The 61,616-nt window shown below is 43.3% G+C and overlaps 3 protein-coding genes across 3 annotated transcripts; 1 reads left to right on the top strand and 2 right to left on the bottom strand.

Moving 5' to 3' along the window:
* Positions 1-18,197: 18,197 nt before the first annotated feature.
* Positions 18,198-32,778, bottom strand: LOC112118440 (fas apoptotic inhibitory molecule 3-like). Its single transcript, XM_024216754.1, has 7 exons — positions 32,704-32,778; positions 30,595-30,927; positions 30,154-30,258; positions 27,241-27,448; positions 26,941-27,059; positions 25,858-26,019; positions 18,198-18,913 (listed from the first exon to the last, which is right to left on the bottom strand). Exons 1-7 carry the CDS (start codon positions 32,738-32,740, stop codon positions 18,867-18,869), a joined length of 1,011 nt encoding a protein of 336 aa, XP_024072522.1. The 5' UTR covers positions 32,741-32,778; the 3' UTR covers positions 18,198-18,866.
* A 386-nt stretch (positions 32,779-33,164) lies between these two features.
* LOC112118397 (small nuclear ribonucleoprotein F-like) lies at positions 33,165-33,626 on the top strand. Its single transcript, XM_024216681.1, has one exon. It carries the CDS (start codon positions 33,165-33,167, stop codon positions 33,624-33,626), a length of 462 nt encoding a protein of 153 aa, XP_024072449.1.
* Positions 33,627-37,847: 4,221 nt separating this feature from the next.
* Positions 37,848-49,606, bottom strand: LOC112118430 (polymeric immunoglobulin receptor). The gene is made up of 10 exons (XM_029912296.1): positions 49,515-49,606; positions 47,963-48,301; positions 46,965-47,294; positions 44,677-45,000; positions 43,793-44,107; positions 42,612-42,726; positions 41,728-41,846; positions 40,923-41,051; positions 39,365-39,423; positions 37,848-37,925 (listed from the first exon to the last, which is right to left on the bottom strand). The coding sequence occupies exons 1-10, from the start codon at positions 49,570-49,572 to the stop codon at positions 37,848-37,850; spliced, it is 1,866 nt and encodes a 621-aa protein (XP_029768156.1). The 5' UTR covers positions 49,573-49,606.
* Positions 49,607-61,616: the final 12,010 nt, after the last annotated feature.

The following is a 61,616-nucleotide window of genomic DNA, read 5'->3' as shown; positions in this document are numbered from 1 at the left end:
CTCGTAGTGTAGACATACCCTTAGAGTCAAAAGTTAAAGAAAGGATATAAAAATACCTAAAAAAAAATCATACAATGCTGCCATCTAATGGCAATCCTGATGTTGCAATAATGCAAGTTGAAAAGGTTAGTTGAGTACAGATTGTGCGCTCAAAAGGGAACATGGGTCCAAACATTGCTTCCTTTCCCACCATTGTAACTCCATGGATTTTCAGCTTATCGCTGGTGTAATTGAAAACAGGATCTGGCCCGTAAACCCTGCTCTACAGAGCTTCAGGCTAGATTTGCAAAGGTATTTAGGCATTTAAAGATACAGATAAGCAACTATTGGGATTTTCAAAAGCTCCTAAGTTGGTTAAATAATATATATGGAGATATACCTATCTCATAGAGCTGGAAGGGACCCCAAAAGGTCATCGAGTCCAGCGCCCTGCCTTTACTAGCAGGACCAAGTACTGATTTTGCCCCAGATCCCTAAGTGGCCCCCTCAAGGACTGAACTCACAACCCTGGGTTTAGCAGGCCAATGCTCAAACCACTAACATTGTGGCTTTCGCATGGGACATGGAACAGCAGATATGATTTTTGCTGCTCACCAAATACACTACAATGGTAAACTACAAAGAGATGCCTTATTGAAATCAATTGGAGTTCGGTACCTAAGCTGCTTAGGTGCTTTTGAAAATCCCAATAGATGCCTATCTGCATCTTTAGGTGCCTAAATACCTTTGAAAATCTGGCCCTTACTGTACATAGCATTGGCTTTGTCTTGCAGTAATTATGCATTTCTTTTAACTACAGATTTTGTTTGCAATATGTTGCAGGTCAGGAGTTTACTTCTGATTCTTTCCCTATTATCACACAGCATACAAATGAACAGAAAGGTGTGTCATGGACCAGAGGATATCAGGTGAGAGCAGGTATGAGAGTGTAGATTTGTACAACCAGGGCAGATTTGCGAAACATTGGTCAGGGAGAGTGGTGGAAGAAGTTTGCATGGCCACTGCCTATGCTGGTTCCACCCTGGAGATAAGCAGAAGACTTCACTCTCAGGAGCTAGTGGCCTAGCATCATTTGCCAGCACTAAATTAACACAAAAATTCATTTAATATCTAGGTAGCTAGCTAGATTTCTTCATATATAAGCATTAAATCTGAATTTCTGCTCTCCTAAACTACTCTTTTTCTTCTTCAAATAGTTTCCTATGCCAAACTGGACCCTGCCTGGGGTTACCTCCTCTGATGCTGTGTGTAATCTGTCTTGTCACAATCAGGTCTATGTATTTTTCCTTCCACTTGTCTCACTGTCAACGTGCTGTACAATAGTGTCTCAATCCCAAATGGGTGTGTTCACCCCCATGTGCTTTGAGATCACTTCCCAGAGTCGGTGTTCAGCATTGCGGTGCCTGAGGGCAGCTTATACGATTATATTCGTCACATGTTTCCTGTTTTCAAGTCAGAGCAACAAAACATGAATGGGGTGGTGACTTAATCACTTCATCTTCAGGTAAAGCTGCTTGTTACAGAATAAATCCAGATCAGGTTCTTGATTCCTGAGAACAGTTCCAATGAAAGCAATGGGACTGCTTCTGTATTGGCCTGATCCAATGGAAAGTGAAAGTCTTTCCATTGACTTCAGTGGGCTTTGGATCAGCTAAGCAAGGACTGCAGGATTGGGCCTCGCATCTTGGCGGGCCACACATTCATAGTTCGGACTGAATTCCTCTCAGGGTCCAATACACTTAATTCCAATATTTTTGCATTAATATCATTCACCAGATTAAATTGATTTAATCCATTGGGAAGAAGGATGGTCTTGGGGCAAGTATCAGGGGGTGTAGCCGTGTTAGTCTGTATACACAAAAACAACAAGGAGTCCGGTGGCACCTTAAAGACTAACAGATTTATTTGGGCATAAACTTTCATGGGTAAAAAACCTTTTTACCCACGAAAACTTACGCCCAAATAAATCTGTTAGTCTTTAAGGTGCCACCGGACTCCTTGTTGGTCTTGGGGTAGACACACAAATCTGGGAGTCAGCAGATCTGGCTTCAATTCCTGGTCTCAGGCTTCCTTGGGACAGGTCACCTCCTCCCTCTGTGCCTTAGTTTCTCCCTCTGTGAAATGGGGATTGTATTTCTCCCCAACCACGGATGGGGGAGGGGTTGTGAAGCTTGACCCACTAATGTTGGTAACAGGCCTTGAGAGACGCAGGTAGGGATAGAGCTGGTTGGAATATGGTGTTTCAGTGAAGCTGAACCGTTTTGTGGAGACGTATTGGTTTCCACAAAAGTTTTGTTGAGAAGGTTTTTAGGTCTAGCCGGGGTGGGGGAGTGGGAGAGTCTCTCTAAGGGTAGGTCTACACTTGGAGCTGGGGGTGTGATTCTCAGCTGGAGGAGATGTACTCACACGAGCTCTCATCGAGCTAACAAGTTTAAAATAGTGTATAGTCGCGGCAGTGGGAACAATGGGAGAATGTGCCCATCTGAGATGCTAGGCACCTCCTTGGGGTGGCTAACCTGTCCAGCCGTTTGTGCTGTCATGGCTACACTCTATTTTTAGCATACTAGCTTGATCACAGCTAGCGCAGGTATATGTCCTTGAGCTGGGAATAATATCTCCAGCTGAAGTGTAGACATACCCTAAAACTGAGCAGCTAGGGTAGTGGCTGGGATGTGGGAGAAGAAGGCTCAAATCGCTGTTCTACATGGCTTGGAGTGATCTGGGATGAAAAGCTCTGGTCTGATTCAGGCAGAGCAGGGACTTGAACCTGGCTCTGCTACAGCCCAGGTCCGTACTCTAACCCCATCAGTTTACCGATCACATGTCCTTGTGTTTTCATTCCAATGCAGAACAAAAACAAACTTGTCACACAACAGAACTGTCGTTCCCTGAGCAGCTCTAAGCGTTTTAGAAGCCCTGGGTAGAGACTGAAATGTTAAACTATTGTTTAAAAGATTGTGTAGTGTCATATGCCTTTTTATCATCTGTAATGAGATTACACTAAATATATTTGGACACATGCACAATCAGTGAGTGAGTCCAAGTTTTAGATGGAGGGATTTGAAGACAGGATTCCTGGGCTCTGTTGACGTGTTCCTGTGATACTTTGTGGAAATGACTTGTACATTTTCATGTGCATCAGTTTCACCCATCTGAAAAAAAACCCCTTACTTCCCTGGGACGCTGGGAAAAGTAATAAACTCCCATTCATAAAGTACATGTGTTAGGTGTTAAAGCAGTGTCAAACAGAGCTGAGTGAATAATTGATTGTTTGATTTGGGAGGGACCACCCAAATATGTGTTGTTTTCATTTCATTTTGAACCTACGCTGATTTTTTTTTTCTTGCTGAAACAAAAAAAATCAAGCAATTTTCATTAGGGCTGAACAAAATGTATTCAGTGTGGTTTCAAAATGACATTTCAAAATGAAACTGTTTGGAAGTGAAATGTCAAAACAGTTCATTTAGAAAACATAGAAACAAACTGTTTTGGCTTTTTCAAAAAAAATCCTTGTTTTTCATTTGGCTGAAATTATTCACCAAATTTGACCCATATTTGTGAATAGTTTCTGTTGCCCCAAAATTGCGTTTTTTGGGACTTTACCATTCAACCAAAAAAATTCACGCAGCTCTAGAGAACTGCGCTATCTGATACTATAATTCCCCTTTGCTTGCAGTGTAATTGCATGAGTTTTACTTGCCTGCAGTATCTTTGGTGTTCTGCTCCCATCCTATGTCAAATACTAGGCAATAGTTAAGCAAGGTGAGTAATTTAATGGAGACTTACAAGGAAGTTCTGCTAGTGGTTCAGTAACTGGCACTTTCTCTTTTGAGTCCATGCTTAGCCAATGACCAAACTTAGGGCTAGGTAATGTGCCATGTTTCCGATGAGATGGCAAACTGAGATGTCAATCATTTAATGTGGATTGTTGCAACGGCCGAGCTGTGTGTTGGAGACTCAGGACTGGACTAGCAGAGCATGCTGCTTAGGGTGACCAGATGTCCTGATTTTATAGGGACAGTCCCAATATTTGGGGCTTTTTCTTATATAGGCTCCTATTACCCCCCACCCCCTGTCCCCATTTTTCACACTTGCTGTCTGATCACCCTAATGCTGCTTGTCAGGGATGAGGTGTATTGGCAAAGTTCACTCTCTCTTTTGCAGAATGACACAACACAGGAGTGTGGGCAAGAACAGGGCAGAGAGGGAGATGCTTCCAGGTGGGCTGAGGATGGAGCAGACTTTTTTTTTTTCCTTCTCAGGAAATTCCCAACCTTAAGCACTTCCCTCCAGCTTCCTTGCTTGCCACTCCCCGGGGGACACTCTCCATGTACACACCTTTTTCCATTGCACCAGAGCCATTTGCTCATTTCCAGCAACTCTGTGCAGGCTTGGGCCTGTCACCCCACTCATTCCTTTCTGTATCTAAGTACATGGTCCATTAGGTCCTTTTACAACAAGTGAAAACATAGTGATACGAGAGAAACCGGTCCAAGCAGCAGTCTCCCCTTGTGGAGAAGTATAGGGAATATAGATTTTATATATAATTTTTCTATTGAAAAGATTAAGTATTGTCACTTTTTTTTTAGCTACATTCAGGAACAGCAGTATTTAATAGACATTGAAGAGGTTGGCTTCATGGCAGATCGATAGGATTTTATAGGGTGAAAACAACAGAGTTCTATAGAAATTAGAGTTAATCTAATATTAATTCAATAGGGATGAAACCAGCAGGGTTTTACAGAAATGACTCTAAACTCCTATAGATTTCAATAGAAAATGCTAACCATTCAGTAGGTTTTGGGGAACGTTATAGAAGGGATTTAAGTTTTTGTTAAATTCTATAGGACTTTTCCATAAGGAATGGGACCAATTCATCCCTGTATAACTCTTTGAACCTTCTGTTTGATAAGCTAAATAGATTGAGCTCCCTGAGTCTTTCACTGTCAGCATGTTTTCAAATCCTTTATTTATTCTTATGGCTCTTCCCTGAACTCTCTCCAATTTTTCAACATCCTTCTTGAAGTGGGGACACCAGAACTTAGGGTAACCAGATGTCCCGATTTTATAGTCCCAGTCCCGATTTTTGGGTCTTTTTCTTATATAGGCTCCTATTACCCCCCCACCCCCATTGCGATTTTTCACACTTGCTGTCTGGTCACCCTACCAGAACTGGACACAGTATTCCAGTAGCAGTTGCACCAGTGCCAAATAAAGAGGTAATATAACCTCCCTATTCCTACTTGAGAGTCCCCCGTTCATATTACCGAGGATCACATTAGCCCTTTTGGCCACAGCATCGCACGGGAGCTCGTGTTCAGCAGATTATCCACCATCACTCCGAAAGTCTTTTTTAGAATCTCTGCTACCTAGGATAGAGTCCCCCATCCTGTAAGTGTGGCCTATATTCTTTATTCCTGGATGTTACTAGACCTTACAAATGGCTGCACTGATAAGCTTAGGGGACAACTAACGCAACTGTGATGTAAAGCTGCCCTGAGGCCACAAGGGAAGGGCTGGTACAGGGAAAACCAGCCACACAATTAACATTCAAACTATTTTCAAAGAAGAGAGTTTAATCACTACAGTCCTATTCAGTATGGGCCAGACTCCTCTCAGGTGTGAAGCCAGAGGAGTAAACTCAGGAATTAATTTGGCTCTGACTTCCACTCTCAAGGAAGGCTCCACATTTGGGTCTTAATGCTGAAATCCCAGAACCCTGACTTTAGAAACAAATATCTTCCATTGTTGTATGCAGTATTGTTGTAGCCATGTCAGTCCCAGGATATTAGAGAGACGAAGTGGGTGAGGTAATATTTTTTACTGGACCAACTTCTGTTTTCTCACCAAACTCAAGTTGGTCCAGTAAAAGATATTACCGCACCCACCCTGACTCTTTGGAAGAAAACAGCAGACAAATCATCAGTGGCTGAATTTCTTTTTTTCTTTCTTTCATTATTTTACTAACATCTCAATGTGCATGTGCTTATAAGTGTTTGTGTCGATATCTATACACCTATTGTATATATACGCACACACTCTCTCTCTCCTGTGTGTAAATACACACACACACACACACACACACACACAGAATTAAAAGTCACACAGTCTCCATAACATTTTATAATACACTTAGAGAGGGTACCATTCACGTAAAATGCTTAACCGATTATTTTAAAAAATAATTCCAGAGAATAAGTCTAGACGTACCCTATTCTCTTTAGTTTACCCCATCATAGTCTGTCAGATGTATACATCATAAAGACAGAGTGAGTCCAGTGGGATATGGGAATATGAATTTCTTTCTATCCTACTGCTCAAACACCTCTGCCCCTTGTTTGACATCGCCACCAAACTTTCACCAGCGGATCAGACTCCACAACCTCCCACTTGTTTTAGAAACATAAACTGAAAAACTTGCATCCCAGAGAAACTTACGTCCCAGCTTTGTTGAAACTATTTCATCAGGGCTATTTCCTAACTTGCGTTATCTACAGACCATTCTGTCTATCTACCCCACCATCTCATTGACAAGATAATAGTGTAAACACAGCTATTTTTAAACCCGTGCATTGATAAATTGCTTCTTCATGCCTCCCTACCCTTTTTCGACGTAAGGCCAGGACAGCAGCTATGAGAATCACTTGTATTTTTAATGGTTTTTGGTGTCTCAGAACTTCAGCACCATCTGGGGTCGAGAAAAGAGATTAGAATGTGGAACTGCCCTAAATTAGATTGTGGAACTGCACAAAAGCAGGGCTAATCAATTATTGTTTGTCAAGGTCCAAATTTCTTGGTCAAGGTATTGTCAAGGTCCAGACTCCAGAGAATATAATACAAAAACAATAACGATAATGATAATAAGTAAATAAAAAGATGTTGCGGTCTGTTCAAAAGCATCTGGCGGTCTGGATTTGGCCCATGGACAGCTGATTGACTTCCTCTGCACTAAAACAACACATGCTTGATACGCTAAAGGTCAGATTTTTAGAAACACTCAAGACCCAAAGTGCTGAAGTTGAGCTCTTTTGAAAATCTGGCTGTAAGTGTCACAAGGAAAACGACAGGGTGCTAAGCACATCTGAACATCTTGCCCTAATATGTAAATAAATGTTCCTGAGTAATATCCCGTAATGATAATGGAGTGGAAATGAGTTTCTATAGGTGTCTGGCTGACTGAGTTTCTGGTGCAATGATTATTTCATTGCTGCTGGGATTTCATTACGTAGTATAATTAAGGAGGTGTTCAGGTGCCTAGAGCCTTGGAGAGGCAATTTTTGTTAATCATTTTACGTCTAAATAAATAAATAAGGAGTCTGGGTGCTGGTGGCTGCCCAGCTGCTAATGGAGCTGACTTGTTCCTCCTTGACTAAGTCGCAGGTGCAGCATACTGGGAATCACTCAGAACCTGTAGGACGCTGCTGGAATATAAGAAACCTTACGAGAATGTCAGGCTAGCCTGGGGAGCTCTTAAGGGAGGCTTTAGTTAGTCTCATGTAGCTGCTGGGCTCAAGACTAGAACTGGGTGAAATTTTTGGACCACAACTTTTTTCTGTGAAAATTGCAGGTTCAGCCACACTGAAACAAATTTTGTAAATGTGTGTCGATTTTTGCCAAATTGACCATTTTGGGGGGGAAAATTGGGAAAAAAATCAAATGTTTCCAATATTTTGATTTGAAACAATTTATTGTTTCAAAATTTAATTGCTTAAGAACATAAGAATGGCCCTACTGGGTCCATCTAGCCCAGTATCCTGTCTTCCGACAGTGGACAGTGCCAGGTTCCCCAGAGGGAATGAACAGAACAGGTAATCATGAAATGATCCATCCCCTGTCACCCAATTCCCAGGCTTCTGGCAAACAGAGGATAGGGACACCATTCCTGCCCATCCTGGCTAATAGCCATTGATGGACCTATCCTCCATGAATTTATCTAGTTCTTTTTTGAGCCCTGTTATGGTCTTGGCCTTAACAACATCCTCTGGCAAGGAGTTCCACAGGTTGACTGTGCATTGTGTGAAGAAATATTTCCTTTTATTTGTTTTAAACCTGCTGCCTATTAATTTCATTTGGTGGCCTTTAGTTCTTCTGTTATGAGAAGTAGTAAACAACACTTCCTTATCTACTTTCTCTACACCAGTCATGATTTTATAGACCTCAATCATAGCCCCCCTTAGCCGTCTCTTTTCCAAGCTGAAAAGTCCCAGTCTTATTAATCTCTCCTCATACGGAAGCCGTTCCATACCCCTAATCATTTTTGTTGCCCTTTTCTGAACCTTTTCCAATTCCAATATATTGTTTTTGAGATGGGGTGACCACATCTACACACAGTATTCAAGATGTGGGCATACCATGGATTTATATAGAGGCAACATGATATTTTCTGTCCTATTAGTTATCCCTTTCTTAATTATTCCCAGCATTCTGTTCGCTTTTTTGACTGCCGCTGCACATTGAGTAAATGTTTTCACCCATGAAAGCTTATGCTCCAATACGTCTGTTAGTCTATAAGGTGCCACAGGACTCTTTGTTGCTTTTTACAGATCCAGACTAACACGGCTACCCCTCTGATACTATCCACAATGACTCTAAGATCTCTTTCTTGAGTGGTAACAGCTAATTTAGACCCCATCATTTTATATGTATAGTTGGAAATGTTGAAATGTTAAAAACCGTTTAAAAATGTTAAAAACTGCTCAAAATTGAAATGAAATATTTTGGTTTGGGTCAAATTACAAAATATTTTTTTTGTACATTTTGGTTTGCTGAAAATGTTGGAAAAATTATTTTTGATTTCACCCCAAAACAATTTTTTTTTTATTGTTCAGGATTGCCAGTGAACCAAAAAATCCGTTTTTTGTGCAGCTTTACTAAAGCCTTTATGGCAATTTTGGTTATTCTTTTGACTTTTATTGTGGTTCCTTTCCGTGTACTGCACAAGGACTAGTAGGTTATATCACTTTTTTCCCTAGCTTGGGCCCTGGGTCAACATTTTCTTCAATAGGACTAAAGTACATGCGTAAGTGTTTCTCTAATAGGGATGGACTTAAGCATGTTCTTAAGTACTTTTCTGAATCAAGGTCTGCAGACATTTTTAAAAATGAAACAAACCAACTCACCTTCTTGGCCTCTGTGTCATTTAGATAGAGATAATCATCTTATACCTAATCCATTTACACATCAGTATAAACTATATGCTATGCTTTTGGAACCTCTTTCTAAGGTAAATATTTCGTCTTTATCTTTCATTACCCTCCTGCATACTCAGGTGCACAGGGCATCCACCATTTTCCAGCATTTATTTTGGTCTTGTGCTGGTTTGTTGAGGCTTCTGAGACACATGTTGATAGATTTGACTTCTTTCTCTTTAGTTCTGCATCATGTTTATCTAGGTCACCCTCTTTTCAAGTGGTGTCCATATTATCACTTGCTGTGAAAATGGTGTTGGTGGCATCTTTAAAGCGTGTCCTAAGTATGTCCATTGTTGTCTTCTTACCATGGTGGAGTTTTAGATTGGTTTGCTCACTTTGAATTTCTGATGTTGCAGGAAACTTTCCAATGAACTCTGAAGATCATTTCCAGTTATTTACTCCGGAATAAGTTAATCTTCTTGTCAATTACTGTTGTCCATTTTTATCTCTCACCCTCTCTTTCAGCACCCACATAAAAAACTAACTTCTACTGTCATTCTGTTTATCTTTAATAAAAACTTAGTAAAACATCTGTTTAGTTACAGTCTTTTGTTAAAAGGAGCAATGGCGTGAAACTTAGGCACTGTATTATTGCAAAGGAAGTAGGTCCTGAACCCACCTCCTATTCAATTTCAAAATCATTATAAATCTGCAAGTGAATGAAGTCACTTTCTAATTACTCATGACTAGGGTATTTTTTTGGGGGGTGCTTTTGTGAAACTGTTGAAATATGCAAATGAAGCCTAGACAGGAAGGTAGGAGAAGCCACCCCCACGCAAGTGTACCTAACAGCTGAAAGGGTTTGCAGGAAATTTCCTTTCACTTGTATAAAAAGGACCAGAAACCTGCAGTTAGAAGCAGAAATCCATAAACACCAAGCTACAGTCTCCAAGGAATTCAGGTAAGAAATGGAACTGAGTACTCTGCTTTATGCTAACATAAAAATAATGATACTATATTTTTAATGAACTGTATATTAAAAACCAGCATGGTCTAGTGGTTAGAGTATGGGATAAAGATTCAAGAAACCTGGGTTTTATTCCCAACTACTACTGTTGACTTGCCACGTGATGGTGGGAAAGTGTCTTCCATTTCTCTATGCCTCCATTTTCCCATCTGTGAAATGGTGATGTTACTGATGTATCTTTGTAAAGTATTTTGAGATATCTGGATGAAAAGAGCTATATAATAGCAGAAGATTTCTTGTTGTTTATTTTAAATGGGTTTAGACATTGAACATGGATTGTCTACAGTCTAGACTCTAGAGGAATTAAGTTATTTCACTTAAGTCTATGAACACTTTCTGTAGCAACAAAAACAATTTTAAACCATGCTTGAAAAACAGGCAAAAAACCCGCCTTCTTGAACATGAAATCAAATTTTGTGACTGATCATATTTTTGCCCTGGCACAATCTAGATTCTACTGTTGACCATTTATACACAGGGAAGAATTAGAATGACATCTAAATGTTATTTTCCCATATGAAATCACATACAAAGAGCCTAGAAAGGTCATTTTAAATAACCTTTAGAATAATTAGTAGGTCATTAATAACGACACTGATAACTTGGAGGGTTTGCTATTCATGTGGACTATGCATGAGATCCCATTATTCTCTTATATTTAATGTGAAAGTAGGAAGGATGATCTTGTGGTCAAGTGAGAGGATTGGGAATCAGAACTTCAAGGGGTGACTTGATTAGAGTCTGTAAATACCTACATGGGAGACAAATATTTAATAATGGTCTCTTCGATCTAGCAGAGAAAGGTCTAACATGATTCAATAGTTGGAAGTTGAAGCTAGACAAACTCAGCCTGGAAATAAGGTGTAAATTTTTAACAGTGAGAGTAATTAACCATTGGAACAATTTACCAAGGGTCAGAGCGGAGTCTCCATGACTGATAATTTTTAAATCAAGATGGGATGTTTTTCTAAAAGCTCTGCTCTAGGAATTACTTTGGGGAAGTTCTATGGCCTGTGATATACAGGACGATAGACTAGCTGATCCCTTCTGGCCTTGAAATCTATGAAACTTCTGGTTCTATTTCCCAGTTCTGCCACAAACAGCCTGTTCAGAAAGTCAGTAAACCTCTGTGCCTGTTTCCCCACATGTAGAATTCTTACATACCTTTCAGAGGTGTTTTAAGGGCACATTCATTTATGTTTATAAAGTGCTTTGAGATCCTGGTATATAAAGTGCTCAGGAAGGGCTAAGTATTATTACAGAATAAACTCATGTCCCTCTGGATTATAGAAGCTTCAGAACCCAAGTAAAATGGAATGAAAATGGTGGTGTCAAGGGTGAATTTGGCCCATTACTCTTAAAATTAAACAAACTCACTCTTGTTGGTAGCATGGTCACTTTTGTTCATGTTTTCCATAAACAACATACCTGGCATTTAATAACATTTAAGAGTTTTAGACTTGGTGAGCAAAATGAATGGCACAGTTGCTCCAGGGAACCGATAGAAGTCCCATCACTTGACTTAAGACTGTGATTCAACAAAGCCCATAAGCACATATATTACTCCATCACTATTCTGCCAAGTGTTTAAGTATATTATATATTACTATGCTGACTTCTACTAGATTAGGCTCTATCCCACTGAGTCAATAGGCTGAAGAAACTGTCAAAAGAAAGATGAGAAGATAAGGAAAGAAATTGAGAGACAAGGTGGGTGAGGCTACAACAACACTGCATACTTGAAAGAAATTGAGTCATTCATTTCTAATGACAATTGAAAATGGCAAAGTGGGATACATTTGGAAGGCATTACAGAGAGAAAGGATCAAGTGGAGAACACATTCAATCATACTTGTATAAACAGCTAATTATGCTAACAAAAGACTTGGTTTCAGAGGTGCCAATCACCTGTAACTCCAGTTGAAGTCAATGGGAGCAGCAGGTGCTCAACACCTCTGAAAATCAGTCTCAACATGAATGTAACATTGCAACCCCCATTTCTTTTTAACAGGGGCAGTTTGGCCTGTCTGTTTTGTAGAATGATGATGACCATGAGTCGTTTCTGCTGCCTGGTTTTGCTTCCATTTTTCTTTGGTGAGATTCTAACGGCGGAAGGAGGAAGGCTCCGCTTTGGTGACTGTGAACTGAGTGGTGTGTCTTTCCAGGAACTAAGGGACTACTTTGGTGCAATCAGAGGAGCCACCGTAAGTACCACCTGGAAATGCGTGTTGGCTTCCAATCCGTTCACAGGAAATCACAAGTGCATATTGAGAAGTCTGAATTAAAGGAGACCAATCAGAGCATTGGCTCACATGACATCTAGAAGCAAATTCAGAGGCAGAACAGCTGCAGACTCAGATGAACTGAACACCACATTGAATTATTCCTATAGAAAATGAAAGGAATTTGGAACCAACGTTCTGCTTTCTTTACCATTTATAGTAGTCATTAGGTTGGAACAAATGCCCAGTTCAATGTCATTTGAAACCAATGTAAAAAAGAAACAGTGGCCCCGAGCAAAACTCTCAGGTGGCTGACTATAATTTTAAGCCAAAAATAATGGAAACTGATTTCCCCTTTTCATCCCTTCATTTAGGGTGACCAGACGTCCTGATAAAATCGGGACTGTCCCGATTTTGAGGAGTTTGTCCCGCGTTCCGATATTTTGTTTCGGGCTTGTTTTTTTTTTTTTACACTCACCCATCCGGGTCTTCGGCGGCAATTCAGCGGAGGGTCCTTCAGTCGCTGATGGTCTTCGGCGGCATTTCGGTGGCGGATGCTTCTGCCTTTTGCGCAAGGTTTATTACCCGCCACCGAAGACCGTCAGCCATTGAAGGACCCGCCGCCGAAGACCCAGATGGGTGAGTGTAACAATTAAAAGGGCGCCCCCCAGCGGCGGTCCTGATATTTTCCAGTTAGCATCTGATCACCCTACCTTCATTCAAATGATGTCTCTTCTTTTTGTAATTGCAGCAAACCCAAGACCGCATGACTGACGTTGTATTGCTGAAGAGAGTTGCTCTGCACGGAGTCCCGGTAAATGCTGTAATTTGTCAATAAATCCTGGTGCTCAGAGTAGGGAAATTTCCTGCCCTCTCTCCTCCTGCTTTGAATTCACCTTCACACACACAAGCTTTTTTTCATTTCTAGTGGCGCTTTTCATATCTTCCTCTTGTCCCTTCCCCGAAGGAGGCCTTCAAGGTTCCATCACCGCTCTATTCCTTTCACCACCAGCCTCTTCTCCTTGTCCCATGCCTCTTACTTTGCCCTCAAGACCGGAAATCTTGGAGTCATTTTTCATCCCAAACATCTACCTTACACAGGTCATGTGTCTAAAAGACACCCCCACACCTGCTTTCCCTCTTCCTCCAGAATGTCCTGCCCTGTGCCTATGACTCTTCACATCTGAATGTGGTCTTTTCATTTCTGCAACTCTGTCTACACCTAAAGCCCTTCTCTCCAAGACCCTGTGTCATTTGTAATCTAAAGATCTCACTCTAAGAGCTGCCTCTGCAGTTTAGCCTCCTGAGTGCTTCCCCTTAATGCATTCTATGAAGAATACAGTATAAAGAGCAGATATCCTCCTCTTCAAGCTGCCCCGGAACTATTTCCAATTCTGCTCTCCTGCTTTGTACAGAACTTCCATTGGAGTGTGCATGTCTGGCATGAGACTACAGATCTGATACCACTGTTAGTCACAATAGATCCAAAGCTGAGCTCAGAGAGAAGCATTTTGCCCAGCTTACGTTGCAATGATCTCATGGACAAAAGCTTGCTGAGAGCTTGCTGGATGAAACATGAGAGTGAATACAATGGAAAATAATCTTGGAAAATGAGCATGGCACCCAGGGCTCAGTGTGGACAGAGGAACCACTTTATGGAGTTCAACTGCTTGAGCATTGTGCTGAATTGCCTATGATTTCAAGATTTACTTTGCAAATATATGTGTGTATCTTTCATTTAAGTTAATGCATATAACAAGAGACTTTGCATGCAAATGAATAAGAGACATAGGATATTTTGACACTGCGATAAGCCTCATGTCCTCTCCTCTTGCCTTAGATTTCAGAGAGCTGCTGCTTACTCCGCCATCTGTTGAGGTTCTACATTGAAAGTGTTTTCAAGCACCATGAAGCAACAAGCTCCCTACTTCGCAGAAGAACCAGTAGGCTGTCTAACTCCTTCCTCAGCATTAAGGGGAAACTGAAACACTGTGTAAGCATGGAGCCTATATCAGGTTTCTTTAATGCCATGAAATAGGGGCCAATAACATCACGAAAAGATGGAGTCTTGGGTCCAATAGTTATAAGAACAGTGTGTGAAATATGTTTAAAAAATAAAACCTTGAATAAAATAAGCTAGCGCAGCCTGTGCTGTCTGTTCGAATAACACTTACCTGCTGAAAGAAGCAACAGAGGGTCCTGTGGCACCTTTAAGACTAACAGAAGTATTGGGAGCATAAGCTTTCGTGGGTAAGAATCTCACTTCTTCAGATGCAACTTGCATCAGATGCGACTTGCATCTGAAGAAGTGAGGTTCTTACCCATGAAAACTTATGCTCCCAATACATCTGTTAGTCTTAAAGGTACCACAGGACCCTCTGTTGCTTTTTACAGATTCAGACTAACACGGCTACCCCTCTGATACCTACCTGCTGGGTGACTGAATGATTCCAGAATTAGAAATGGGACAATAGGCCCAGATCCTCAAAGGTACTTAGGTACCTAAAGTCTCATTGATTTTAATAGGAGTTAAGTGCCTAAATACCTTTAAGGATCTGGGCCATAAAGCTTTTCACCTCTAGGCTACCTGTTGGTAAACACTGACCATGGGTTTGACAGCTTTTCTGAAATGAGTAGATGGATCTCTGTCTAGCTCCTAGTGGACATTGCTGAGAAAAACAGCATCATAACTGGTGCTAGTTCCCATTCTTTTGCAGTCTAAGCAAAGTAGGAAAGGACTGACTGGGCCATGGAGATTGAGCAAGCTTTCTCTTCTGCAAGCCAGGGTAGGGGAAATATAAGGTAGCCTGCTTAGCTCCAGACCACGGACTTCAGTCTCCAGGGCTGCTTCTAAGCTGTTCCCAAAAATAAGCAAATTTGCTTGCTTTGCCCAATAGTTCTAACAATGTATTTGTTTTCTTTTACATAGCATGATCAGAGGAAGTGTTCCTGTGGGGAAGAGTCAAACAGTAGATTTCAACTCATCAGAGAGGAATATGAAAAGGTAACTTGGGGGATTCTCCCATCATCCATTGCACAATTGATTTCTGGCTCTGAGGGGGTGGGGGAGAGGGAACAAACAACACACCAACTCATTATTAGTAATTTGTATTATAATAGCACCTGGAGGCTGCAACCAAGATCAGGGCCCCATTGTACTTGACATTACACAGACACACAGGGCAAGACAGTCCCTGCCCCACAGAGCTTAGGCCCAGATTTTGAAAGGTATTCAAGTGGTGGTGTACTCGGTGTTGCAACATCTAACTGATTTAGGAGCCTAAATCTCATTTTTAAAAAGGATCTAGGCACTTTAGGAGTCTAAATCCCATCAACTGTTGCCCAAGTCATTTTTGAAAATGGGAATTAGGCTCCTACAACACTTAGGTTTTTTTGAAAATTTTGCCCATTGTTTTTAAGAATCAGAATTTGCAAATAGTTGTCACATACTGATATCTAAGATACCAGTTTTCCTCCAGATTTTACGTAGAAATTAACTGTGGTAACTGTATGATACCTATTGGCTAAATCATGAATTTTGACGGTGTCTACCATTTCAGTCTCCAGTCTTCAATTTATAAGATTAAGAGAAAATCAGTTCAAAAAATTAAAATGAGCTCCTTTAGTAAAGTCCTGCGAGATCACCTTGATTACATAAGTAAAACGTGTATATGCAAAACCAAATCACTATGATCAACCTTTAATTTTATCTACAGCTTTTTATGAAGGCACTAACAGCATGACTTGGTTTTATTTCTTTAGCTGGATAGAAACGCTGCAGCAAACAAAGCACTGGGTGAGCTGGACGTTCTCTTCGTCTGGATGGAAGGGATTAAGAACTAAGAACACGGAGAAAATCAAGAACACAGCCTATTTTTTATTTCAATAACTTATTTATTTCGAAATTATTTACAAATCTTCATGTCGTTTTTGCTTTCTGTAACACAGAGTAAACTGATGTAGCTCCATGGAAGGTCTGACAGTGTACATTAGGTGACGATGGTCCTGTGCATGTTCGTTGTTTGTTACTGAAAGAGGCAGATGTCTGCATGGCTCAAGGAGAAATTCCCCAAGATCCTGATCTTTAGAATCTCAAGGGATCTGGTGATATAGGCTGTGAGCTACTTTCATTTGACGGCACTGCACAGCTAAAGCAGATTGCCTGATCCTGGAATTGTGAGCACTCACTGCTTCTCAGCCCCAGGCCATGGGAGTGGAGTGGAGATGTCACATCAGGAACAAACTGATGTTGTTTCCATTTCACAGGGCCCAACAACATTATATCGCTACTTGTCTGGTACTTTCTACTAACGATGGGCCTGAACCAAACGCTGGATCTAAATCTTCTCCTTTCACTTACATCCATGTAGATCAGGAGAAACCCCACGGTAGTAGATGGAGATGTGTATCTATATATCTGGGGTGAAATCCTGGCTGTACTGAAGTCAAATGGGAGTTTTGCCATTGGCTTTGAAAGGGGCCAGGACTTCACTTCTGGTGTCAGTGAGATGAGAATTAGTCCCAAGAGGTTTAGATAAACTTAGATAAGTATTCACCCAAAGCGGAACCTTTTGAGATTCTCACATCACATTATGCACAGGTATAAGTGACAAGAGCTTATCAGACACTAACTTGTAAAGTATCTTAGAACTAAAACTACATTTCCATCATAACACTCATTTGAGATCTCTAATGAAAGGTGCTTTGCAAGTTCCAAATGTTATTTATTTTAAATAAGCTCTATTTAAATAATCTGTTTTATTTAAGATGTATTTATATAAAATGTATTTAAGGTGTATCTGTTCTTGTATAACTAATATGGCATGATCGTATTGTCTGTTATTCAGTATGTACATATTGTACAAGCTACTAGCAGTGAATAATGTCATTGAGAAACTGACATCAGGTGTAATTTGTTCTTGCAATATTTTAAATGTCTAACTGTATTTAAGATGTATGGTCAAAGTTATTTGCTTTTTCGCAGCTAATAAAAGTTTAATAGTTCATTTCAAAACAGATGTAGTTGATTTCTTTCTTACAGATGTTAGGGGAAGGGCAGCATCTGAGAAGGGGGAGAGGGCTTGTATTGTCCTCCTGTCTTCAGAACAGACAGGACTTAGCCATGAGAAATATAAGGAGGATTACTTATTGACGCTACTGGACACAGATGGGCCCTGTGGTTGTCTTTCGCTCCCAGATTAACACAGCCCATTCTGTCCAGTGTACCCACGTGGGGGTCATACTAAGTCCTGGCCAGGAATCCGAAGTCATGGAAGGGAATGGTGACTAGAGAACAGGATCCAGTACCACTGTGAAGGTCACTGTGAAGTAGTCTGGGATGATACCTTCTGCCTGGACCGTAGCAATATAAGCTCCCCCACCACACTAGTAGGGGTATACACGGAGGGACCTCTCTAGGCCTGTGATGTTAGTTTAGGGTCTGAATCTGATTTCACTTATACTGCTATAAATTAAAAATGACACCCCCCTGAGTGAGGTAATATCTTCTATTGGACCAATTTCTGCTGAGAGAAGGTACAAGCTACACAGAGTTCTTCTTTAGACCTGGGGAAGGAAGCGGAGTGTTGGAACTGAATATAAATTGGGACAGATTGTTAAGCAGAAAGGGTAACATGTTGGAATTAAACATAACTTCACTAATGTCAATGGATTTACATCAGTGTTAAATTGGGATCAGGCCCAGAGTCTCAATAACAATAAGCACTCCCTAAACATTTCTCCAAAACATTTTTATTTATTTGAATGAAAAACATGTATAAAGTATTTGGAAAGGAAAACAAACAAACTCTGTTTTCCAGCCAGTTTCATAGCTGATCAGAAATTTAGCACCAAAAATGCATTTGATGAAACACGAGAAATTTTTGCAAAACAATTCTCCTTCTTCTTTTTCTGGGCACTGGATTACCAACTATATTCACCTAGTTCAAGCTGACAATGAAGATGAACTTTAATGCTATATCAAAATGCCAATGAGCTTATAGGGTGAAATCCATTCTTGTGCAAAGAGCACAAAATTGAGACAACACTTCAGTCTATTAACCTAATTTGAGGATTTAAGTGGTGCTTCGGTCCTGCACTGGCCCTCTACATAGGAGAAATCTTCATCCACAGTCAATAAATATTGAGGGGAAAAGTTTACCTCTGCTTTTAATGTTTACCTGAACCTGCGTGTTTTGGCAACCATCTGTACAGACCAAGCTCTGCAAAGCAAGACCAAGATCTGCAGAGCAAACTAGAAAAATCACATTTAAACAACCACAGCAAATCCATTGTACCTTTGTAAACTTAGCATTAGCACTTTGTGTGGAGAAAGCATGTAGAGCAGCTTCTGCAGAGCAGCGTGGTCACAGCATCAAAGTAATGCTTTGCCATGTAGGGTTCAGGTGCTGATTGGAGGCGGCTTTGTGTGTGCCTCAAGTCCTTCCTCAGCTGTGCCTGGTGACCGATGTGCAGTCACAGCAGCTCTTATAAGTCAACTCTGCAGTGATATGAGTCACGCGGTACATGAGAACCTAGGAAAAAACCATAGACAGTAGGTGGTAATGAGACAAGTATCTTTTTTATAAAATATTACATCTAGCAATGGGTCTAGGGTAATGCAGTGGTATGAGGCAGGGAGGAATACTGTGACTACCTACTCAGCTCCATTATGACTAGATGTAGTGGAATAGATTCTCAGCCTTTTGCACTGCAGACTCCTGTAAGCAGGGAAGGGTTATACTGGTAAAGTCACCACAAAAGGGGTTGCATGGACAGAAGGGGGTGTGAGGGAAGGTACTGAGATTCAGCGGGACAGGGTGCTCCAGGATGGGCAGGAGAATCCTGGGGGTTCCTCCCTGGGCTGATCCCAGGTGCCAAGGTACTGCTCCAGCGCCTTTGGATCCCACGCCCTTCTTCCCAGCCCAATCCCAGGCCCCAAGGCAGATGCTCCAGCCCCTCTGGGTCCTGCTCTGATCTCTGTGCCCCTCTCTAGGGGTGAGTTTACGCAGGAATGGATCCCTGCCAGTTTCCACTGCCCCTGAGAGGGGTTACAGAGGTAAAACTATTTTGGCCAAAAAAAAAAAAAATCACACCTCTCGTCAATGTAGTTATGTCATAAAACGTGTAAGTGTAGCACAGGCCTTAGTGACTTAGGACCACAGGCAGAGATGGCCACTGACTATTTTAAAAGGCATTACGAGGGAGCACATCTTACTGCCATGTGTGACTTTGAAACTCTTCCTCACAAAATCCCACTGACATCCAGCGGAACCAGTGTGCCTAAGTGACCTAGGTGCTTCTGAAAATCCTGCCTTTAGGGTTGATGGAGCCTGAGCTTATTCCCTAGTTGGTGTTTTTTAAAGTGGTCTGAGAGAGCCAGGACAACTGTGTATTGTAGTGGGAACACAGTCTAATGAGTTAATCTGAAGCAACTCTTGGCTCTCAGTAAAGATTCCTGACACTAGTGTGCCTTGGCGGTTGGAAACACGTAATCAGCAGCAGCAGGAGCATCATAACGTTTATACAGCATTTTTCAACAGTAGAGCTCAAACCAGGTCACTCATTATCCCTGTTTTACAGCTGGGGCAACTGAGGCACAGAGAGAAGAAGCGACTTGCCCAAGGTCACCCAGTAGACCAGTGACAGAGCTGGGAATAGCACAGAAGTCTCCTGCATCCCAGTCCAGTGCTCTAAGCCATAGGCACATTGCCTCCCTGCCAAGATAATGTAACGATTACAGGGTTTTGCAAACTTGGAAATATCCACTGAATGTCTGACTAGCCAAGCCTGCAAAGAAAAAAAAAATGACGACACAAATTACAACTCCCCAAGCGAATTTAACTGCATTTTTCCAGCTTGCCTCACAATTTTCTGAAAAGGCAGGTCTCTCACCTGTTTCATCAATGCCTAAAAAGCCTCGTTGAACATCCAGTTATCTGGCACCTTCTTTCAATTATTGCCAGCAAAAAATGCTGAGTCTTGTACGTTATGCAAGTGCTGTGCATTTCCCAAATGAAAGCATTTCCTGCTGTGTCTGCTCATAGCATCACTACCTGAACATGTATCCAGCTTGACTGGGACAAAAGAATAAAGGACTAGGGTGTGTAATACAGAGCCTGCCCTGTTGAGTAGGGACTATTATACCCCTGCCAGTAAACTAACATTGAAAATATCCATGGTCACAATCTTTACGGTGATCATTCTCTATCCATGCCACTATGTCTTTCAGCGCTAATGTAGCACTCCTATATTTATGGGTCAGTTATATTAATTGCGGTCATTATTTTATTACAATTTTCTAGCTTTGCTATTTAATAGTTTACCACACATGGACGCCTACTTCGGGCATTCCAAGGGGCTATATGACGAGGATGACATTTAAAAAGAGAAACTGAGTCTGAGTATCGGAAAAATGGCCTCACTGGGAGATCTATTAGGCAGTGGAATAGCTTAAGAAAAGATAACATTCTTGTCACTGGGGATATTTAAACAAGACTAGAAAAATTCTTTAAAAATGTACCCTGTGCTAGCCAATAAGTATCCTGTGCCAGAACTAGGTAACCAAGCTATCCCTAATTTCCATGATACAGATCCGCGCCTCAGTTTCCCCACTGAGTTCCTTTGTAAAGTGCATTGAGATCTACAGATGAAAAGCCCTATGTAAGGGCTAGGTATTATATCCACTGAGACATTGCTCTGACTAGCGGCCTGAAAAATGGCAGCATTATAAAGGTTAAACCTGTCAGACAAAAATAAACAGTTAGTTAAGTCACATGTCTTGCAAGTTACTTCCTAGTGTTGCCGTTTATTGCGTAAGCTGAACTCACCACTGGGAAGCCATATATCATGCCAAAATTATCTCTCTTTTCTTGTTGTTGTTGATGACTGGTGAACTTTTCTCTAGAAGAGGATAATGGAACTAGTCATCCCCTAGAGAGGAAGGAGGTCTAAGCATGAACCTGGCTTCCCTTCTGTTACTGCCGAGAGATGAGATTTGTTAGGTCTTAGATATGTGGGGCTGGTTGCGCCGAGATGGCTGGTGAGGGGAAGGAGCAGTTGGAATTACTAATGGGTCGTTTGCAGTAGTAAAGGAAAGAAAGTGCCCTTTGAGTGTTTTTGTCTCTTTGTTTCTCCCTCTCTTGCACCCTCTCCATGGGCCTGAAATACAGATTAACCCTAGTACCTCAACAAGAGGGAACGTATGTGGTGGTTAGCGCCTGGAACAAAGGATCTGGAATTAGAGCCTAACGGTCTCTCCAGCCCCTTCCTGCTAGGTATAATGGAAAGCAGTTCTAAAAGCCTTGATACCCATAGACATATGCTTGCTCCAGGACAGGCAGCACTGCAGAACACAGCCATAAGCCTGCCTTCTGAGGACCCCATCATAAGCCCTATTGTAGGGGACATGCAGAGGGCCGGAGGGGTATGTTGCAGTGGGAGATTTGGGGCAGCGCTGCAGTTCATAGGGCAGCCTGGGGAGGTTGCTGTAACCTAGACAGGCCTCTCCAGCCCTCAGAGCAGCCTGGCAAGAGCTTCCTTAGCCCCACTTCCCTCTGGCCTGGGAGTTCTGTGCTGTGCTTCTTAGCGGCACAGCACCAAATCTCACCCCTAGATTCTATTCTGAACGCTGCCATTGATCTCGGTGTGATCTTGGGCAAATCATTCCACCTCTCTGTGCTCCAGGTTCTCCAGCTGCAAAAAGGGGCTAATAACACGCACTGAGAGGGGAGCCTTATGTAACTGGCTTTTATATCACTGGGTCCTGGATATATGAATGCAAAGTGTCATTGTTATCCCCTTTATTAAGGCGGCATGTCCTCAGAAGGCATCCTCGGGAGTGAATCATTGTCTGCTGCAGGTGGACGTAATCTTGACAGCAGTATTAAACGGTGGGGTTAATAGGTGTGGATTTAAGTTGCATGTACTGTTGGGTGAACCCCAAAATGTTTGCAGATTCCATTTGGATAAGTGGCCAAACCTTTTGGGTCTGGAAATCAGGGCTAGAAATCTCACAAGAATCTCATGCTGTATTTCAGCTCTTCCATTGCTGCTTCCAGTTGGAATCAGTGCAGAGGCAGGAGATTACATGAAAATTAAAGGGAGAGGTGTGGGGGAATAAAATTAACCCAACTTTTTCAACTTATTGTTAACTTAGCATTGTTGGATCAAATTCACCTCTAGTGTAACTTCAGTGGAGTTACATCAGGGATGGATTGGGCCCAAAGAATGAAAAACGTAATATACACTTTGGTTAATGAGAGGCTGGACATAGTCAATCGGATGAGCTGTATTTTTAGCCCAGTGAATGGTTTGTTAAGTTGACTCCCAGTTAATTGGATATCTGGGGCCAAATCCAGAGCCAGTATAAGTGGCTATAACTTCACTGAAATCAATGGAGTTTCACTTGATTAAGCCAGGACTCTGTTCTCTGTGAATTTGCTGTCTGATTCACCATGCAAAGTCCCATAATGCATGGCAACTTCTGTAGCTCTAATCTCCACCTCCCTGGATGGAATGGAATAGCGGCTGCAGTGACAGCAGACTGCAGTGTCCTTCATTCCAACCTCTTTTATGCGTGGAAAGGATTGCCAGGTTCCTGACATCTCTGTAGCTTCTGAGCTTCGCGATGAAATGTCATTCTCATCTAAAGGAACAGTGTGGGTGATGCAATGCAGAAACTGCGGCATGCCTTGTTGGAAAAGCTTCAGACAGGGGGACGGCTTTGATGAAAGGCCAAAACATCTGGATATCATCAGGCAGCTTGAACTGACAGCTCAGGTAATTATGGATGATTTTATCAGCCTAATTATATATCAGAGAGAAATTCCTACTGAGAGGAGAGGGAGTGGTAGAGAGAGAAAGGCCTTAAAATAGACAGCTCACCTATTTATACACCTCCTGCAGTGTCCACGTTATTTCTTTCTTGTGGTGGGTGGGTCGGTCAAGGGAAATGGCTTGGTGATCTAAGTTCAGCTATCTAATAACTGGATTTCCTAGCACCCCATGCTCATAGTCCTTTCGTGATCGTTCTCAACTCAAGTATGAGGCTCAGTACTGAAGTCCTGCTGAACAAAGCAACCATGTAGTAAGCAGCAACTTGCTATAATGGCTCAGAGTTGAGAGTCCAACCTGACTGCTAACACATTTCACTCTGTTTCCCTTTTCACCCCCACCAACAGCTCTTTCAGTCAACATGACCACCCAAGGTTTTTAGTTTGGGCCATCACCACAAGGTTGTCTCATCCAGATTGCTGCCACAATAGGGTCACATCAGGAATGTTTGATGATCTCAGGGCTGGCCTTACGGGTGAATGCTGTGGTCAGGGAAATGCCATGGTCAAGAAGCAAGGAGTGAGGCAGGCCTGGGATGCAAAGCTGCAGACGGGAGCTTGGAGCAATGTGTGAGAGGAGACAGTTGGGCCTGGGAGCAATGGGTAGGGGGTCAGGGGCACCAAAATACAAGTTTGACCAGGGTGCCATTTTCCCTAGGGCCGGCTCTGGATGGTCTCTTGCTCACACATGTCTAGCCTGTGCACACAAGCCATAGCTGGTGCAGACCAAGTCTGCCCAGTTCCATAGTAGTGTGCCATTTGGAACACATTAGCCCAGCTCTACCAAGACTTCACTGGCTTCCTGTGTGTTTCCAACTGCTGTAACTGAGCTAGGAAGATGGTTTGCCTACCTGGCTAACAGCCTGCCTCCCTGTGTGTCATACAGACAGGTGACATTAGCTGGGCTGCTTTTACTGTCAGCCCCCAGATCTGAAATTCTCAGTGGTGAGTCCTGGAATTTATTCCCTCTGTTGATCAAACAGAGCCTGAGTTTGCTGCCCTTCAGAGCCTGATGCAAGGTTTGTCTGTTTGCATAGGGCTTTGCCTAAGGAAGTGATTAGATAATGTAAGAAGGAGCAGAAGTCAGTCTGGGTCTGTGTTTGTTAGCATGTGTATTGCTAGTGAACACTGTATACATGTGCCCCCTAAATTAATTTAAGTTCAACATCCTGGGCTACAGTAGCCTATTGGTTAATGCTCTGCCCTAACATGCAGGAGACCAGGCTTCATTTCCCAGGATTACCCCACAGCGGCCCTTTGGATTTGCGTCTGTTGCAGAGGCTGATCCTGTATCCGAATTGTTTGTGCTCTGCACGGTTACACTGCCTGGGTAAGCTGACAACAAAAATTACTACATGACCCCAGGAGGGGGGACCGAAGCCTGAGCCTGACTGAGCCCCGTCACCTGGGGGCGAGGGGACAAAGCCAAAGCCCAAACCCCACTGCTCCAAATGGGAGCAACACCTGAGCCCCACCATCCAGGGCAGGGGTGGGGGGCCAAAACCCGAAAGCTTCAGCAAGGAGGTGGGGAGCCTGTAACCTGAGCCCCGCCACCCAGTGCTGAAGCGCTTGGGCTTTGGCCCCGGACGGTGAGGCTCAGGCTTTGGCTTTGGCTTCATCCCCGCATCCCAGGAAGTCTAACTTCTGCCCTGGCGACCCCATTAAAACAGGGTCATGACCCACTTTGGGGTCCCAACCCACCATTTGAGATGTTCCTGCAGTCTGTATAAACACATTGGTATCACCAGACTTGCCACTTTCATTTTCCTTAGCACTGCACTGATGCTTGTTTGTCCAGCAGCGCAACTTTACTCCAGTAATTTTTGTAAATCCATCCCCCGCCCCTGGCAAACAAAAAGCAGGGAAGGGAAGGAGCAAGACAGGATTCACAAGGCTCATGCTGAACCTGGGAGCATCTTGCACTGCAGCCAAGTGCGTTACTAGCACAATGGAGGTGTGTGTTACATAAGCCAAAGGGAATGGGATTGTCAGGGGTGTCTGATGGGCGTGTGGGCTGAGAGCTTTCAGGATATGATTACGGAACTGTCCTCAGTCAGTGGTGCATGTAACATGAGTAACATTAGACATTGAGGCCAATTCTGCTTTTAGCACGATAAGGGTAAGGCTGGGCCGTGTGGGAGACGGAACTTTCTTGGGGACTGGTCCAATACTGTGGAATAAACTCCTCCGGGAACTAAGGGCCTTCACAAACCTCATCACTTTTCACTCCAAGTGCAAAGTGTGTTTCTTTGACCTCACTTTCTCTAACATAAATTCACAGCAACGTGTATATTTAAAAACAACAAACTTAAAACCCTACCAAAACAAGACACTGCGCTGCATATGCTTCTCCCCCTGGGGAGAGGATGACAGAACAAACAACAGGTGATAGATGTTGGTCATGATGTTTAATGCACTACTGGGAGGCACCCAGATGCGTTAGCCCAGTATGAGAACCTGCATAGAATAGAATAGTGCAAAGTAAAAATCCAAAGTAAGTCAAGGGACTTCAGTGGGTTTACGCTAACATTAGACTGTTGTAAATGAGAGTAGAATCTTGCCCTCCGACATCAGTGAGCATCTGCTGTAGATTGGAAAGACCATAGGTGGAGAATTAGGGATTGAATAGTTGTGGGTGAACTTACTGTTCCTGTCAGCTCCCTCGAGCCTGCGGGGTAACACGCTGTAGATATTTTCCATTGGAATGTGCCCTTGGCCATGTTGGAGCGCACTCAACCTCTGATTTATTCCATAGGTTTCACTGGAAGCTGCTTCTCCAAAACATCCAGACATGTAGATTGTAATGCCTATAAACCAACGGCAGTCAGCAGGTCTACAGGCTCAATACATTTAACATTCGTGATTTGTTATAGTCGCCCTGAAATAAACTAATGGCTGGATTTTGAGAGTGCTGAGCATATGCACCTCCCACCAGTGGAAATGTGCCATGTTAGCACCTCTGTCAATCAGACTCTAAAGCAGTTATAATAATGGTGCTTCTATAGCAACTTACAGCCAAAGATTCTGCTCACCAGACTTTACAAAATGGATGACAAGTTGCTTACACTGTCTTCACTGAAATGCAGCCTCCTCTGGGATGGAAGGCAGGCGTATAGCCACATAACACAACAATTCAGGTGAGCAAATGAAATAGGTTAAGTAAACGAAAAAGCGCGAATTGAAACTATAGGGCAATTTTATGCAGGCAGAATGTAATTAGTCAAATTAGAATTTGGCCGGGACATGGCAACGAACACTCAGTCATCAGATATGGATGTTCACAACGTAGGTTTTAAGTTTCAGCTGAAATTGTTTTATTGCCTATCTAGCTGTTTGGTTTGTTTGGTTTTTTCCCTAGAAATGAAGCCAGCTGACTGGTAATTTTCCCCTTGATGTGATAGGTGCAAGTGTGGTGGGTATGGCACAAGAACCAAAATAGAATAGAATAAAATATCTGTGCAAACATCAGCTATTTTCACGAGTATTCGTGAATTTGATCCACTTTACCGTTTTGCTTTTGCAGCTACCTGCAGTTTTCATAGTGAAAAATAAAAACATTATTTTCTGCAAGAGGCAAGGAATTATGTGAATTTATCCAAAGCAGAAATCAATCCTTTTCAAAGAGAACTTATAGTTCTCCGACTGTGGAAACTGTCTTGTCGTTTCTTTTTACCACAGAGTGGCAGGTACCACAGACTGGTATAAGAAGTATGTGACCTTTCTCTTACCTTTCTTCCCTCGTACCTGTTTTCTAACAATTATCACAGAAGCCACAAGCAGCAGCATTATCAGGAGAATTGGTATCAGGATTTGAAAGACATCATTCCCATAATTGCTTCTCAAGAGGCTGGAAAATATTGAGTCAAAGGGGGAAGTGGTTTTACTGCCAGTTCTGACATGCAGATCCACTCGTCACACAAACAGCATGGTTGACCCGGTAATATTTGTAAGCTTGAGAGGAAATGAAATAAGCTAGGGGAGAGTTCATGCTGGAAAATCACAGATGGGGGAAAGTTTGTGGAACTCACCGCTTTGTATGCCTGGGATGTGCATAGCCGATTGTCCTGGAAGTCTTTGGAATCCCCTTTGTTATACTTCCAGACGCTGCATAGGTAACAGTGCTGCCAGTGACGTCTGCAGGCGTAATTATCGTATTCTCAGGGAATTTGATGCCAGGTGCAGCATAGGAGGTATATTTTGCCCATGCTCCATTAGTCATCTGTGGTTGTGTGACTCCTGGGGGAAAGCATATTAAAATGAACTGTTGCTACATTTCCCATTCTTGAACACGTGTATCTTTTCCAATAAAGCAAGTTTCAAAGTCAAAACTAGGGATGAGTGCGAGGGGCAAATGCTAATCTCACACCTATATCAATCTGGAGACACTCCATTGACTTCAGTGGAGTTACATGGATTTACACCAGGGGTTCTCAAACTGGGGGTCGGGACCCCTCAGGGGGTCATGAGGTGGTTATGTGGGGGGGTCATGAGCTGGCAGCTTCCACCCCAAATCCCGCTTTGCCTCCAGCATTTATAATGATGTTAAATATATTTAAAAGTGTTTTTAATTCATAAGGGGGGGGGGTCACACTCAGAGACTTGCTGTGTGAAAGGGGTCACCAGTACAAAAGTTTGAGAATCATTGATTTACACCAGTATGAGTGAGACCCAAATTTGGCGTGGGCTTTTTGTTTTTTAAACTGTAAAGCTCTTGAGCAATATTCTGCTCTCATTTCCTCATACTGTATTCAGTAGGTGGGCATAGCTGAGGTTAGGATTTAGTCTTTGTTTGCCCTTGAGGATCAAAGATGCTAATTGTAGGACTGGAGCCAGTCACTATCTTTGAAGGATATTACTGATGATCCATGATAAATAGACATTTACTGCAAAAAATCTAGATTCTTGAACACAGCGGACATGGTTCTGCTCTCGTATAAGAGTAATTAATCATTCATCATTAATTAATAATATAATAGGCTGGAGTCTGGCTGGGAGAGAATATATGGACAGACACAATGACCTTGCCAAGTGTCTGCATTGGAGCCTCTGTGGCAAGTACAGATTTAAACGCCCTATGCAGTATTATGATTACCAAATTGAAAACCCTCTAGAGAATGAAGAGGCTAAGATTTTATGGACTCGGGCCATTGGCACAGACAGAATAGAGCAGGCAAACAGGCTGAACATAGCTGTTGTAGAAAAGAAGACAAATAAGGCGATGATAATTGATATGATCATACCAGCAAAAAAACATTAAAAAAGAAACAAGAAGAGAAGATAGCGAGGTTTGAAGCACTTTCCCATGAAGTGGAATGATTATGGGAAACTAGAACAAAGACAATCTCAGGGATTATTGGAGCAATTCCTCAGGGTATGAATGAGCAGCTCAGGAATACATTAGGAGTGCAATACATCCCGATCGGTGACCTCCAGAAGTCAGCGCTCTTAGGCACTGTGAGAATTTTAAGGCAAGTCATAGGAGAACCAGTGCATCTGAGCACCTAAAATGCAGGAATTCTGCAGAAAGTTTAACAAAACTCCTGACTACTCAAGCCAACAGAGTCAGTTTGTGGTCAGGATTTATTATGACTCCTGGGGATAAATTTTAGACAGCAGCTTTCCCCTTTTAAGCTTAAAGATCTTTTATGTTTTGAAGGCTGTTTGTTTAAAAAACAACAACCATCCCCATTGTTAATACGGAGGGATAATTAATAATAATAATTAACATACCTACCTCATTAAAAATGTACATTCTTTAGAGCTGAGAACATGTTAGAAAAGAAGTCAATATTATTATCCCCATTTTACAGCTGGGGAAGTTGAGGTACAGATGAAGTGACTTGTCCAAAGTCACCCAGCAAATCTGTGGTAGAGCTGGGAAGAGAACCAGAGCGGCAGATCTACAACTGGCATAAATTATTATGCACCAGCTGAAGACCTGCCTCAAGTTTCCAGAGCCCCAATCCAATGCCCTATTCATGAGGCCGCACTGCCTCTCCCTTACACCCATTGTCCACAAATATGACTTCATTGATTTTAATGCAGTCACTCCACACTCCAGTCTAACTGAGAGCCAAATCAAGACTCACACTGAATATAACCATTACAGCACAGCCAGGTCCATATTGTCCTAGTGCTGGCAATACAAGCCAACAGCCCCAGGGAAAGGAATGGAGGAAACAAGCCCCAGTCCTAAAAGAACAAGAAGAAGGGATGTGTGGTACACAGCATTGTCTGGCCTTCATGCCTGTGCACTCATACAAGGGAAGATCTAAAGCCCTATTAACTAAGATCCAGGAGCCTGGTATTCTGAATATATTAGCAGCGACAACTGCCACGTGTTTATAAATTTAGTCAGAGAGGGTAACAAAAAACTACAACAACTTGTTGAGTCCTAAGAGGCTTAATCTTGATGGGAACATTCAAAAATAAATGCCTCAGTATTTAGGATTGGTTGATGATTTTCTTTTAGAGAGGAAAGAAAATCTCACAGGGAAATCAGCAGACCGGGGCTCAGGAGATTTGAGTCTGCCACAGACTTCCTGTGTGAGCGTGGGCAAGTCACTTAGACTACCTTGGGGCTCAGATCCCCATCTGTCAAATAGGGAGGATACTTCCACCTCACAGGGAGGCTGTGAGGATAAAACCCATTAACAATTGTGAGGCGCTCTGATACCACAATGATGAGGGGGAAGCAGATAAATTCCTAGATTAGATAGACAATTATACATTAGTGAATCCAGTGCTGGTGAAAGGTGCCCTGAAAGCTACCAAACAGGCACAGCCCAGGCAGCTGTGGCATACGATTCCCACGTGCATCACCTCATTAGTGTGAACTTGAGAGATCTCCCCCACTCTAAGGGAGAGATGGGGACCAGTTAGTGCCAATTCCCTTCCCTCTCCTCCCGTGAGGCTATAGAGAGGGATGCAGCAAACCTCACCTTGAGTGTCAGCACCTTTGTTGCCAGACTCTGTTGGTACCACAATAGGTCTGTCACATCTCAGGGGTTCAGCAGACAACATGCCCATTCTGGGTGGAGCATTCCCTGCATGGAACAGAACCAGATGTGTTCCTAGAGCACATGCTAAAAAGTCACGATCCAATTTTCATTACTAAAGCTAGACTGTAAGAGGTATTTCACAGAGTGATCATGCATCACCAATGACACTGTACAACCGGAATGATCCTGTACAGAGTGATCACATAGCCTCGGTGGCACTGTGTCTGCAGTGATACTGTACAGAGTGATATTGGATTAGCAGTGACACCATTCCATCAGAGTGATACTGTAGCATCAGTGACATGGTACCCCTGCATGATACTGCACTGTAGAGATAGAGAGAGAGATACTGTACAGAGTGACTATGGAGTGATCCCGTACCATTAGAAACCTTCAGCTCCACTTGGAGGGTCCTTCCACTGCCTTTGTCGTTTAGAAATCCTGTCCCACACGTGTACAGCCCCGTGTCCTCCTCTTCTAGCCTTGTGATTGTAATTTGAAATATTCTTTCCTGAGGCCTCTCAGTGATGGATATTCTATTCCTGTAATTCTCACTGATGAATGGAGAGGTGGAGATGATGGTGCCACAGACCCCTATCTCGAGCTCCCTGCACCAGAATTTTCGAGTGGAAATGTCCTTCACAGGACACTTTATGGTGATGGATCCTCCAACCTCACCAGTCACTTGAATGCATCGTCTTGCTGCACCTGAAACTGATGACACAGAGAAAGAAGTCACAGGGCCTGAGTCACATTTATGCTAAAGGGGCGTCACACCAAGGCACTGTCTTCACTAGGCAAAAATGTGGGTCCTGACCATGTGATAACTCACACAAGGTAAAATATGAGTGAAGACAAGGCCTTAGGCCCCTTTATAGAATCATAGACGTGTAGGACTGGAAGGGACCTCAGTAGGTCAGCTAGTCCAGTCCCCTGCGCTCAAGGCAGGACTACAAAATAACCAGACCATTCCTGACAGGTGTTTGTCTAACGGCTGTTCTTAAAAACCTCCAATGACAGAGACTCTACAAGAGTGGTGGGCAACCTGCGGCCCGTCAGGGTAATCCGCTGGCGGGCTGTGAGACAGTTTATTTACATTGACCATCCGCAGGCATGGTCGCCCACAGCTCCCAGTGGCCGCGGTTCGCAGCATTCACTTGATCAACATTATATGTCTCTGAATGGCTAGGGTTCTGATCCTTCCACCCTGTTTGTCACTGCAGCGTCTGAGTTCCGCTAGGGCACCTGTTTGAATTCTCCTTGTATTTAAACATGAAGGTTCCCAGCTCTGGAATTCAATCCCCCTCTAGTGTAACAGTGCCCAGGTCTGTCGACCTTCAGCATATACCGCAGTGACCTTCTGTTCGATGTTTGCCTGAGGGAGGGTTGATCTGAATGGGCGGGAATTGTTTTCTGGTTTGGTAATGCCCTTTTCTGTTGGCTTTTTGGGAGTAAAGACCGATTTTCTGGAGCACAAAGTCCCAACAGGCTTCATGTAAGATCAGGCTCCATGTTTTTATTGCATGTTATTCATGTGTCCTGAGCTAAGGAAGGGAGGGCACAGTTTATAAATCAATCAATAATTCAATAAAGTAAAACATCTGGGTATGGGCAGGGTTCCCCATCTATCTATCTGTGCAGTAAGCCCTTGCTGTGATCTATTTTCCTGGGCCTAGCTTGATAAAAATAGCAGGATAAATTCCACACATTACTACAGTGAGGAAGCTAATGGCTTGCTAACCACCAAACAACATGCTGTAGGAGTGCTTATAATTATGCACAAAATCCAGCAGTTTCTGATGCAGTATGGGAAAGAGTTGCTTCCAGATGGAAAACTTGATTGCAATATGAGTTTTGCTTGAGTAAGGATGGCTGGCTGGACTTGACCCTATGGGTAAAATCCTGGCTCCTTTGAAGTCAATACCAAAACTCTCATTGACTTCAATGGATTCAGGATTTCACCCCTATATCTTTAACATACTGGATCCAATTTACAAACATGAGTTCACTTGAAAGCTTTTAGGTGCCCACTATCCCAACTTAGCTAACATTAAGTTAACGTTGTGTGCCCAATTAACTAACTTAGGTTTGTAAATCACTCTGCATTAGAAACAAGGCTCACATGATAAACATCTCTAAAATGAAAATGTTCTTTTGTCCTGCAGAATTAAAGCATCTCCAGCTATTCAATGTTCTTGGAAAGCCACAGAAATATTTCATGGTCCAGGGTCGAACAATTCCTGACATTTCAGGTTTACCCACCTGCCAGACCCTTCATTCCCTCCCCCCCGCCAAGTTTTACAAATCACATTGGACGTTCTTGGAGGGTAAAAACCCTCTGCAATTTATGATAAAAGCAAACAGGCCCAGTAAACTGTTTAACTGTAGATGTCCCAAGTCTAAAAATAAAGCTCAAACATCTTCTTTGTTCTTACCTGCTATCTCCATTTGGACTCCCTGACGCGCTTTTTTAATCTATACAACTCTTACCTTGCAGCAAGAAAAGTAACATACTGATGAACTCCATCTTCTCCCTTTGTAAAACAGGAGTTAGAGCACACTCCGTGATGGCTGCTTGCTTCCTGTGGCACGTATTTCCAGTAACAGAAAGGAGGAAAGCAACAAAAAGAACTCGCTATGCTTGAGGTCCTGTATCAGATCCTTTCTCGCGCTACAAATACAAATGGTATGCAAACCATAAAGGAAGTTTTATAGGAGGCTTCAAAACATATTGGACCAAATTCATCCCAGGTGTAACCCTGTTGTGAGGTTGCACCTGGACTGAATGATTTTCTTTCTTTCTTTAGATTTCTGTCTGATCTGAGCCCCACATCAAAGGGCACTCCGCCCCCACCATCCAAAGCTCCGGGTGCTTTAGACGTACGGTTAAAAACACAGGAGCTGCAAAGTAAAAACCAACCCAAAGCAGCAGCACTTGTTCCTCTTCACGTATGTCATCTGAGCATCAGTCCTGTGATCAATGCAGCGTAAACCTTCCTTTACACCCTGGGCTTGTCTACACGGGGGAAAAGCCCAGAGTAGCTGCTGTGCACGAGCTAGTGTTCACTAGCTACTCTGTGTGGCTGCTCTGCCTGCTTGCTAACAGTGCTGCGAGTAATTTTTGTTTTTACCGCTGCCTTGTGCCAGGCCGCGTTACCACGAGCTTGCCCCTGAACCGCAAGCCCTTCCTGAATGGGCTGAAGGGGAAGCCGGTGACGGAGAAGCTGAAGTGGGGGATGGAGTCCAAGGGCTACCTGGTGTCTGTCGATGGCTACATGAACATGCAGCTTGCCAACACAGAAGAATACATAGGTGGTGCCTTGTCAGGCCACCTTGGTGAAGTTTTGATAAGATGTAACAACGTCCTGTGCATCAGAGGAGTAGAAGAAGAAGATGGAGAAATGAGAGATTAAGCGTGTATATTTCTGGAAAATAAAGATGAGTTTTTCACAAAAAAGCCCACAAAACAAACAGTGCCCTCAGCACACCCAAAGTTAAGCTGATGCACGCAAAGGGGCACTCTGAGTCAAAGGAAGTTGTAGCATGTGTAGACATACCTGAGCTAGGTTGGATCTAGCTAGCTCCAGTAACACCCACAAAAGCACGGGTGGCAGCATGGGCTGCGAAAGCCCATCCAGGACTCTGGATATGTATTCGAGTGACTAGCCCAAGCTGCACCCTGTGCTGCCATGGCTTCACTGCTCTCGTTTTTGGAGCTAGCTAGATATCTATTTTGGGTATGTCTACACATGCTGCAGTGACACCTCTGCCGTGTAGACATGCCCGTAGAGTCAGGCCAATTATGCTTAGCATCACCAATACGGCATGAGGTTATTTCAACCCTATTTGAACTACCGGAGTCCCAGAGTTCAGGCTGATCTTGGATGTTCCTGCTTTCATGTTCTGCTTGAGCAAGAGTGTGGGAAAGGGAGCACCAAGGGGAAGTGAGAGTGACAATCCGGTGGGAAAAAACAATGAGTAAAGCTGGGGAAGACAGTGAGAGAGGGTGAAAAAACAAAGGGAAGGAGCCTAGATACAGAGAGCAAACTCTCTCTCTCTCTCCCCTGGTCCTTCGGGCTGAGGTGCATAGGGCTTGTGGAGGGAGGCAGCCTCGCTTTCCTGCTGTCCTCCTTGGAACTCTTCCATGGTTCCCGGTCTCCAGGGCTGTCCGCCTGGTTCCTTTCAGCCGCACATTATTAAAATAAAGACATGTAGCATCACTGACCTCCAATCAGTGCTTTCACTGAAGGAATTAATAGGGTAGGGTGACCAGATGTCCCGATTTTATAGGGACAGTCCTGATATTTGGGGCTTTGACTTATATAGGTGCCTATTACCCCCCCAACCCTTGTCCCAATTTTTCACTCTTGCTATCTGGTCACCCTATAATAGGGTGATACATGAGTGGCCCATAGCAGGCACACCCTTCCTTTGGCCAATATGTATTTATATCCCTTTTATAGGTTGTGAGAACCAAGTCAGTGTTACTTAAAAAAAAACAGCCTATTTTTGCTTATAGTGTGTGGTACAGTAATATAGGAAGTGTTCATGCATCTCCGAGCAGGTGGTGTGAGGCAGGGTCTGCCCCTTTTGCTAGCTTCAGTGTTATCGCTAGCATCGTCCCCTCCTAGTAGCCGAGCAAAGCTCTCATGCTTCCTCCCAGCTCTGACAAACCACAAGGGCTTTCTCTGAAGTAGGCGGGTGGCGAGGTCAGGAAATAACACTGCCTGCACTGCGGGTGTCGTCATGGAACCCTGTGGAACCGAGAACTTGTCAGAACATTTTCTTGAACATGAAGACTATGGGCCTGATTTTCTTCCTGTTTACACCAGTTTCACATCATGGCAATGCCACTGACTTCAGGGCAGTGACGTCCCCTTGTTTATACTGGTGTTACTGAGAGGGGAGTCAGACCCAATAGACCTGAATCAAAGCCCATCAAAGTCATTGGAAAGACTCCCATTGACTCCAATGGACTTTGGATCAGGATCCATGTTCGAAACGTCTGAGTGGGGTTTAAAACTCTTCACTTCTCCTTTTTCTCATAGACTCATAGACTTTAAGGTCAGAAGGGACCATTATGATCATCTTGTCTGACCTCCCGCATGATGCAGGCCACAAAAGCTGACCCACCCACTCCTGGAATAATTCTCTTCCTTGACTCAGCTGTTGAAGTCCCCAAATCATGATTTAAAGACTTCAAGTCGCAGAGAATTCTCCAGCAAGCGACCCCTGCCCCATGCTGCGGAGGAAGGCGAAAAACCTCCAGGGCCTCTGCCAATCTACCCTGGAGGAAAATTCCTTCCCGACCCCAAATATGGCGATCAGCAGAACCCCGAGCATGCGGGCAAGATTCTCCCACTCTGTCTCATGCCTCCTCTCCCTGAAACAGCCTCCCGCTTTCCACGTGTCAAGCACCCCCCTTCTGAAAACCCTCCATGAAACTTTCCAACATTTTCCCTTGTACCCTCTCACGTGTGAACCACCGTCCCATGTTTTGTATTTGTGTATGTTTGGTTGGAACCTCATTACGGCAAAGGCCCTATCTAATGTCTTCAGCAAAGTGAAATGTGTTCATTCACTGCTCTGTTTAAGGACAGTGCTTAGGCAGCTGATTTGCTGAGACCACCTGCTTTTCATGCTGACCGGTTTTGTCTCGTTGTTACTTTGTTCCCCTGTCTGTCTCCACCTCTTGTCTCTCCTCTTATACTCAGATTGTAAGCTCTTTGAGGGACCTGACCCATGACTGTGGTCCCTAGGAGTACTGTCATAGAAATAATAGTTAACGTATAAAACTTTTAATAGTTCACAAATAAGGCAGCAAGAGAACAGGTTGGTTATAGAAGTACAAGGATCTGGCACTAACCAAAGGACTCAGACTTGTTTGTACGTTGTGCTATTTTTTATTAATTTCTCCCATGGCTTTTCCAAGTCTCAGAAGCAGCACAGAAACCAGCACACAGGGCCCCAGATGCTGCAGTGAGCATGAAATAATTCGAAATGTCCCAAACACAAGGTCTTTTTGCCCTAAACTTGCTGCCGCCCCAGCTGCCCTTCACAGAGATGAGACGGGAGCCTGTGTCAATAGATTGCTGGCTGGTCAGGTGTGTTTTCTGTACCAAACGCTATGGAATGAGGAAGGTCAGTATCCCTACCTCAGGATCCTAACCAGATCTTTTGGTTCTCTGGATGAAGGATTCTATTGATAGCGAGTGTGAAGCTGTTTGTTCCCTCTGCTTTAGCCCATCTCCATATCTGAGACAGCCACTGGAGTTCAATTGACAGTCAGTGCCGGTGGCCTGTTACCCTGATGATCTCAGAAGGGAGACGAGAAGGCCCAACCAGAGGGGATCCTGGCACCTAGAAGTCAGGATGGCAAGAGATAAGGGTTTAACCTGGGTCAGATTTTCTTCCTCAAACCAGCTCCTTTGCACTGCGCAAGGGGCATAAAGAAGCCAGAATCGGGCCAGATGAGAACCCCCTTGGTGAAAAGCCAGGCACCTCCATTTCCTGTGCCAGTAATCACCCATCCCTGGGGTAGGGGAAGTGCTGGGGACAGGAGAGGATGGGTAGCTGAGCACAGTTGTGCTCTACCAATTCTCAGTTGGTGTACGGTTCCTTGAGGACCAGTTATGTTAGTGCAGACCCTGGGAGGAACATAGGAGGGCTTGTTATGAGTGTTCTTGGCACCTAGAAGATGGACCAGCAAGAGATAAGAGTTAGATGCCAATCTTTCTAATCCCCCTGTGCTGCTGTAATTTACCCTGAGATCTTGACTGGCTCCCAGACAACCCGCATTCTTACTCCACTATAATGAGCAGATCCCAGCACAGGAGAGAATCTAGCCCTAACTGTATGTGTTACAGTATGGCATAAATGTACCTGGTATCTCCAGAGGTTTCTGGTTTTGAGTGACAAAAACTAGGAGATAACCCCAAATCCCAAGTGTTTTTTTATCCCTGGCCAGCCCCTTGCAAAAATGTGCCTCTTCCCATGGCATTCACTCCATGTGGTATCAGAAATTGAACAGAATTACTGATTTGCTAAAATACAATCAGATTCTTTATTGGCTGTGAAGAAAAAAACAATTTCAGGCTACTTGTCTGCCCTACAGCTACTACCTTATAGATTAAAAAGCTCACAGGAATCAAAAGAGAGACTCACATTGTTCTAAAATATCTCCTGGTGCTTTAAAATCAAATGAGATGTGAATCTTAAATGCATCCTTAGGTCATTGCCATCCTTGGGGCTTGGTGAACTCCAAAAGGTGTGAGCTCAGCCTGCAGGAAAGCAAAGGCATTAGAGCTTTATTGATATTTCACCTCAAATCTGCTTGAAATGAGATCCTTTGCCCTAAAAAAAGAAAAAAATCAAACTTCTGAGGGTTCAACTTCCCCAAGGCAACTTATTTTTGGCCAGAAGATTCTTATTATATCACCACGCACAACCTCATTAAAAATCTTTGAGGAACTGAAAGATCTAGATGCATTAAAATGTTTGCTTGACAGTAAGAAATAGTGCAACTTGCAGATCTGTTGTTCACTGATTCAGAACACAGGAGTGTTTTCAATCATTATTGCTTTTTCCTTGTCCCATCTTCAGAAGCGATTGTACTGGGACAGTCGAGGAACTTGCTAAGCCTCGCCCTGGGCTACTTTGTTCGCTTGAAGCAGGAATGTGCTGTAAGCAATATCAGCTTCCTCCTTGGAGCCCTGAGTAAAAGGAGAGGAATCACATTATTCAGACTTCCCCAGAAGAACCAAGGAGGCAGCAGACACTTAGGGTGACCAGATGTCCCGATTTTATAGGGACAGTCCCGATATTTGGGGCTTTTTCTTATATAGATGCCTATTACCTCCTACCCCCATCCCAATTTTTCACACTTGCTGTCTGGTCACCCTACAGACACTGAAGGTGCTATGCAGAGCCAATGTGTAAAGAGACCAATGTATCCAATGCGAACAAGGTACCCAACATTGCTACCACTGAGAGAATCCTTTTGTCATACTGTTGCCTACTCAAGAGGTTCAGGTCCTTTGGATCAACTTCAGAGAAGTGTCCCAAGTTTTGGAAAACTGGAATTCTTTGCAATGTGCCCTTCACTGCATCCTGTTTTAGTTCTGTTGAAACTGGCATAAGATTTGCCTGTTCTAAAGGAAGTGTCATAAGCTGCTGTATTTCCAAAATTTTCTCATATCATAAAGACACTTTGCACTTCCTGGGTGACTTTCAGCTAAGGATCTCAAATAAATTTACAAACCAGTGAATTCAAAGATACTAGAAGGGCATTCTTCATGAGAACTTTGGAACTTGTTCCCTATTCTCACCTTCTTGGTCCAAAATAGCCCAAATGTGGCTTTCTGGCAATGCTGCAAAAGCCTATTTATTCTCTAACGATTTGGGGGGCAAGTTCCTAAAGGTGTAAGGGGCTTTTCTGATGCTTTGATTTACTGGTTGGGCTCCTGGCACCATTAATTGTTAGGGCACCTAGAACTATTTGTTGTGGACTTTTTTTTTAATAGTTGTTGACAGCTTGAGGAACACTAATCTGTAACTAAGCCTTACAGCACTCCGGCGGGAGGTGAGAGTACCTTTATTTCATTTTACAGTTGGTTAAAGTGACTTTCCTGCAATCACACACACAGTCAGCAGTAGACTTTGCAAAAAAACACAGCAATCCAGGCTTCTAGTTCTCCTACTAAAACCACCGTACAGCACTCCTTCCCGGCATTAGAGAACTACTTGGTTTAACAGGAAAGAACTCGAAAGCAGCTGGATCACTGTGGCAGGCTCACAGCTTCTATTGATCCAGTAAATCTGGCAGTTTTGGATTTATCAGTCTCCTCACCTAGACTCAGGCTTCCAGAACAATAACACCTGCTAATATTTCCAGCTGAACTGAAACCATGAATCAAAGCTAAGTGACTGCTGTTAAGTTCTATGCTCTAATGATGTAGGTGCAGTAAAGGGTTAGAAACTCCAGTGGAGAGGCTGCAGGTGTGATTCTTAATAGGCTGCTAATTGAGAAATAGTTGACCATAAATAGGGCATACAGGGGGAAAGAGGAGCTTTTGCTGCTGATGTTCTGCTGCCTGAAAGAAAGACTAGGCTGCATGCAGCACCTTGGGTTATATATTCTAGCTGTTCTTACCCTTTTCACCTTCGGTGGTTCTTCTGCACCTTCAGCATTGCCAGGGGTAGTTATAAATTCTGAAAAGCATAGAAGATGTTAGGGTACTCTGCATGGGAGATCATGCAGTGTAGGCTAAGCCCCACTTATTCAGTAGCTCCTACATGCACTAAACTGCTGCTGATGTTCAGGGTACAACTTCTTCTCTGGGATGGATGTCAGGCTGAAGCACTGGCACTATAAAGCTTTTGCAAATGCACCAACGACACCACCTTGCCCATGAACCAACTGTGCTGCACCTGAATTACGTGCTAAGCATCCCTGCGTATTGAGCCAGGGAAGCCTCTAGATTTCTAGGGGAGAACAAACATCTTTGATGTTTCTTTAAAAAAGTTTTATTTTCTGTTTCCAAAGATGACAATCACCAGTGACTCTATTATCCACACACTGAGTTTGACGGTCTAGGTACTGGAACTTTTAGGCTTGTCATTCAAACAATAATCCCAACTACCAAAAAGATAAAAGAGATTTTAACTATTTCTTGTGACTTTAGTACTTGTGAAAGATGCTGAGATCAGAGACCAAGTCTCTATTGTTCCGATTTGTGCTTTTATATAAGAATGGCTATCGGGGGTCAGACCAATGGTCCATCTAGCCCAGTATCCTGTCTTCTGACAGTGTCTGGTGCCAGATGCTTCAGAGTGAATGAACAGAACAGGGTAATTTTAAGTGATGCACTCTGTCATCCAATCCCGGCTTCTGGCCGTTGGAGGTTTAGGGACACCTGGAGCATGAGGTTGCATCCCTGACCACCTTGGCTAATAGCCATTGATGACCCTATCCTCCATGAACTTAACTAATTCTCTTTTGAACCTAATTATACTTTTGGCCTTCACCACATCCCATGTCAACAAGTTCCCCAGGTTGACTATGTATTGTGTGACTACGTTCTTCTTTTGGTTTGTTTTAACCCTGCTATTAATTTAATTGGGTGACTCTTAATTCTAGTGTGTTATGTGAAGGGGTAAATAACACATCCTTATTCAAGCAGAACTGCCCATTGTATTCAAGGTGTGGGTGTACCAAGCATGTGTATAGTGGCTTTAAGATATTTTCTTTTTTACTATCTATTCTTTTTCTAATGGTTTCTAGCATTCTGTTAGCTTTTTTTTTGACTGCCACTGCAGTCAAAAAAAGCAGATGTTTTCAGAGAACTATCCATGATGAATGCAAGATCTCTTTCTTGAGTATTAGCAGCTAATTTAGCTAGTTTTGTGTGTGTAGTTTAGTTTAATTTTTCCAATATGCATTACTTTGCATTTAATATTGTAAGCACTTCTGGGAGAATCTGTTTTATATGTAATACATTTAGTCCATTGTAGAAACCATCCAGTTTGCAGTTGCTTGCTAGATACATTTTTTTTTAAGTTTTGCTTTTGCACAACGAAGTGAGAAAAGATTCCAGTATCTTTTCTATAGCCAGCAGCCTCAATGCAGAATCCTCTTTATATGTACTATCCCCTAGGCCAGTCATTTCTTTACCTCAAGATACGTTATGGGTGGTAAATATGGAACTTACCATCCACTCCTCCTAGCTGGGTCTCCTGAGCATCATGTATGCCCACGTTGTCCTTCGCTCCATAATCTCTGGAATTCTCAAATTCTGACAGGCTAATGTTTGTTCTGTAGCTTCCAACCGAAACCAAATCTGTTAAAAGGGAGGCAGGGAGCAGACATACGCACACAACATTATTTAATACAATGAGCTCCTTTGTTTTATACTTTCAAGGTAAATGTCTCACTAGTAGCCATACCCTCTCCCTCCTCAGCCACGCACACATCTATTAGCACTGGATGACCTGCAAAAGATTCTGATGCTAGTAGCACTCAGATATTTATCTGAGCCTCTTTGGTATGGAAACCAGGCTAGATGTCTCAGGAGGACAGGCTTTCTTCGAGCTTTCTGCTACTGCCTGATTTTTAGAGAGAGAAGGCAGTAGATCTGAGCACAGGGCTGGTGGAGCGGATGCTCTAATGCCAGGAAGACACGGCTCCCGTTATAGCCTCATTTTCCCTGTCTGTAAAATGGGATGGTGGGAGGGTCAATCAGCTAGATGTAAAGTGCTCTAAAGTACAAAAATATTATTGAGTCCAGCCATACATATACTTTGCCAACAATGTTTTATATGGAGTTGCTTTGTTCTGGGGCAAAAGGCTGGGATGCTGTTCCCACCATTCCTATATGAGTGCTCTGACAGGGGGAGGCTCATAGAAGCAGCCCATACCAGTACAGAGACTGTTGTACATGTCATATACCCTCTACCTCCAGATCTACAGTATTCCCTAAGCCCCCTGGAAGGCCAATAAAGAAAGTTAGGACTCACCTGTGCGCTTCAGGAGCCTAAATTTAACAACCACAAAGACTGTAGCAAGGAGCAGACACACAGCAGCAATGGGGAGCAGAACTGAGAGAATCACCTTAGAGCTGTCATGTTCCGGTGAGCTGGAAAGGGAGCAATTGAGCAATACACATGTGTGATCCTTGTGACTTTATATTGCTCTATACAGGGCTGTATAACACAGATGAACCAGCATAGCCTAGAAGATCTATATAGAAAGCTTGTGCACAGTTATGTACGCAGAAATGCTTCACAATGGCAAAATCATGGATGGCCGAATTCAAAATTCAGAATCAAGTGGGATTTTTCAGAACAAAATCATCATTGCATTCACATAGTGATATTCATCTACAGATGTCAGAGCTATTAATAAACAATTAATAAAGCATCTTGACATCCCAATGAGGCAGATAAATATCTTTATCCCCATTTTGGGATGGGTGAATTGGCTTCTCCCGATCCCAAAGGGAATGAGCGTTCCAGGTTCCTGGACCCCAGTGTGCTGTTCTAGCTACTAGAACATATTGCAACCTTTGTACCAACAGAAGCCTTAGAAGAATGAGTATTTGCCAAATGGCATTATGAGAAATGATGGACAAAAGTAAAAAAATTGGAGTTCAGAGTGTATAAACATTCAGAGTTTAGATGATTACCCAAAGCTGAGCCAAAATTTTGATATGGGCAAAATTTTGCTGGGAAACATGAACGGACAGTTTCTGACAGTAATTAGTACTCATTGGAATTGAACATATCAGAATACATGAGAACTATAAAAAAAGTTTGGTTGTGAAAATGGACAGGTTGGATGGCGCAGGGGAATTCTTATTCTTTTCCAAACCACTTTGGAACAAAGTCTTCGATGGACTGACCTTGGTAAAGAGTTGTCATCTATGACCCCGCCTCTGTTTTGGGGATCATTACTATTTTCAGAGCCTGTGTTGGAAATATTGGCATCTTCAGATTTTGTATTGGGAGGGATTGCATCTTTAGTTTCAAACAGTAGTAGATGAGAATGGTGTGTTATTTGCATCCAACATCACAGCAAAGAGAGAGAGAGAGAGAGAGAGAGAAACCAATATATTGTCAGTACTTGATTCATAAATAAGACCATTTTCAAAAGTGCCTAAATCTCTTTTTCAAAATGTTCCCATTGATTTTCAATGAGACTTTGATTCCTAAGTGACTTTTTAAAACAGGAGTAACTTTTACCAAATGACCTCATAAGAAAATCTTGAGTGGTCTTCCTAGCCATGTATTAAAAAGATGGTTTTTAATCCCTAGCTGTGTTACTAGTATGCTCCAGAATACGATTCAAATATTTGATATGCGTATCACCATTTATATTGCATGTTACTTTTTGCATTTCACTCAGCAAGGACACTGGTTCCCTTTCATTTCTAGCCGTTGCTCTTCCTGGTTCTCATGCATTAGTTAACACAAGGATATTGGGTTTAGGTTTCCAATACCACATGGTTGTGTTTGCCCCTAACTTCCTCCAACCCTCTATCCCAAGAAAAAATCATCTTTATTTTAAATGTACTGAGATGGAGTTGAGCAATCGAGTTCCCCATCTATTAAATAGCACAATAGTCCTTATTTTCTTGTTCCCTGTGCTCTTCTCTATGTAAACTGTAAGCTTTTGGGGGCAGGGAGTCTCTCTTATGAGCTCAAAGGGACCCTGGTCTTGGCCAAGCCTTCTCAGTGCTGCTGAAATATAAATAATAATAATAATTAATAAATAATAGGGGGCTGAAATGTAAAAGTGGTGCAGATTCAATTCTTTTTCCAGACTTGTTACAGTGACTGGAAAATGGAAGAATGTTGTAACCAATGTGTGAATGAGAGTTACAGCGATAAACGTTGTGAATACCGTGAGATCCTTAGTGAAACAGAAAGTGTGGTCTGTCCTAGGCAGAGGAGATTATGATGTTCTCAAATACCACCACTTGGTTGTTGTTTCGAGATAGTGCCTCTCAATGGAATGACACCATTATCGTGGCTACAGAGAAAACCTTGCCTGTTTTGTCCTGCAATAAATCCTGAAGCTCACCTCCATTTACTGTCAGGAACACTGCCATGGTTTCCCCATAGTGACCAGAATGGCTCACTCCACACCAATACCACCCTTGGTCTGCCTGTATTACTTGGTCAAAAGTTAGGTAGAGTGTCCTCTTCTCCTTGTCACAGTTGACAACCAGGCCGGTTTGGTTTTGCTCAGAGGAGATGAGAGTTTGGCAGCCAGTATTACGCCACTTGCACCAATATTTCTGGTAAGAATAATATTTGCATGGATAAGAGCATGGTATAGTGACCCGTGTACCAATGACTGCATCAATCTGTTTCGGTCCTGTTAAACCAGGTTGCCCTGTTAGAAGGGAAACAAAACAGTGAGGCTGATATTAATGACTTGAACAATTAATATGCAGAAGTACTGTTATCAACAAGGTGTTAACAGGAATATATAATTACTATGTAACTACATGGTACAGAGTGTATCTATGAGGGTAAATGCACCTTATATTGCTTTCGTAACACTTAAATGTACTATATATGCATAGGGATATATGTATCCATACATCCCTATGTACTTTATAGTGTATATATGGTATTTAAATAGCATTTGTGTCAGAAAAGCTTGAAAAACAGTGAAAATGTTTGGTGGGAAATTAGTGAAAACTTTGCCAAAAAATGTCAAACGTTGTCCAAAAAAAGTTTCTGTTGAAATCTTGTACTTTTTAGAAAAATTTCCACCAGCTCTAATTTGTACCTTGAAATGTCAAGCTTTACCCATTAAGATTATGAAGCTAAGAATTAGAAAATAGTTCTCAGGAAAACAAGGCTCTGCTCTTTGATGCTGCTTTGGGAGGAACAAAGATAAAGTACCCATATCGCTTGTGCTGGCAGAGACACTAATCACTACATGTGCTTTCATACCATCTATAATCTTCAGCTCCTTTGTAGATTTCCTTTCCATATCTCCATCCGTCATACACCAGTAATATCCTGCATCCCCTGCTGTCAGCTGGTTCATTATTACCGTGAATGTTCCGTTTTCCGGGTTATCATGCAGGACTATCCTTCCTTCATATGAATCTGTCATACTCGCAAGGTTGGTTATTAACTGATTGCATCCATTCTTCCTCCATTTGCACCAGTACTTGATAGTGTAATTCCCCCGTGGATCATAGTGGCATTCGACAGACACTGAACCTCCTATGACTCCATTTATTACGTGTGGTCCCTGGGGGACAGATGTCTCTGGAGATACAAAATGGAACACGTTCTGTTAGACTCCTCTCACACATTTCATGCTGTGATAACATGCATGCTGCATGTGCCTCATGTGGTTGTTTGGTTGGGTCTGTTCCTTATAAAAAAACATTTTAAAGTAAAGTTAATTGCAGGGATGAAATACACCTCTACCTTGATATAACGCTGTCCTCGGGAGCCAAAAAATCTTACCACGTTATAGGTGAAACCGTATTATATCGAACTTGCTTTGATCCACCGGAGTGCGCAGCCCCGCCCCCCCCCGGAGCACTGTTTTACTGCGTTATATCCGAATTGGTGTTATATCAGGTCGCGTTATATCGGGGTAGAGGGGTAGAACAGACTGACAACGCTGGTGACTGCAGAACAGAACAGTCACAGCCTGGCCAGTGAGAGCTCAAGTTTCCCTCACACACTGCCTCCTGCCAGCCCCCAGTGGAATAATGAGAGTCTTTCCCCTGACTTCCGTGGACTTTGGATCTGGCCCTTGTGCCTCAATCCTGAACTGGAGGGACCCCCCTAGAAGCCAGAGAGTAGTTCAGTCCTCCACAGACCTGTCGTTCTGTCAAGAGAGCCAGCAAGGACACCAACGATAATGGGCATTTCCTTGTTGATTAAGGTTTAGCATGAATGGTTCATGAGAAGTTTTGGTGTCCCCTTCACTTGGAACCTGTGGAGAAACCCGGGGCACAATGGCATGGCATCAGGCCAAACAATGTCTTCTCCAAACATCCGGGAACCCAAACACAAGTGGAGCAATAAGAGCCACACATAACTCAAGAGGAACAGCAGCCACTAAAGGCAAGTCTACACAAGCTCTGCATCGGCGCAGCTGCGCCGCTGTAGCCCGTCAAGTGAAGACAGAAGACGCCCTCTCCAGTCGGCATAATTACTCCACCTTGGCGAGTGGCGTAAACTATGTTGGCAGGAGAGTGTCTCCTGCTGACATACCGCTGGTGTGAACAGTGCGAAACTTGCATCACTCGGAGGGTGGGGTGGGGACTTTTTCACACCCCTGAGCATCGTAAGTTAGATCGACTTAAGCGGTAGTGTAGACCTGCCCTAAGCCTGTTAGTGCATCCAACTGAGCATAGAAATACCTTTGGCTTATTGCCTAGAGCATCTACTCTTTGCACTTGTGCTTCGGAAACTAATCCAGAACGAAGCAATGAGGCTAATTTGCAGCAGGCAGATTATGCAAAGGGAGATCTCTTCTAACGTGCAGTAGTCTCCCAAAGAAAGTGGTGGAAGCCCCATCGTGGGAGACATTTAAAACTAGACTGGAGAATAGATTGTCAGGAGCGATCCTGGGATGGCTGAGGGGGTAAACTGTATGGGCTCTAACGGGCTCTAGCCTTTTCTAAATTCTGTAGTTCTTTCTCTTCATATTGGATCACTATTTCTAAAAATTGCTTAGGCAGGGCAGCCTACTGGTTAGGAAAATGTGTCCGGGTTTTTTTTCCTTCTATAGTCTGCATTTACGATAAGCCAGTTAAATGGGTCAAGCAAGAGTTTGCTCATCCCAAATTTGTAAAGAGAATTTGCCTTTTGCATGGGCCATCATGACCTTCTCTAAAGGCTGGTTCACGGAGAGGATTACAGCCTATCACTGCTACCTACTAATGGAGTTACTCCTTCAACTCAAGCGATAGCTTTTCTGATGAAGACTCAGGTTTAAACCCCTGCTGTCAACACACAATGGAGATTGCAACATAGAGTCTTTGGGAAAGGGACTTTTGTCTTCTTATTTGTCTGTGACGCACATAGGACACTGTTGGTAGCTAAATAGATGAAAACATAAAAGAACAACGAGCACAATTCTTATTCTCTCTAGATAAAATTAAGAGTATCAGTGAGATTTTCAAGGGAAACTCAGACCCTTAGGAAATAAAATATTAATCTCTTCAGACTGTTGGAATGGCTGAAATCTACACACCCTGCCCATCGCTCACCTTGGTAGACATGCACATCCAGTTCTTTGGATTCTCCTTTCTCTCCGTAAGCCCCAGCCCCACACAAATATACACCTGAATCTTCTTTCCTCAGCTGGGTCATATAGAGGCTGAATGACCCATCAAGCTCCTGAGGGCTCAGCAAAACTCTCCCTTTGTAGTTTTCGTTAACATTCCCGTAGGTGTCGATGACATTAGAGCAGCCGATTTCCCCCATTTTGCACATGTACTTCCTCTCACTACCATATTCCGTGCCAAACGCGCAGTTGATGGTCACAGAACCTCCCAGCTCGATGTAATAGAGTTCGGCTTCTTCGGGCACGTTTGGACCTGTGTGAATGATAGTCCAAGTGAGTATCCAGAACCCAGACTGTATTGCGGTTTACAACACTCTTCTATACCATGCCCGATTGTACTGCAGTAATCCTACTCTTCTATACTTCCCCAGACTGTACCAGAGTCTACTCCAGTATAGTATACCCTACTGTACCATACCTCCATACACATTCCCATACTTTTCAACCCTGCATCATTTTGTACCAGGCCATCCCATATGCACTGCATTGCAGGATATCTTAATGCACCATGCTTCTGTGCACCATATCATATGCTTCTACACTATGTCATATGGCACTGTTTACTCTCCCATACTACAGTAGACCATATTGTAGTGTCCTGTACTATGCTATGCTGCACCACATGATCGCATATGGTGTTGTAAATTACAACCTTTATTTTTGCTGAGTTAACACTTTCCACTCAGGAGAGTAGATAAATCAAGGAATTTTGGCTGCCTTGAACAGAATTAGTGTACATCTCCATTTTTATATGGTACCTTTACATTACAGCGATGGGGGTGCTAGAAATGCAGAGATCTTGGTTATTACTCAAGGTACCAATCACCTTGCTCTCTTGGATATTGTCGATGGATAGATTTCCCAAACACAATTATTTTTTTTTGGTAATAATAATATAAGAAGCCCCCAGGCTGTAGCTACCCTTGGAAACATCCAGCTTGACTCGGAAGGAAAGACCTCTATTTACGAGACCAATGCCACATTTATAAAAGCCGATGTCCTTTTCCACTAGCTTTGAGATCTCAATGGTGAAGATGCCTTGCTCTGGGAAGTCTGTGATTGTCGCTCTGCCAGTGAAGTCTTGAGCAGTGTAGCCACTGGAAGAAATGACGGTCACACATTGCCGTGTTGATTCCTTGCACCAGTACTTTCTGTCATGTCGGTTCACACTGGTGCGAGGGTAGAAGCATTTCACAGTAACTGATCCTCCCAGCAAACCGGTCACCTGCCTCGGTCCGAATATGGGGCTTGAACTTGAAACTGGCAAGAGGAAACATGTTTCATGTTATTCACCACAAGTCAAGTCATTATTACACTAACACTGTCAGGCCCCAATGGAGATAAGGGCTTCACTGAGCTAGGCACATAGCTACAAACACAAAGTAAGAGACAATCCCTGCCCCAAAGAGATTTCAGTCAAAATAGCCAGGACAGACAAAAGAAAAATTAAATGACTTGCCCAAGGTCACACAAGGAGTCTATGGCAGAGCCAAAAATTAATCTCCTGTGTTCCATCTAGTGCCTTAGCCACAAACCCCTCTTTGTTTCTGAAAGTGCTGTGAAATTTCTGTGGCAATATAGAGTGGTAGTTACTAGTGATGATTAAACTGGTTTGGATGAAGTAAGAACCAATTCAAACCTTCATGCCAAACTTGAAATGAACCTCACTGTTTTAGCTTACTTGGCTTTTTAACGTTCTTTTAATTTTCTTGCAACCTTGGATTTCAATCATAGGCAGAAATACTAAATAGTTGTGAAAATAGTCACTGCTCTGATTATTCCATCCTGGCTCAAAGCAGCATATATCTGAAATCTTGCAAAGCAGTGCGTCCCTGTCAGAGCTAGGCAACTCTTCCTTAATGATGGTTTCATCTGCTAGTTTTGTTGCAAACCCCAAACTCAGGTTTTGCCCATAGTTTCACTGAGGTTCAAGAACCTTTGAGGGGTCGGGGGGGGGGGGGCTGAATTTGCAGAGATCCCTGGGGCTGATTTTATCTTTTAAAAGAAACAATGCTAAACATGATGGGTATTATATTATTTTGGGCCAAACTCCGGCAAATTGATTGGGCTAAGCTTTAAACTGAAATTTTAGGTCCACTTGAACCCCAACCTCAAAATGAAACTCGGGGTGTGGAATCCAAACCACAAAATGGTAGAAAGGTTTCTGTGAGCCCCCCTGGACAAAAACTGCAGTGCATCACACAGCTCTTGTTCCCAGGAGATTTCAGACCAAATACCACACCAAAGAGAGAGAGAGACCAAGGAATGGGAAAGCCAGGAAATCGGATATATCAGCTGATTTGCCTCTAATCTGAATGGTCTCAAGAGATCAGCAAGGGCTATAAAGAACATTCATCTATTTGGTCATAACTATGTCTTCACTGATATCTGCTATATAAGATTAGCCTTACACTGACTGTGCTAAATGTCGGCATGTCTCACACTCTTAACTTAGTCACTATTAGATACTTACTTCTTGCAGACTCAGCTTGAAAGAGGGAGAGCAAGAAGATGAACACCAAGAAAGTCATTTTCCTTTCAAATGCCTGGTTCCCCAACCTCTCCTGAAATCTGTAAATAACCACATTCGGAAGGTCACATTATTTATTTAGTTGGATATTTAAATTTTTTTAAAACCACCCGTTGAACTGATCCATGATACAAACACTTTGAGTCGTGAGTTAAGGCACGTGCACGGAGTGTTACCAGAAACTTAGGCCTATAGCCATTTGTACTAAAGGAAAAACAGTATGATCTAGGGTTCACAGCAGGCAACTGGACCTCAGGGTACTTGTGTTCTTGGCTCTACCGTTGACTAGAAATAGGTCACCTAATATCCCCGGACCCAAGTTTCCTTCTTAGTAAAATGGGGTGTCAGGTTGTGTGGGGTGCAATCCAGATCAGTGAGGGGTTGAGTCACTACCTGCCCTGTAATCGTAGGTGCCTCAAATGCTATGCTACTGTAACTCCATGCCTGGGATGTTCACAGTGAGCAGCAAACATGCAGGTCACACCCTGAGTGTCTCTGTAGTGGCAGCTCTGATCCAGCAACTTGAACCCAGCAGTCTGCCAGCAACACACCAGTCACACTCCTGGTCTCTGTCAGCCTTGGTTGCTACTTGTAGAGTGACCCCAGCACACTCCCAGTCCTGAATTTTCCACAATCATGTGCTCTGTAATGTCCAATCCTCTCCTGGGCAGTTCAGAAAAAACAATGTTTATTTTTTCCCTAAGTCACAAAAGAATATCATAGCTTATTAACTTCACTGGGGCAAATATACCCTTCCATTTAAACACAGCACTGAGTTAGTTTATAGTAAAAAAAACCCAACTGTATTAACAATAGGACATAGGTTAAGTGATGCCAAGTAAAAGGAATAAAGTTAGAAAGGGTTACCAACAAACACAAGTGAAAAAACACATAGCTAAAAGACAAACTTAATCTATCAAGGTACAGGCTTTGTTTAAAATGTTTTGTCTCACCAATCATTCTCCTTCCCAGCCATGGCTGTTTTTTCCTCTATCAGGACCTTCCACAGAAGTACAAGAGGCTGGTTTCCCTTGTCTTCCTAGGTGAAAGATCTTTGCCTAAGTGGAATTCAGTTCCTAGAGACTTCAGCCCACCCTGGTTGAAGGACCCATCCTTCTTAGCTCGCAAGAGCTCTGTTCCCTTTTGTCTGCGTATCTCTGCTTATATCTCCCAAAATATAATGACTTTGCTTCAAGAGACAGGATGACTTCATTCTTCCCTTCCTGTGGGCTTTCCATCTCCGTGTATGTAAACAGAACTTCCATTGTCTTGATTCCACCAAGCGTACTTTACATAGGAAACAGGTAAATAGCTATTACGTTCCCTCCTGTCCGGGAGAGACCTGTTTCTCCCTTTGTTTGGACATAGACTGTAAAGCCTTATATCAATGAGTATCCATAATTCCTTATATAGTTTTAATACATACATTTTATGATGATATTAAACACCAGTGTGTCATTAGTTTTCATAAACACCTACTTGATACACTTTAATAATACAATAATATTGTATACAATCAGTTGATTCAGTTGCTTATCACTTGAGGTTCACCCCCACCCCCCATCTTTATAGACCAGCGAATCTTCACAATGTAGTCTCTGGAAAGTAAAAACCCAGACCAAGCTTCTCTCTCCTGCGGGGGGTGGGCATAGATGTTCTGCTGCGTCCTTGCCTGCTTGGTAGCTTTGTTTATCTGTGTGATGGGGTGTCGTCCTCCCCCCCCACACACACATGTGCCCTGAAGGGGTTAATGGAGGCCAGATAGGCCAATTAACCTATTAGGCTGAAGGCTGAGAGGAAAGCTCTAATTAGGGGAAGCTCACCTGTGCAGGAACAGGAGGGGTTTCTATAAAGCCAGGGAGCTGAGAGAAGGCAGGGGACTGTAGGGAGGTAGTCTGTAGTCACTCCCTTGGATTTGGGGGTTATAGAGACAAGTAGCCCATGGTGACTCCCTAGGAGGAGGGAATAGAGAGGCTGGTAAACCCCAGAGATTGGGGAGTGCCGGGGTAAGAAGCAGCCTAGTGAGTAAGCGGCAAGGTTGGGGACTGAACTGACCTTGGTTGTGTGTGGTAGGGTCCCTGGACTGGGACCTGGAGTAGAGGGTGGGCCTGGGTTCCCTTACCCGCCACTGGGGAAGTGGCACTGGTGGGGCAGTGAATGGAAGACTGCCTGGGTCACTTTGCGAGTGACAGAGACTTTGAAGAACTATCTCCTGGACAGGAGCGGCGCCAGGGTTTTTGGCGCCCTAGGCGGGGGTCCTTCCGCGCTCCCGGTCGTTGTCGGCAATTCTGCGGCGGGGGGAGGGGGTCCTTCCGCGCTCCCGGTCTTTGGGGCACTTCGGCGGCGGGTCCCAGAGCGAGTGAAGGACCCGCCGCAGAATTGCCGCCGAAGACCCAGCAAAATGCCACCCTCCAAATCCTGGTGCCCTAGGCGACTGCCTAGGTCGCCTAAATGGAAGCGCCGGCTCTGCTCCTGGAAGGGGAGAACACCGAGTGACCTGGCTGGAGGGCCGAGTCACGGAGAGCAAGAAAGGGGCTACAGACCAGATTGAGAGAGGGAGTGACGGCATACAACCGAGGAAGTGGCATTGACCCGGCGAGCTATTCCCCAGAACAGCCAGGAGAAGGTGCCAGACCTGTGGTGAGTGGAGTGCCCCATCACAAACTGATATGTAAAAATGGGCCTTCATTGTCTCTGCCTGAAGACAGGGCTGGTCAGAGAATCAAGTGGCCATTCCTTTGTCTAAGGTACACAGTGCTTATGCATTGCTAGCCACACACATTTTAAGAATATAATTTTAGCACATATTCATAACATTTTGCACAAACCCTGTGTATACATCATGCAAGAATATTAATGCTCAGTGAGTTATTGGTTTTCCAATGATACCTTACCTGACACCTTTTTAGATACAGATTGTAACCATGGTTGAGTCGGGGTACACTGAATTGATCAGGCCAGCTGAAACACCTAGCCTGATACCATTAGGCCTCTAGCCATCTGGCATCAGGATGTTCTTAGAGTCATATGGGGATAATCATATTTACCTGCCTCCTGTGGGGTATTGCTATGCTAAATGATTTAATGTGTTAAATTCTTTATTATCTTTGCATAAAAGTCACTATAGTTTGTAGGCCTGCTACAAGAAAGATTGCTTGCAAAGGTCTGACTTCCATCCATTAGAGGGCAGTGGTATCATACAGAAAGTACCGTCTAGTGTATATTCCTATCTACGGTGCAATGGCATTCTAAAACAATCCAGTCTGGGCAGTGTTAGCACATGAGTTTCTATGAGAATAAATGTACTGTAGATCTCTACCCAGTTGAAGGTTCCCATGGATAATTTACTCTGGAGGACAAGGCTTGGACCACAGCATTCCACAATGTGATGTTAATTATTTCTGACTCTTGGTACAATCTTTGTTTGGAGAATGGATTCATCTGGTGGTGTTTTCTGTTCTGGAGACACTCTCTGTACAGAGAATGAGTGAGACACCTGGATTCTGTAACCCCGAACAGTCTGTAAAAGCCAATACTTTTCTACAACAGTTCAGTATTTGTAAGGCCCAGTCTTGTATTCAGGATGGCAGCCTGCACTATGGAATTACCTTGCTTCATGTTCCCTTCTGCCCCTCTTAGTTCTTTTGTTATGAAGATCACCTCAAACCTCCTGTGTGTGTGTATAGACATCATTATGCTTAACCACTGCTCAGAGCAAAGAATTAGGGCTTGTCGACGCTTACAGCGTTACAGCTGTAGCACTTAGTGGAGATGTTACCTACACCAAAGGGCGAGCTTCTCCTATCAGCACAAGTATTCCACCTCCCTGAGAGGCAGTAGCTATATCAACAGGAGAAGCTCTCCTGTCCACATAGCACTGACCAGAGCAGGAGTTGAGTCAGGATAACTGCATCGCTCAGGGATGTCTATTTTCCACACCCCTCACCGATGGACTTATACCAACATCGGTTTGTAGGGCATACCAGGGCTCAGTCTTCTCCAAAGGACAAATGGGCCAGATCTAACCCCCTCCCCCAAGTTTTAGGTTTTAAAAATCCAAAGCAAAATCTGGACCCACACTTTTCAGATGGCTCCTAGCCTTATTATGGGCTGAACGCAAACCTAGATCCAAACACCTCTGAACTTTGAAGGGGCGGGGGGAGGCGAGAGTAGGGAAGCCCGACTGGGATCTGTATCCAAACTCTTCAACTTGGGCCCATTTTGGAACAAAGCCCCTTTTCAAGAGTTTGGTGCCTCAGTTTCTCCCTTCTGCTTTTTAACATTATTCACCCAGCAGGAAGAAAGATCGTTCACTTGGCATCACGTTGGTTGCCAAATCCATGCCTTAAAAACCTGCTTCCATAGCTCCCGTAAGACTATATTGGATTTCTGACCATTGGTCTTCTTCCTTTTTCAATCACAGGTGCAGATCTAAACAAAATTTTCCTTTTTTTCCCCCACCCCTTCCTCCTCAACTTCTGATGAGTCAATGGGAGATGCAGGTACTCAACATTTCTGAAACTGCGGAGTACTGGTCACACCCCATCTACCATACTGTGTCCACTGCTACATAGCATCCAGCCAGGGGAAGACAGAGTAGGGCCCCAAAAATGAAACCAGGTGTCAAGGATCAAAATTCCAAACATCAGGACATTAAAACGCTCCTAATCAAACTGTGCACATCTTAATCTGAGTCTGTCTATAATTCATATGTTTCTCAAACCTTCATATGTCCCAAACCTTTAATGGTTTGGATGGGCTTTTGAGTGATGGGCTGGAGGGAACTGGGGTTCTTAATATTTTAAACCAGCTTGCCTATCACTGAATGTGTGTGTGTGTGTGTTTGTGTGTGTCAGGCCATGCATGATCAATGACCCATCAACTAATCCAGGGAACTGTGGTGTTTCATTGTTCAGTTACCAAGAATATGATGGGTGCCAAGAAAAGTTTGTGCAAATAGCCAGACTGGTTTATTTTCTGGGCAACAGGTGACAGGCTTTATTTTATAAGGGGTTTTTCCCAGCAAAGAGAGGGTTTTATTTCCTCCTTCAGATAAAAGGTGTTCTGTTGTGCTTTCTTTCTCTTGCTGTGATATCTAATTGCTCAATGGCTACTTGTCTGTAACTAATAATTAACTCCTGGAGCATGAAAAATGCCCTTAACTAGCCACCCCCAGAAGAAGCTGGTAAGATAAACATGACCCACTCAGCTGCAGAAAACCAACTCAACACAAAAATGGGCCCTGCTTTTTGCAACAGTTGCTGTGTTTTATTGGAGCTGGCCTTTCCAGCCTAGGAGAGGTGGGGAAAGGCCAGGACCCCTCACCCTTCCTCCTCCTCCTTTTACAAGAAGATTAAACAGCCCAAGGGAGAGGTAGTGGGAGAGGTGAAAAACCTCTGTGGAGTCAGAAGTTAGGCTGACTTCATTGCAAATAGTCAATCATTCTGTGGTTCTTTATGGTCAATATTTGTTGTTAGGTAACAAAGGAACATCAACTGTGGTCTGTGAGCTCCTTGGAACACAGCTGTAGCCTTGTTCAAGGACAGCTAGAATGTAGGAGCATATTCTGGTTTGTGCATGTGTGTTAAATTGCATGTGTGTGCATAAGATCATGCAAGCATCGATGCATCCATATCAACACAAGTGCACGTGTGCGCGTTCATGTGTGAGCACAACTATTCACATGTGTAGGCAAACACATTTGTGATCACTGAAATCATCCACTGGGTTACTGGCAGTCAAATCCTATTAGAGTCTTAGTTTGATTCCTTCACTGCAAACATGGCATTTATGGAGAATTTCCCCCAAGTAACAAGCCCAAGCAAGTACAATCAGCTGTTGTGTAAATTGCTCTTTGTCTGGTACCTCCATGGCAAGAGTGAAGGTTAGTCTCACTGGAAACCCCCTTTTCTCCTGCTGCATATTATGCACTGCGCCCAGGAAGAATGCCATTTCCCAGGTACAGACAAATGGCACAGACAAGCTTTGCTGCTATGTCTACAAGACCCAGGCGCTATCCAAGACGCTGGAAGAGAATTTTATCAAACCTTTGTTGCTGACAGGGCTCTTCCTTCATGTTGTTTCCGAAGACCATTTGCTGCTGGATTTGCAGGTACAGTGTGAGACTGAACATCAGGCCACCCACAGAAGGGAAATTAATATAGTACTGGTGTGAAGGAGAATGCAAGTAAGTACCATTGAAATTCACTAAACTTTACTGCTTGTGCAGACAAGAGGCCCTTGAAGGGGAGAGAGGGTCAGAAGATGAAGCAATCAGTTACTGTTTGCCGGGCACTGTCAAAGGGACTTCAGAGGACTAAAAGCAAAGTGATATGCCATATATATTGCATTCTGACCAGTGATGAAGAGGGTTTATAACATCCATGGTGCGTGTTTGGTTTAGAACAATGAGTATGCTCTAAACTTTTGTTCTTGCTGCTGCTGCAGCACTTACATAAATTTGACGTCTATTGAGAAGTGCCCCAACTCGAACACTCGACTAAGCCTAATGAACATGGTGGTAGAGTATTGAGACTGGTTTCTGTCTAGTGAGGTGTTTGTTTGTGCCCGGTCTGTGCACTACAGCCCATTTGCATAGGTATCTCGTAAAGGTTTTTATCATGGGTTTTCAGGAGTACAAGAGGAGAAAAATAGTCTTTCCTTGATAGTACGTATCAGGATGAAATCTTGGCCCCGCTCAAGTCAATAGTAAAATGTCCATTGACTTCATTAGAGCCAGGATTTCATGCCAAGTTTCCAAAATAGTGTCATCTGCACCTCTGTTGTGAACATAGGAATTGTCAGACTGGATCAGACCCAGGGCCCATCCAGTCCAATATCCTGTCTCTGACAGTCGCCAGCACCTGCTGCTTCAGAGGCAGGGGCAAGAAACCCTGCAGTAGGCAGGGATGGGATCATGTGCCCACAGGGGAAGTTTCTGCCTAACCCCTCATTAGAGGTTGGCCTATGCCCTGAAGCATGAGGGCTTATATCCCTTCCAAATGTTTCTGGTGAAAGATGACCTTGATTGTGCTGAGATTTGGAAATGGTTATACGTATAATTAACAACTCTACTTTGCACTTTGATCCAAAGGTCTCAAGGCACTCTGCAAACGTCAATTATGTCTATTGACATTTCATGTGAGTTTAGTTGCAATAGGCGGATGGTTGTCAGTGGTGCTGTGTAATTAAATGGGATAGCCCTTTATTTTTCTCATTCTTACCCCAGCTCCTCCTTAAAGATAACACCCCTGTCCAGACCGACCACTTCTCCAGAGGGATTCTGATCCTTCTCAGATAAGGAAGAGCACTTCTTGGCAGATCAGGGTGTCCCAAGGAATTGTGAATGGGATAGACCCCTTCACCCATGGGTCATCAGGTCAAATACATCTTAGGCTGGGACTGGCCAAAAGTTTGGTGGCTCATGTGCAATGAGTTGGGGAGGGGCTCAGTCCAGTTATTGGTGGAGAAAAGCATGCAGCCCACCTGCCATACCTGCCTCCTTTGTGGACCGTTTCAGTGAAGAGGCCCAGGATTGAATGGACCCTGGAGGCTGGACTGTGCTGTCTCCCACTGATGGGCTCACCCTAGGCCAGGTGTGAGAAATGTCAGGGGGGTGGTATGTTGGGGGGAAGCTTGGACTGCCACTGCTTGTGCTGTATCTTTGCATACGGATTGAGGATATCGGTCTCCAGGGCTGCCAATCCAAGAATCTTCCACCAGCATTAAAAATCACGTGTCAAAATGCACTTAAAAATAGAAATATTAAAATCACAGAGAGAATCTGCATGGAGGGAGTGAAAGAGGCTGGTAAGGAAGGGATGAAATGAAAAGATCTTGTATCCCCACTGTGGTGGGAGACAGCAGCAGAGGCGTAGCGAGCGCCCTCCGTACCCTCCAACCGGAGGGGGCCCCGCAAGGAAGGGGGCCCCTAAAAGTGGCAAAATAAATACCGCAATTCAGTTTCTGCATTGTAAGGGGCCCCGCCCGGACATATGTTCGGAGGGGGCCACCATTCGGAGGGGGCCACGTTCTTTGTTGCTACGGCCCTGGACAGCAGGGCTGCCACTGTGCAGGGAAATGCGACCAATAGATGCACAATGCAGCAGGAGGAAGCTGTGGTGCAGAAAGCGTCAGCTCCGGGGCTCCTCGCCTGCAGGTCTGTCTGCATTCGCTAGTGTTTTCTTCTGGTTTGCACTGCCTGGATGCGCAGCTGATTGAAGCTGCTCTCTCTCTCTCTCTATATATATATAAACAGAAAGCAAAATGTTTGAAGAAAAAACAAGCTGTGCCAGTTCCCACTGATACTCTTTGCCTCTCAGCAAATAACTGGCATGGGAAAAAACATATGGGTAGGCTTGTTTTATCTTGCACGGCACAGGTGTGTGCTGGCCCTGTTTGTAAATTCCCCTCTGCAAAATTCAAAGGTCAAAATCCTCAGCTGATCTAAGTTGACAAAGCTTCATTGAAGTAAATCATCTACTCATTTACATCAGCTGAAGATGTGGCCCATAATTTTTATGAAAGGATATGGCTTGTGTTTTGCTATTAAGGTGGAGGGGGGAAACTGATTGTGCTTTTATTTTAACGAACTAAATGCATTACAACCATGGCAGCACCCCAGAACTGTGCATTTTCCAAGTCCCAAATACCAAAGCTTTGGATTCATGCAACAGGATGAGGCAGGCACTATTTCTTCATATGCGTATGTAAAGCACCCAGCACAATGAGGCGCTGATCCTGATTGAGGCTTCTGGACATTATTGTAATATTAATAACAAGAACCAGACCGTTGGGTCATCTAGTCCGTCCCGCTCACCCTCCTGGGCAGTGCAGGATTGTTCCTGACAGTGTATTTTCTATTGCTTTGACCAATCTAGTTTTAAACACACCAAGCAATGACCTCTCCACCACCTCTTTTGGAAAGGGCTTCTAATATGCCTCTGTTCCACATGGTAATAGATTTATTCTGATATTCGTCCTCCATTATCCTTTTCTTAATGCTCTGGGATGATTTCTAATTGTCACCATCCTGAGATCTCCAGAGGAAATCAAGCAAAAAGGCAAACAAGAATGTTAACAGCTTCACCCCCATGGCCAGCCAATATAGACCTCACCAAGGACGCATAAATGCTGTCGTAAGGAGAATATGAGTCACTCTTGTTAAACAGACTAGACCATTGGTGTGAGCCAATGGTTATAATGGTTATAATGGCCTGTAAAATACCTCTTTGCACTGTTTTACTTGGATTAGACTGAAGTTTATTCTACTCTGCAAGAAGGCAAAAAGCCGATTAGATATTTGCATACGAAACTTTCTGATCTCTTCCTGGTTAAGGGCAAGAATTTGGACTCCAGTCCAGACAGTTTCTTAATATTGAAAAGTGCATTATCCATGTACGTGGAGATACAAGAGCAGTTTTTGTGAAGGATTTTGTTACCTTCCACGGGGTTCTCATGGTGTACATTTGGACCTGCATACTGTGTACTTCTACCTTCCAGTGATTGTTCACCTGGGAGAATCTGTCACTGAATTCCCCCTTAGCCAAAACGAAATTTACATTTGCATGAAACATATATTAATCATCTGAAAATCTTTGTTTCCGGTTATTGTCCATCTTCTGCTTGTTAATTATTATTTATATTGCATTAGTGTGTCCGAGCCCATTCATGGACCAGTTCCCCAAACACAGAACAAAAAGACAATCCCTGTGTAGGCCTGGGACCTAATCAACCCCCACCCCCGCCCCATATTAAACCAGCCTTGCGTGAAACTCAGGGATTTCACTACTGCTGCCGATAAAGAATTAATCTATCTAGGCTCTTGTAGGGTGTCCATCCTTGTAGATGCTGATCACCTGTGAGAACAGCCTCTAGATATGTGTTTGCATTAAAATCGATCATTAATCTATTAGCCAAAAAAAGGCTAATTCCCTCATTAAAACATTAGTGGCCCATATGTACCACTAAAATTATAGGTTCTATCAGCAGCGCTATTAGAAGCACTATCTTCAAGGCTTTTTTAGTACCAGTGGGACATAAATATTTACTAGCAACTTGATGTGTGACTCAAGGTCTCCGAGTGTGATATGCCACTTTTCAGAACCCCCTCCCCCCAAGTTTGTAGCTTTTGAATTGCAGGTGCGTTTAAAGCAACTGAAGATGGTCTACTGCCCACAGTCCAGCTGCACCATTCCTGGAATCTTTGTGGCGAGTGAGGTCTCCATGATCCCAAGAATGCTACAATTGCTTTAGGCCCACTTCCCCTGTGTGGCAGATTTCTGGGCCGCAGTCACGAGAAATAGACGTGTCCGAAACTGGGAATGGGCGACAGGGGATGGATCACTTGATTATCAGTTCTGTTCATTCCCTCTCTGGCATTGGCCACTGTCGGAAGACAGGATACTTGGCTAGATGGACCTTTGATTCTTATGTTTTTATGTCACTTCTTCCAGGGCACAATACAATAAATGTAGCCAGTGGAGAAAACTGGATGAAAGAAAAATGTGAAGGCATCACCTGGAAAGCAGCAGTGCAGCTTTTAACTGGAAAGAAGAGCTGCATGGAAGGTAGCCCTGCTCACTAGATCTGATTAGAGATTTAGGAAGAGTGTGTTTCTGTGGTTAGAGCAAGGGATTGGGTGTCAGGACTCCTGTCTTTTCTCAGCTCTGCCACTGCCTTTGTGTGCAACTGTGGATACATCTGTGTCCCTCAGTTTCCTCATCTGTAACATGGGAACAGTAATGCATACTTGATGTAGGTAGTATAAGAATCTGAAAGGGCTGGCTAAGAATAGACTGCCTTCACTCAAGGCATGTTGCAAGTCTGAATTCACTAATATTTTTAAGTGGGAATATGAATCTTTCTTTGATTTTAACTGTGTAGTCCTTTCTATCTTTGTATTTTTCTTCTTGCTCAAGTAAAACCGTAAGAAACCTTTTTAAAAAGTTGCTCCCAGGGTTGATCTCCTGATCTCCATTATACCATTATTACTCCATTGACACCATTGGAGATGCTCCAGATTGCACTGGTGCAACTGAGATCAAGATCTAGCCCCAGGATTTCATAAGAACAGGTAATCAGCGGCTCTTGCTGCAGAGGAAAGTGCCAGAGCTCCCTTCCAAATGCCATTGACTCAGCTCTGTGAATGAACCCTAAGGAACTGGTATATGGTAGCAGTACAGATAGCTTGAGGCCAGCAGTCTAATCCATTAGTCATTAGCTATTGCTCTTAACAATGGCTAATGTCAAGGGAACATTACTTGATCATTAAAGCATTAAAAATACAGTGTACGGTTTGTAATTTTACCAAATGCACTTTTTAAAAAAAAAATTGCTGCTCTCAGGCTGGTCACATTCACCAGAAACATGACCAGAATTAGTCACCTCCGTGTAGAGGAAGGGTTTTCTTTATTGTCCATTTGGAATGGACTTTTTGTATCTGCTCTAAAGTATTGAGGCGCGTGAGTTGGAAGGAGGCATTAATGGCTGCCGCAAAGCTTCCCAGCATTGAGTAGCTAATCATGATGGTGGCAACTTTCCTGAGTTTTTAAAAATTACTAGTGGGAAAGTTCATCGCGTTTTGCTGAATTTTGTGAGTGTTTTCTAAATCAGACTGTTTCTCTTCCCTCACTTTTGTCTCAGGTGAAAATGGAAGTTGTGCTGTATTGCACCTTGAAAGAATATGAGGAAAAATGAATTTTTGGGTGCATCACAAAGTAGTAGTATCCATTGGTCTTTCACTCTTTTTTCCAAAGCAAGACCTGTTCCAGACAGTCAGTCTAATGTGATTTTATAAATGTAATGTATAATGCTACTTCTAGACATTCTTGAGTTTGTAGGCTCCTTCAACATAACTCAAAATGGTTGAGATAACAGAGATACAATAGAATAAGAATGTTTCTCTCTCCCCCCCCCCCACTGCCTTTTAAACCGATGTGTACCACAAAGCAATGAGTAAGACACAGCAATGCAGTTGCCTGGTACAGACACAGATAGTGACCTCTTTTGCTGAGCCATAGTCTATATTCATCCTCAGAGGTTATA

The sequence above is a fragment of the Terrapene carolina genome, unplaced genomic scaffold, assembly GCF_002925995.2.
Source record: "Terrapene carolina triunguis isolate 2854851 unplaced genomic scaffold, T_m_triunguis-2.0 Scaffold198, whole genome shotgun sequence".
In the NCBI taxonomy this organism is placed as follows: domain Eukaryota; kingdom Metazoa; phylum Chordata; order Testudines; family Emydidae; genus Terrapene; species Terrapene triunguis.
The sequence above is the reverse complement of the archived record's forward strand: the minus strand, read 5'-3'. Positions and strand labels throughout refer to the sequence as shown.

Excerpts from the sequence above, each read along its gene's own strand:
- LOC112118430 (XM_029912296.1), bottom strand. The coding sequence starts at position 49,572 with ATGACTTTCTTGGTGTTCATCTTCTTGCTCTCCCTCTTTCAAGCTGAG. Across the intron at positions 48,302-49,514 it reads TCAAGCTGAGTCTGCAAGAA|TTTCAAGTTCAAGCCCCATA; the intron begins GTAAGTATCTAA and ends TCCTCTTGCCAG. Across the intron at positions 47,295-47,962 it reads CAAGCTGGATGTTTCCAAGG|GTCCAAACGTGCCCGAAGAA; the intron begins GTAGCTACAGCC and ends TCATTCACACAG.
- LOC112118440 (XM_024216754.1), bottom strand. The coding sequence starts at position 32,740 with ATGGAGTTCATCAGTATGTTACTTTTCTTGCTGCAAG. Across the intron at positions 30,259-30,594 it reads GGAGCTGAAGGTTTCTAATG|GGAATGCTCCACCCAGAATG; the intron begins GTACGGGATCAC and ends TGTTCCATGCAG. Across the intron at positions 18,914-25,857 it reads CGAGGGAGCTGACAGGAACA|GTTCTCATGTACCGCGTGAC; the intron begins GTAAGTTCACCC and ends GTTTTTTCCTAG.
- LOC112118397 (XM_024216681.1), top strand. The coding sequence starts at position 33,165 with ATGTCATCTGAGCATCAGTCCTGTGATCAATGCAGCGTAAACCTTCCT.